Below are 72,089 nucleotides of genomic sequence, written 5' to 3' on the forward strand. Positions count from 1 at the left end.
AACTATGATTATTGAAATAATTACTCGTCTTTAACTTTAAATATATTTGTGACAATTCTTGGATACCAAATAAAGTCTGTAGATATTTATTGTTTTATTCATTTTTAATATTACTTTGCAAAAAAAAAAAAAAAAAAAACTTATCAGTACGCAGAGTTTTTTCACAAGTTTTTTTACCGCCCCGAGAGCTATTATAATTATTATTATTTATTTTTTAGAAAAGGATAAAAATTTCACAGGTCCGCAATGTTTTTCATTTGCTTTTACCGACCCGTGGGTCAAAAGAGGTTGAGAAACACTGATGTAGAGAACGATCAGATGAATTAAAGCAATGAGCACTCCTTAACTATGTTGAAAACTCTGAAATATGATCAAATGCTGTAATTACAAGTTTTAATCATTTCCAGTACTGAATTCATGCAATGTGAAAAGTGTGCAAAACGTAGACTATCATGAATCAAAACAAAACTATTAAAAAAAAAAAAACACACACACACACACAATTATATTCAAAAAAAGCACACAATACGGGGGAGGGGGGGAGGAGGATCTACAGTAAGGGTGCCATTTCTCTCTCCGTAGGTTCATTCTTTTCACCCCGGCTGCCTACTTTTTGAAAGGTGCCTGTTTTTCACCCTAGTTAGAGGTGCAATTTCGGCTCCGTATTGGGTGCCGCTGGTGAACAAGCGTTTCACCCCTGAAAGGTGCCGAATGCAACCTTTTATTTTAACCATGTATAGGCTTGTGTGTGTGCGTAGACCTGTGTGTATGCACGTAGGCGTGTGCATATGTGAGTGTGTATGTGTGAGTGTGTATGTGTGAGTGTGTATGTGTGTGAGCATGTGTGTGTGCAGGACATGGACGATTCCGACCAGGAAAAGCGTATTCCGACGCGCCTGCAGAGGCCCCTGGTCCAAGCTGAAAAAGGAACCACAACGCCAAGGACGGTTAAGTGAGAAAAATAAGCAATCGTGATTGATCAAAAAAAAAAAAAAAAAAAAAGAAAATAACGAATTATCAGTGGCCCCAATTATGATGCTTAACATTTCACCTTTCCATAGAGGTAAGCATGGAAATTTTAGTAATATTCTTGAGGTTATCAAATGTGGTTTAATCTGCATTGAGTTAAGGACTCTTTCAATTCGTTTTAGTTTCCGAGTACTATTTGACGTCTTTGTCTTTGAGTCTGCGGGAAGTAATCTTTGCCCAAGATTTTCTTTTTTCGGGCCCAAGTGCCTAATAAGGCCAAATCGCTTTTCTTTGCTAAAACTGTTAAAAAAACATAACTGATCCTTGGATTTTCATTTGGTTTCATTTTTTTCTTAGTTTTTATGAGTCATCCAATGAATGTCCTTTGATGCTCAAGAATTAAGAGGGGGATTCCTCTCATTCCTATAGTAAAGGGGGGGAATGTCGATTATCCCCCCCCCAATTGAAAAAGGTTTTTCTTATTCAAATTCAGTTTTCATCGGATCGAAAGTGATTTTAAAGCTATTTCTATTCACACACAAAAAGAAAAAGCCCCCCCCCCATACAGTGATTGGCGCCAAAATTGAACCAACGCCTTTTTACATATGGATTCACATTAATTCCAAATTTTATCCAGAACGTAGCATTACTTCTTAAGTCTTCACAATGGAAAAAATAAGAACGTTCGATTACGACCCCCCCCCCCTTTTCAGCTATTAAGACCAAAATAAAATCAGTTCTTATACCCTCTAAGGACTACTGGTCGATAATTTTTTGTTTGAATACGTTCATTATTTCTTAGATACATCAGCCACAATTGACGACAAAAACGTTCTATAGCTCAACCCCCGTTTGAGGTATTGACACCAAAATTGAATCAGCAACTGTACTTGTTACGGGCAACATATGGACCAAATTTTGCTTGATTCCACTTGTTGCTTCCTGGGGAATAGCAGGCACGCATAACTCAAGAAGAGCCCCATTGTTCCCCCCCCCCTGGATGAATTCGCGCCAAAAAACAATGGGCACAAGTTCACACAGGGGCACATATGTGTACAAAATTTCGTTCGATTTCATGCGGTAGTTTTTGCTGTAGAGCGGCTACAAAAACTGGTCACAGACATACGGACACACACACAGGTAGACATACATTTTCCAAAAATGGTTGTTTATGCAAATTATCATATAGTGCTGTAACCGCCGCAACGCGGTCTAAGTTTATAACTGAAAGCGTTCTGTTTATTGAGTGTGTATTATGTGTTTGTTTTGCAACGCCAGAGTGTCGCTAATAAAGGCGTTTTTTTTGCACAAGGTGTTTAAGTGCTTTTTGTGCCTTAGAGCTATCGAAGTTGGTGATTTTGGCCAACATAATATGGTCCGGTTCACAGGAGTTGTGGATATACGCTCCTAAGAATCAGTGAAATTTAAGTGTTAAACAGTCCACTTAGTTGAGAAAGCATTAAGCTTATATCGTTATAAGGTAAGTGAACGTATATACGATTGTACCATGTCTGTAACTCTCAAAGAACTATTATGGAGAAAGGGAGTTCTCAAAATATAACTTACAAAATTTAAACAAGAGGTCTCTGTAACAGAGTTTGAAATTAGTGACTTTGAACTATTAGAACCTAAGCATAAAGATTTAGAATTGGAATTAAAAGCTTGTTTTAAATATATATATATATATATATATATATATATATATATATATATATATATATATATATATATATGTTGTATGTAATGATGAGGCTACTGAATCTTTTGAAAAGGAACAAGAAGAAATTAACGATGTTTTAGATGAATTGGCTCATAAATTACATCGAAAGCATTCAAAAGCGAAAAGTGACATGACGTTAAATTCGAGGGGTGAATCGAACTCTAATGCCGAGACAAATGTTAAGTTGCCTAAAATGAACTTACCTTTGTTTTCAGGAAATTTTCACGAATGGCTTTAATTTAAAGATATATTTCTTGCAAGCATTCATCAGAACAAGAATTTCTCTGATGCGATGAAATTACAGTATTTAAAATCATCGTTAAAAGGCGATGCTTTTCGGACTGTTCAATCGATTTTAATTGTATCTAGTAACTATGCCGTAGCTTGGTGTCTGCTAGAGGAACGTTATTCAAATTCTCGGGAACAAATTTATGCTCATTTAAAAAGCTTTTTTAAGATTCCTGCAATTCAAAATGAATCTGCGGCAGCAATGTTAAATTTGGTAGATGTAAGCACCCAGTGTGAGGTCTTTAGAAATGTTAGATCAAAAGGTAAAGGATTTTCCGTCTGTAATTCTAACTTTTATTTTAAGTCAGAAGTTAGATGCAAACACTAAGCTATGTTGAGAAAGGAATCTGAAAAAAGATAATTTGCCGGAGGTATCGGAACTATTAGACTTTTTGAAAGATCATGTGCCTACGTTAAATGCTTCAAAAACAAATGTAAATGTTACGCAAAACCAGATAAAAAGGTCGCAATGGTTTCCGGTGTAGTAGATAAAGTTTTGCAAAAGTGCATAATTTGTGGTAAAGGAAATCATAAAATTTTCTCTTGCTATTAATTTCTTAAATTAAGCGTAAGAGATAGAGTAAAAGTTATTAAGAAGCACAATTTATGTTTTCTGTGTTTTGATAGAAATCATGCGTCAAGAAATTGCGTTTCAAAATCTATGTGTAATACTTGCCATAAAAAGCAAAATACTCTTTTATGTTTTGATTTCGGGAAAAAATCTAATTTGCTTATTGGTTCGCGAGGTCAGTTGAACGCAGAGGAAGTAAATACTAACGCGATTTCCCAGGGGGTCGTATTAGAATCAAACATAAATCATTTGAACGTAGATGCGAGTCCGTTTGAACCGATTAGTGACAAGCAGAGTCTTGTTGGGTATTCCAACGAATCTTTTCAATCGAAGAGAGTTTTATTAAATACAGCTATTGTTTATATCAAAAGTAGGGTTGGAAATTTCTTTCCTGCTAAGTGTTTGTTAGATTGTGGCTCACAGAGCAAATTTATGAATTGCGAATCAGCGGATAAATTATAACTGAGGAAAGTAAATGCAAATGTTACCGTATCTTGCTTGACTGGGATGTCAATGAATGTTAAATTTAAAACGTCAGCTTTGATTCTTAACAAGGGTGGAGGTTATTCTCGGGTATTGGATTTTTTAATTGTTCCGAAAATAACCAAATTACTCCTGTTAGTCATGTAACTATTTTGGAGATGGGAGTATTTGAGAATGTTAACTTAGCTAATTCTGAGTTTAATAAGCCAGGGAAAATTGAATTACTACTAGTAGCAGAAGTGTTCTTAGAATTATTACGATTTGGTCAATTGCATGTACCTAATTCTAATTTAGTATTACAAAATACCGTGTTCGGCTTTATAATGAGTGGTAGTACTAAAGATTATTCCCAGCCTAAGGGCTTGCATTGCGGGTTCATTAATGAGGCAAAATTAACTAGGGAAATTAAAAATTCTGGGAAATTGAAAATATTGACGAAACAGATTAATTTAAAAGTTCCGAAGAAATTGAGTGCAATGAGCATTTCTTAAACTCACAAACGGGGGGAGATCAATCTGGGAGATTTGTAGTTGAAATGCCTTTTAAAACCCCTTGAGGACTAACGCACGGAAAACGAAGCGCAGCTACGGGACCGAACGTTCCGATATGGAACACCGCGCCACCATCGGCCCGAGCATTTGCAGCAGTTAAGCCTAAGTGAACAAAAATATTCATACAAAATCAGCATCTCAAAAAAATGACTTGAAATTCTAAATTTGCTTAAACAATGTACTAATGATTACTAATTATTAATATAAATATTATTACATTATTAGAAGGGAGTGAAATAAGTAGAATACTAAAACTTTAACTATGTGCACAAAGTTAAATGATATGTGCAGAAAAACAAAGTTAGAGTAAGACATCGTGAGTGTGCCATCAAAGAAAAGGAAATGTAGCCAAAAAAATATGTTCCATAAGTAATTTTAACTAAAACAACTTAGGTCAACGTTTAAACTAGTTAAATTCCCACGCGACAAGTCTCAAAGCTGCTTCATAATTCAGTCGAAAATATCCCCTTTCACTCACTTCGCTAACCATTTTTATTGCAGTTTTCCAGTCTCCAAATGAAAAAAAATAAATAAAGAAGTTCAATATCAGAAAGGATTCAAAAATAATCATTAACTTCAGTGCCGCTTGAAATCCTTCCTGTACTCTCATTGAACGGGGAATCCCAAAAGTCTGGAACACATATGCAAAAATATTTTAACTTCATCCCCTCCCCCATAATTTATTCAGCTAGATGTATATCTCTTTCAATTACTCGTACCAAAAAAATTTAAGCAAAGATATAAACAAGAGCAATTGAGACCGCATAAATCATATGCGCAGAGCAGTGATTCACTATTGTTTACATAAAAAAATATATCCCATTGAGAGGCCCAAATAAGAAACTAAAGCCTGTACATGAAGGTCAAATACCATGTGACTCGAATATGATCAAAGTTATAGCCATTTAGCGCCATCTACTATCGTTTAAATATTCAATTCAATCGTTCCATTTCGAGAAAGCATATATGTGACGCTGAGACGTCAGCGTCGATCAGAGCGCGTAGCAGGGAAGTGCTGCTGAGCTGATAAGAGAGTAATCGTTGCGTAGTGTCCGCGTGACGCTGGGTGCGAACGGGTTAAACAGAACCCGCGGTTGTTAGGAGATTCGAAACAAATCGCCATAAAAAGGTTAAATTCTTTATGGAATCAATTAAACAAAAATCCAATGCTTGCAGAGTTGTATTGTAAATTTATGACTGAGTACGAACGTTTGGGTCACATGGAAAGAGTAACGAAAACTAAAGACCCTACTCCATAAGATAAATAAATACCTTTGTGCTGAATAGTAAAGTCAGACCAAACAACGTAAGTAGAAGCACAAATTTGTAAATTACAGCAGACACGTGTTTCGGCGTTACAGGGAACGCCTTTTTCAATGCAAAAATAATGAGCTTATGGATGAAAAGACATCCGACAAAAGCCAAGAGCAGATAAGCAAGCAGCTTAAAAGATAAAAACAGCGGATTAGCCAAACATCAATGACAAAGTTATAAACCGATCAGGAACCAATAGGAATGCAAGCAAAGGTCAGGAGCTTTCGCTTAGGTACGAACCCAGAAAGAAAGAACTCAATTGGACAAGGATTAAGCCGAAACTTAAACAAAAAGAAAAGAAATTGTCAGTAACCGTGAACCGCAAGAAAGGAAAAGCAGAATGGAAAACCATGAAATAAGATAAACAGAAACAAAAAATATTCGAAAAAAGGAAAAATAAAGATAAATAGAAGAAAATTGGGGGGGGGGGTGTCAATCAAGACAAAAAGGCAAAAATAAACAAAGGAAGATAGATAAAAATGAGTGGGGGAAAAAAAGAGGGGGGGAATGGGGAAAGGACAGTATTAAAGATATGGGAGCCAAATGTTAGAAAAATATGGAACTGCACTAAGATCGTTAACTAAGTTAGAACTGTTCCTCAAAATATGAAAGGATTCCCAAAAGTCAAGATCTGATGAATTGGGGCATTTTTGGATAATCTGAAAAGAGTTAAAATCAAAAGAGTGATTCGAATCCCAACAATGTTGAGCAATACTAGACTTATTTAATTGTTGTTTTTTCACATAATTTTGATGCTCTTTCAAGCGAATTTTTAAAGCACGCCGAGTCAGTCCAATATAGGCAAGTTTACAACTACAATTAATTCTATAAATTCCACAACAATTAAGAGGGTGAATAGGATCTTTAAGAGAAGAGAATGAAAGTTTATTAATAGGAGAGAACACCACCTGGAATTGAAAACGTTTTAGAATCTTAGCAACCTGATAGCTTACAGATGGAAAGAATGGCAAAACAACCAAATTCTTTCTGATGAAGGTTCGGTTAAGAACATTAGTTTGGGATTTATTTGAAAGTTTTTTTGCTTTAAAAATTCGCTTGAAACAGCATCAAAATTATGTGAAAAAACAACAATTAAATAAGTCTAGTATTGCTCAACATTGTTGGGATTCGAATCACTCTTTTGATTTTAACTCTTTTCAGATTATCCAAAAATGCCCCAATTCATCAGATCTTGACTTTTGGGAATCCTTTCATATTTTGAGGAACAGTTCTAACTTAGTTAACGATCTTAGTGCAGTTCCATATTTTTCTAACATTTGGCTCCCATATCTTTAATACTGTCCTTTCCCCATTCCCCCCCCCTCTTTTTTTCCCCCCACTCATTTTTATCTATCTTTCTTTGTTTATTTTTGCCTTTTTGTCTTGATTGACACCCCCCCCCCCCCCCCAATTTCCTTCTATTTATCTTTATTTTTCCTTTTTTCGAATATTTTTTGTTTCTGTTTATCTTATTTCATGGTTTTCCATTCTGCTTTTCCTTTCTTGCGGTTCACGGTTACTGACAATTTCTTTTCTTTTTGTTTAAGCTTCGGCTTAATCCTTGTCCAATTGAATTCTTTCTTTCTGGGTTCGTACCTAAGCGAAAGCTCCTGACCTTTGCTTGCATTCCTATTGGTTCCTGATCGGTTTATAACTTTGTCATTGGTGTTTGGCTTATCCGCTGTTTTTATCTTTTAAGCTGCTTGCTTATCTGCTCTTGGCTTTTGTCGGATGTCTTTTCATCCATAAGCTCATTATTTTTGCATTGAAAAAGGCGTTCCCTGTAACGCCGAAACACGTGTCTGCTGTAATTTACAAATTTGTGCTTCTACTTACGTTGTCTGGTCTGACTTTACCCTACTCCATGTTATTATTTACCTCATCACGGTGTCTATAGGTCAGTGAAAAACTCTACAAAGCTTAGAGTAATGTTTAATGGCTTCTACAGGGGAATCGTTAAATTCCTTACAAAAGAATGGCGGAGTTAAGCAAGAAGATTTGTTTTCTATAATTTTAAGGTTCCGTACTTATCGTTATGCACTTACTGCAGGTGCAGATGTTCGAATGATGTACGGAATGATTAATGGGGATGAAAATCAACGTGATTTGCAAAGAATTACATGGAAAAATTCTAAAAATAAGCATGTCAAGACTTATAGATTATGTACCATAATATATGGTTTAACTAGTGCACCATACCTTGCTATGAGATGCCTCAAGCAGTTAAGTGTAGGTGCGCAAAAGCAGTATCCAAAAGCTTCAACCATTGTGAAGTCAAACTTCTATACGGACGATGTTCTGACCGGAGCGGCGGATTTAGAGACTGCGATGGATCTTAAAGGGGAAATTATGGAACTGTTAGGAAGTTGTGGAACGCATCTTCACAAGTGGTGCGGCAATCATCCAGAGTTGACTGATACATCATCAGATACAGATTGCTACGATTTTGATAAGCTGAGTGACAAGAAAACTTTAGGACTGTTATGGAAATCACAGAATGATGTTTTTGCTTTTAATTTATTCTGTGGAGATCAACCTAAAGTTACAAAAAAAACTGTTTTATCTAAAATTGCGCGGATATTTGATCCATTGGGGTTGCTTGGCCCAATAGTAACAGAATCTAAAATTATTCTTCAGCGCTTATGGAAATTACAAGTAGACTGGGATGAATCTCTACCTAAAAAAGAAACTGACTTTCACTGTTTTGTCTAGTTATACTGTGACAAAAGAGTGGACCTGAGTCACAAAAAAATTAAATATGTTTTTACATTCTTAATATAATTCCCTAAAAGTTCATCGTAAACAAATACATGACAGCCAAACTAATCGAATAAATATTTAAAATATTAAATGAAAGGTATCACAATTACTTAAATTGCAAAACAAAAAAAAAAAAAAAAAAAAAAAAAACTTAGAACAAAGAAATAAATAGAGAATGAGCTGTTTGTAAATTTTTTGTTTTTTAGTACCATAATGTAGCGCAGAAAAACACACGAAGAACAACAATACATGTTCTCAGTGAAATGCGAGTTCTATGAGAAAGGTTATTAATGTTTAAAAGTCTAATGTTTAAACTCTAAAAATTTAGAGCGAAAACACAACTAAACAACATAGCCCCTGATGTGACGTTATTGTGCATTCCGGCGCGGTTTGGTTGCGCCAGAACACACATGTTTTCAGTGAAACACTAGTTCTATGAGAAAGGTTATTAATGTTTAAAGTCTAATGTTTAAACTCTAAAAAATTAACGAGAAAACACAACAAAACAATATGGCCACTGATGTAACGTCATTGAGCACTCCGGCGTGGTTTGCTTGCAGCATAAGACCGGTTCAGCTTCCGCTTTATCATTGTTCTTTCGTACTCTTTATTTTAACTAGAAAAAAAAAGTTAATTCGAATTTTGACCACTTGAATTCAAGTTATGTTTTTCGCAATCACGAGTGTGTGTGTGTGTGTGTATGTAGGCATGTGTGTTTATGTGTGTGTGGGGGGGGTATGTGTGTTTGTGTGTAGGAGGTATGTGTATGTGTGTGTAGGCATGTGTGTTTGTGTCTGTGTGCAGGTATGAGTGTGTGGGTAGTTGTGTGTATGAGTGTTTGTGTGTGGTGGGGAATGTGTATGTGTGTGTAGGCATATGTGTTTGTGTCCATGTGCAGGCATGACTGTGTGGGTAGTTGTGTGTAGGCATAAGTGCGATTAGTGTGTGGTTAGTTGTGTGTAGGTGTATGTGTAAGGTGTCTGTATGTGTTTGTGTGTGTGTATGTGTTTGTGTATGTGGCGTAGGTTTATGCATTTGTGTGTGCGTGTGTGCAGTTGTGTATGTATGCACGTGTGTGTAGCATATGGATGCATCCTGGAGACGGTTTTCGCTATAGGAGCAACATCGTGAGGCGGCCGGTCAACGGTGGTGCTGCAGAGAGTGCTGGCGGGAAAATAAAATGATAGCGCATCAAAACAGTCAAGTGAGAACAATAAGCAATCGTGATTGCTCAGAAAAAAAACTCGAAAATCCGTCATGGTATGACCATTGAGTGGAGGGGTGAAGACCTTAATTCTTGAGACCAAACCCTCTAGTTACGTAGTCTAGTTACGTGATAGATTTTAAAGCAAAGCATTGAAAGAAATCAGATTTATTTCGCTTATTTCCTGCAAAACGTGCCAAATATTCGTTGTTGTTGAGTCACGTGACTTGGGATCTTTGGGACAGCTTTTGCTTAGCCGATGATTGGACATGCTCCCTCCATTTACTAATTCCTGCTCTATACCGAGCGCAAATTCCCTTTTTATCAGATAATTTGACGTGTTCCAATGAAAATCTGTACCTCAAAGGCAGGCTGCGTAAGTCACATATTCACTTCTTTTTCGGAGAGCATAAAAGCGTATGTTTACTGTATACGAAGGTTGGGACTCGAACTCCTATAAAACTTGTAAATAAATATATAGTTTACTTATTTACTTTTTCTTTTACAAAATTATGTTGTTATGGCTCAACGTGGAATAGGAATCAAATCATACAGTCTGACCACCGATGAGATGGAAAAGCTAACATCCGTATTTCAGGTGGAAATGGACGCATCCATTAGTTGTCATGGATACTACCTTTTTAAAATGAAATTACCGAATTTTAGGTGCTTCATAAAATGAATAATGCCCTCACGTTAATCATTTATAATCTGATTGCCTACTAAGGTTGAGGGTTTGACGGACATCCATTTTATCGCGAGTTTCATTGTTGGTGACGTCAGAGTGTTACTCGATCAGAGTTTTTGGCTATTATACATATGAGGATGGCTATTATCAGTGGCGTACCTACACTGTAAAAAAAAATCCGGAAACGTTTCTGAGTATATCGTGCAGCTGCGGTTCATGAAAGTTTTAAAAACGTTTCTGAGTATTTCGGAATCCTCTTTCTGTAATGTCCAGAAACGTGTCTGAGTATTTCGGAATCCTCTTTCCGTAATTTCCAGAAATGTTTCTGAGTATTCTGTGCAGCTGTGATTCATGAAAGTTTCGAAAACATTTCCAAGTATTTCGGAATTCTCCAAACAATTTTCAAAAACGTTTCCGAAATTTCGGAATCCTTTTTCTGTGATTTTTTCTAAAATATAATTCTTTACTATAGTATTGCATACCATATCAGTTTCAATTCTTTCATATCTAAGATTAATAATACAAGTAATTTTAGAATCATTCGTGGATTTTTTTTTTTATTTAAATTTCTAATGACAAATAGCATGGTTAACAGCATAACATATGCACAGTTATAAATTTTTGAAAATTTATGAAATAATCTAGTAGTTTCATTCCTAATAACAAAATCGTCGGGGGATTGGAGGGAGGTACTTTCTGAAAAGTGGGGATTGTTTGTTAAACAATCTTAAACTTCAGTTTTTCTCTCAATATTTTCAAGACAAAACTATCAAAAAATTGTATTTTTAATGCAGAACTTAAAAACATATCTTGTATCAAACTTGATAGCTTTTATCTTCGGATAAAATTTGACAGGACTTACCTACTCTTCGCGTTCCGGAATTCGTTCACCTCAAGTCAATTTCTCTGACCAACAAAGTGTACCGAAAAGTACCAACAGAGAAATTGACGAATTTAAATATGACACCAAGTACCCCTGCTGGAACCATTCAGGTTGATTCTTCTGTTCTTGCCCTTTTCCAGTTCATCACAAATATAAACAAATATAAATACTTAATCAAAATAGGTTACTGATTTTTTTACAGTGTGCGCAAAATGCATTACATATTTTATTTATTAAAACATTGAACTCTATTGCATGATTATTCCATTTCATATATACGAGAATCCCCCCCCCCCACCATAAGAGTGATGGTGCACCCATAAAATGTTATAAAGCGCCCTCCCCCTTAAAAAAAGCAACCCCCTGAAAATGTCAATGGCACAGTGTGCGTGGTGAACGCCCCTCGTCTTCTCCCCATATGTACATTGCTTATTAATAACATAGTTTTTTTTTAAAAATGATCACTTTTAAAACAATGACATAAAATAGTATTACTTTTTATTTTGGCATGTGAATGCAGCTGTTCCATTTTTGCCACTGACTCATTCCTCCTGTCTGTCCTACATTAAACTAGTATATCCACGAAGGAAATGTTATTTACGGAACAACTAATGTCAAGGAATTTTTTATTGTTAACCACATTTAACAAAATGAATAAGCAGATGAATTAATTGCATAACTATGTTGCTTACTAATAGATAACTGGGTCATTTTCTAATGGCATAAATATTTTTAAATGAATGAATAAATTATAATAAAAAAAAGATAAATAATACTGGCATATTTTTTGTGAAGCATATTACAATGCTAGAAAACATTTGCATTATCACATTTTTAATGAATTAAACAATTGATTTTTTTGAACCAATGTAGTATATCCAAACCGTTTTCGAGTATTTCAGAATAACTTTTCTGTGATTGCTTATCAAATATAAATCTTCTTTCTTTTGCGTAATTAATCAGTTTCAATTGGTTACAACAAATAGTACACTGCGCGCATAGGTATGTAGGATAACTTTAAATTAATTAGATAAACCCAAAAACAATTACAATTGAGCCTCATTAAATGCAAATCAACAAAAATATAAATGTATATAACAACATGTTTTAAAATATTCATTATTACTTACAAGTAAACAAGCGGAATAAAATCTAAGTACCTCCATTACAACTGGATAAGTAATCCAAAGGATTTCGTTTCATAAAGTATAAACACGGGTGTTGAAACTATTCACGCTTGAACACACAATATATGTCTAATCATGGTCGCACTGGAAATTGTAAAGAAGCAAATCGTTATTAAATAATTTAATAGATGCGTACATCGTCTAAAAAATCAAGGGCAGTCCAAAATGCAAAGGCGTAAAATTAGTCTCGACACATTTCACCACTCTCTAGACATGAAATAACAAGCAATCCAATGCTAAAGAGTTGCTTACAGCAACCATAGATAAGGAAAAAACAAAAAGTTCTCGTTATTTCCGACTCACTGGCGCCCGTGTTGGAAGGATAAAATACGTTTCGAAGCATTGCGTCAGCACTTCCGCTTCTAGATTTTTTGAAATAACAAAAAGCTTTCTGAATAATTAGGAGTTAGCTATTGGATGAAGGATTCTTACTATTTTAGAAACGTTTCCGATATATCCAGAAACGTTTCCGAAATTTGTTACAGTGTAGCACGGGGGACACCGGGGGCAATAATTTGTGGTGTCCTCCCCCCCTGCAAACGCAAAAAAAGAAAGGTTTTAATATTCTGTGAAAACATGAAATTCATACAGTTTTCAACTATATTTGTGTATTAACGAAATTTTAGGTAGGAGATGAAACTAATGATCCTTAATTATTTCAAACGTATCTCAAGCACAGAGAAAGATAAAGGGGTTTAGTTTTTTGGTATAAGAGGATGTCACTACTACGTCTAAGTATAGACGATATGAACCTAATTCTAAGTATAGTAATTTTTCTAGATGTGGGGTAGGAAAGGGGAGATCCGGGGTTCCCCTCTCCCCCGACCTGAAAATTTTCAAACATTAATCTTAAAACACAAATTTTAGCTTCACATTTAAAAAAAGAAATTCAATTTCACTTTGGGTGTCACACAACAGACGGGTTAAACCAGAGCGGAGCCACCCCCCTCGTAACAACGCCACTGCTTGTATGCATATGATGATGCTACTTATTTAGTAAATTTGGAGTAATAATCTTGGCAGGGACTAAAAAGAGTAGTTATAAGTATTTTTTTCTTGGTCTTCTTTCAGAAAAAAATGGAAATATTGGTTTTTTACAAATTAAAAAGTATTTAATGAACATAGTTTTGCATTAAAAATGCTTAACATTTGAAGATGTATGCAGTCGGTGTGATATTATTTTAACAGAACTATACATAACACTTTTACTATTAAAAAACTCGTCAATAGCATTTTTGTTTGAAACCCCTAAGATTATATAAACTAGACAAATCATCAATCATCCATTAATTTTGAGTAAGACATAATTTTTAAAAACTAAATAAAATCAAAAGTTTTGTTTTTAAAAATTTATGTGCTTTTATACATATTTATATGTGAGTACACACATATTAAATGAAACTATACAAAAATGTTACTAAAATTCATACAATAATTCTGTTTTGGGAATACATTCACAATGTAAATGAGAGATGTATCACGTAATACTTGGGTGTACAGGGAATCTAACTTATCTTACAGCTTGCTTTAAAAAAGTTAGTGTTATTATGAGGCATACTGAACATAAGAAACAAAATCAGATTTTTATTGATCATGCTATAAATTTCTGAATTCATAGTTTTGTGGTAGAAATCTCAAAATTTTATAATTTTTCTCAAAGTTAAATAAGACCTTTCGGAAAAAAATTGGAAAAAAATGTTTTCTCTCAAAGTTATTTCGGTTTTTCTCGACCATTCTCATCTCTAACAATAAGTTAGAGTGTCCAACGTGCGTTACCTGATCTAACTTTTATTTATGAAATAGATCGTGCAAATCCAGGCGACGAAGCTAGTAGTTAGACAAAGGTCAAACAATTAAAAATTGGAAAATAGAGTTTTGAGATGGGGTAAACATGTGTGTCTGTTTGTCGGTCTATCTGTCGGTATGTCTGTCTGTTCGTATCTCGGTCTCTGGGCCGAGGGAGCCTACCTCCCCCCTGAAGGAGGAAGGGACCGAGGCACTGCCTTCTTGACGAACCGGGCCATCGCGTTCAAATATAACGTCACGGCAATAGGCGAAGTTTTCCCCTTTCGAGCTTGCGTTTCTGCTAGCTTACAATAAGTTTTCTGAGCAATAAAACGACACTTTATTTTTTGTAGTGAAACTTAGGAAAGGGTATGTTGAATGCCTGGATTTAATGTAAATATATGAAATAGAAATATACTTTATATTTTTGTACGTGTGTAAATTATTAGCGTTATTTGAAAAGCAAGATTTCACAGAGCTAATTAGGCTAAATATCGCGCATAATCAAACGCATGCTTTATAAAGCAAGTGATAAATTACACTATGCTTCGCCTTTTATCGAAACATTGATGTTTGCGGTGTTTTATTTACTTATAATCAAAAAATTCTTAAAACTTTTTTTTTTGCAAAAATACTGAAACGAAATAACCTACCTTTAAAGGCGATATTCATCTATACTATTCTTGAATAAAATATTTATAAATGACTTTTATTAAATAAATATAGACAAAAATAGAAAGAAAAAATTTAAGGTAGTTTATTGTAACAAGAAACATCTTGTTCAAATGCACAACCAAAGAACTATAAAACTTGCTTAGATCATGTTTACATAATGAAGTCAATATATAGGCTCTTTTTGCGTAATATTTAACGCATTTTTCTAAAAATGATTACGCTTACAACTTTTGTGGTTAGAGTAAAAGTAGATTATTATAAAAGTATGATTGGTTCGTGAAGTTTTTATAGAAAAATAGAAGCAGCTGGAAAAAAAATCATGAAATGGCTAAAGGAAACCTACCATATAAAGCTTTAAAAATGGTTAACTCTTAAAAACAACATTCAAAAATTAATTACATTTATAAATACTATTAAAGTGTTGTTCTTAAGTAAATTCTAAGAATTCGCTTTTTTCTTGACAGGCTTGAAAAAGTGAATCAAATTTTCAAAATATTACAGACACTTTTTTTTATTTGCAGTAAACCCTTTCTCAATGCAAAAAATACAAATTTATAACCCTGAAACGCATGTCCACTTTTTTGTTTTTTGCAAATTTGTAGATTTACAACATTGTTTAACTATTTTTCACCATAGGTTTCATCATTACCTTTTTTGCATCAAAAATCCCTCGGGTCCACGCTATGTCAGACAGTTGGAAATGTTAATGGCCTTAAAGGAAAATAAAAAAAAAAAAAAACAAAGAAGTTCACGGAAATTACATTTAATTAAGTCTTAAAAGAAATGCTTAATTCCATAAAATAAAAAAAATCTAGTTTTAAAACCATTCTATGGGTAGAGTATATTCAGTGAAAACAGGAATTGCAATTTAATTTTAAAAATATTAAATATAAGGTAAATTTAACAAAATTTTGTTATAACACTTAAAAAATAACAACTAGTTTCATGCTTTTCTGCTTTAGCCCTGGCTATTGGGCGGTAATTTACTGAATATAGTTGAACTATGTTTACAATTAGTATTAACTAGGAATACATTGAATATGCGGCTGGTATACGGACAATTCGGCAGACAAAACTAAATAGTAAACAAATTTAAATGTTCAGCAATTGGTAAGCAAACATACATTTTTAACACAATGAATGAAAGTTATAATATGCTACCATAGTGCTGAATTAATTCAAATTGTTACTAACTAATACTTTTACATTCAAAATATAATTTTAATATGATGATAAATTTCAACTTTGTTGCTTTTTAATTTGCCGCAAATTTTATGTCACACCACAATAACTTCAGACTAGTACTAGCTCATTTAAATATAAAACAATATCCAGGAAAAAAAACCTTCACAAGATTAAGTGTTCACAAATTTATGTTAAGTCAATTAATTGCTTTACTATTTTTGAAATAAAATATACAGGTATAAACAATAAAAATAAATAAGTAAAAAAGTAAATAAAAAGCATTTTTTTCACAAGTCTTTGAAAAGGTCATTAATATCATGAGATTAACATTTGGATATTAAATATTGTAGCAAGTTAATTTCGGAAGTTAATAGGTAAGGCGTAGCGTGTTACCATGGTCATAAATATCACGAAATAAATAAATTATTAATTTATTTTAAACCAAAAATCCCATTTACTAATTTGTTTTTGGAATGATTTTACTTTTTAAATATTTCAAATTGATAATGATAATATAAATTTATTATGTTACAGAAAATAGCGTTTCTACTTTGAATTGGCATAAAATAAAAAAAGATAATACCAGAGTTAAATTTCTAACTGAATATTCGCTATTCAGGGCATCTTAAGAAATAATGTTTACATCACAAAAAAATTTGCAAATTTTGCATCGTAATGTATACTACGAATAAATAATAATAGTTGCTCATAACTGCTTGCAATTTTACTGACAAAGATAATTTATATCTGCAAATTGTGGGCACAAAAACTCTGATTTGCAGTAAGAATTGAAACATATTAGTAGTTTGAATTTTAAACCTATGGCTATGCTACAGCATAGGAAACATTCGACATTACGATATAATATTGCAGACATAGAAAACAAATCTAATTCATTACAAGTAAAATACCCTTAAGAAACGCACATACAACTAAACACTTATCGATTATAATTGCAATTATTTCGAAGTAATCCTGTTTAACTTCAAAGCCACGTACACTCTGCAAAAGCCGTAATCCATTCTAGCTAGCTATCTCCACAACAGAATCGTTCGCCTCTTAGAGTGACGTCACGGCGAAACTAGTTTTCAGCCCTTTGGCCCGGGTCGTCAAGAAGGCAGTGGCCGAGGGGACATCGGTAAAGCTCTGGTTTTCAAGACAGTGTTTTCCCATCTCACTGGTTTTCCCCGCTGCGCTTCGCGTCGATGACGTCATCGTCCGTTTCGGCGGGGAGAAATACGTCTCGCAGCGCAAGGGAGGTTTCCAAGACTGCGTTAATCGCGCTCGAAACTAGCCCAAACAAGGCTCCAATCCCAGTACTAAAAGAATAATAATCGGCTCACAGGAGGGTGGAGTGCACGGGCGCACAGGGCCCGTGTCCTACCTTCAGAATGCCGAGTTGAATGTTTGTAAAAAATGGTCTTTATTATTGAAGAGAAGAAAAAAACGCAGAGAGGAAAAGAACGCGTCTTGAGAAAACAAAATAATTTTAATAAGACAAAAATAATAACTTTTGGGGAAAATCTTAATTTCGTGAATGCTGAGTTGAATGTATGTAAAAAACGTTCATTATTATTGAAGAGAAAAAAGAAAGCTTCATAAGAAAAGAAAGTAATTTTAATGGGACAAACGTAATAACTTTTTGAGAAAATCTAAATTTTCGTAAAAAAAGAAATCTTTGAATTGGAAATTTTGAATAATTTCACGTTTTGACCATCTAATTGCCCCCCCCCCCTCGCCGCGTCCTATTTCTTTCGTTTTCAACCGACGAAAAACGGAGAAGGTTCTCAAGCCGACCCGTATTTTTTTTTTTTTTTTTAATGTATGACCACGCATACCTTTTTACAGAATAGCCCGATTTTGTTTATTCCTTTTTTATTGGAAAGGGTCCCACCGAAGTTAGTCCCATACAAATTTGAGCAATAAACTCTTACCCTAAGAGTGGTTTCATGTTCACTCACAGATATTTTGATGCTGAAATGGATGTTACAAAAAAAAAAAAAAACCACCCCACGATGAATAAGCTTCAGATCTATCTGTCTCTCGCGCGTAGACCTCTCACTCTCTGGTATTTGTGATTGGGAATTGTTTTAGTGCCAGTCGTTAAAAATTTTTGATCTTCAGGATTTGTATGAAGAATAGGAGAAAGTTTCGTGATGGTGACATACTTTTTTTTTTTGAAATACATTTATAGGAACCAGCAGTGAATATTTGCAACGTTATTAGTCTTAGTGCTCGTTTTTTTAAATTTATTTTTTGTTTCAATTTGCTTGAACCGTAGGGCCCTTGAAGTTTGTGGGTCCCCCCGCGCTGCGTGGTATGTTGGTACGCAGATCCAAGCCTGCCCGTAATATCTTCAAAGATTGTCTACAACTGCCTTTTTTTGAACTTCAATTTATAACAAGAAGTTCCGTCTAGAACTATACGAGCCTACTTTCCCGTATACCCATACTACTTTCTAGTACCTGATCAATATTCTCAAAAATAGCTAAAATCGCAAATTGTTTCAAACATATTTTTGCTAATTTCTAGGAATAAAGTATTCCTCACACATCTAAATAAATTAAAAAAAAAAAAAAAGAAAAAAGCAGCACCTTTTTAACAAAGCAGTTAACACACTTTTTTCCCTTAAAAAAGAATTATTTAACAGCTTTTAAAACGAAAAAATAATAATTAAAATTAATAAGCTTATTAAAATAAATACATCATATTAAAAAAATCGTTTCTTTTTCCCCTGTTGCCAAAAATGCACTTACCGAAATAAATAAAACCAATAAAATGTCAACTTAAAGAAATACTTGTCATTGTCAAAAAAAAAAAAAAAAAAACGTCTGCGCATATCGTTATGTAGAAACATAAATGACTTTAAGTTTATTCGCCGAAAACTGAATACCTAAATTAAAACTTTAGCGTGAAAATAAAAACAAATCATATTAACAATAATTATTTCACAGTGAAAACCATAGCTTCGGAGTCGGAGTCAATCTCATTTTGGGATAAAGGAGTCGGAGACGAATATCCAAGAATCGGAGTCAGTCATTTGTCCTCCGTGTATAAATTTTTGCCAAAGCTACGAAGTCAGAGTCGAAGTCGGGGAGTCGGAGTCCGATTAATATTCGGGCACAGGAGTCGGAGTCGGAGTCAGGTGCCTCTAAATTCTCAGAGTCGGAGTCTGGAGTTTGGCGTCAATAGCTATTTCCAACAAAATTTGTTTGAAATAAATCCGCCTTCCAGTACGGAATCTACATTGACTTTCAGTTTCCCCGTAGGCGCTAATGTTAAGTTTTTTTGAAATGTTCAAAATTGAACAAATAATAGTTCAAATCAAAAAGTGAAATATGGGACTGAGGTGTCCTCGCCGAGATCTTTCGAACAAAAAAAAGTTTGTTCGAATCGGACTATTCATTCAAAAGTTATTAGGGGGGGACAGACAGACCGACAGACATTTTTCCCCATCTCAATACCCTACTTTTCAATTTTTAATTTTTTGATATTTATTTAATTACTTTATTTATTTTTGATTTTTTTTTTTGTTTTTCGCGACATTTTTAGGATGCATTAAGCCTTCTTTCATGCTTTTTTCTTCTTTTTCTGACTTTTACTGGGAAAGTAAGCTACAAATCGGACATAGCAGGAGGAATTAATTACGACCTAGTTTTCAAAAAAAATGGATCCCTGACAGCCGCTGAGCTCCATTCCTTACCCGTAAATAGCGTTTTTAAAGGTTCAATTACTACAAATCCACTCCCCCCGTCAATAGCAAGAAAAAACTTCTAACATTGCGTTTTCAAAGCTATAAAATTCTGGAATTCCGAGGGAGGAGCTTCAGACCCCTTTCATTCAAAAATGTTTTTTTTTTTTTTCAAGGTTCCCCTCCCCATGAAAAAATATATTTTTTCGGTTACTTTGTTTCTTAGGTTAACTTCTCAATTTTGTCCTTGATGAAATAGCATCTAAAATTGCTAGTATAGCAGAACAGACATAAAAAAAAAAAAAACATTTCCTCCACTGAAAAGCTTGCTCTGACCCAGATTAAAAAAAAAAATTCTTCATAATTTCAAGTAATATGCATTTGAATCAGTTCAATTAAGAAATAAGAAGCATAATTAAATTTAGGGATGCAACCTAATTCCATATTTTACAGAATAGCAAAATACAGTGCTCCCAACTGGTCCCTTTTTTAATTATGTCTGTTACTGACGTTAGTCTACGACTGTCGATTAATCAATTCATCGCAATTTTTAACCTTTAAAGCCCGATGAACTTTTTTTCATCAATAAATTCACTTATTATCGTCTCGGTTTGGCTCCTCAGCAACAGTACAGCGGACGGCAGACGAACTAAACAAGTGGACACGCAATCGGAGGATTCCGGATTCGATACCAGCCGGTCAATGATCCTCCGTATTCATTAATGGTGACTGGAGTGCGTAAAACATGTCGTATTCAAGAAATCCTTCAAGTTCTCATTTTACATCAATACCTCTGGGGATGCTGTACCATGGATTCCTCAATTTCGGGTCTGGATAGAAAAAAAGAACAGTCATCAGTTCACGATTCAACCGTTTAAACCACGCGTAATGGTAGGTGCAGGGGACAATGGAACCTGAAGTGCAAAGTGTCCGTCGGTTTGTCCCGCCCTAATAACTTTGGAGTGAATAGTCCGATTTGAACAAACTTTTTTTTTTGCTTCAGAGATCCCGACGAGGACATCTTACTCTCGTATTCTACTTTTTGATTCAGAAAATGTTTCGTTCATTTTTAAACAGTCAAAAACATTAGCGTCTGTGGTGAAATTTAAGGCAAACATAGTAACCTAAAAAAACGGATTTTCTTCAAACAACTATTTTGGAAAAAGCTCTTGATAAAGAAATTGTATAGAAAAGGTCCCTTTTAAATAATTATTTTAAAAAATCAACATTGGGGCCTATGGAAGAAGGTAGAAAAACATTGAAAAAATTGTGCAGATACTGAATATGAACCTAATTTTTAGGTTCAAGAAATAGGAAAAATGTTATAAATACGAATCAAGATACCATCTCTCGTATATGTTCAAAAAGAAAAAAGCCATATACGGACTATAATCACCTGTGAAAAACTAAAACTAGAATTAGTACAAAGATATATACCATAATTGACTCAAAGCTATTCTGGCAGCATTTGTAACGGTGCGTTTGGATCTGCGTAGCCTTTGCAATACTGCCGGGTTAGCTTAGTCCCTTCAAATCCTTATTCGCAGTTGCATTTTTTTACAACTACAATTCTAATTCTACAATACTAATTTTCTTAAAAACGATTAAATTTTGATCATTATTTCAGCTGTAGGATAACATCAATGTAACAGATGGTAAATAAAAAAAATAAATATTGTTTTCATTGTCTTATTTGTTAATAGATCTTTTAAAAATAATTTTTAGTTCTATCTGCACAAATAGAATCGTTCAGTTTTCATGTAATCACATTTGACACATACAACGAAATGTCTGATCGTCTGCGTCATATCGTGATTCACCTGTGCAATTATTAATGTTGTCTTGAATCTATCTTTGCCTTCATATGTAGCATTTAATTCCAAGGTCTAGACAACTTGATACTGCTTAAACATTCTGTGTTTGATCACTGTCATAGAATCTTCCACTTGATTCATAAATAATTTATCTTCACAGTGTTATCACCTGTTTTGTTAATTTCTTGCATTTTTGGCATCTATCTTTAGAATGTGATTCAAGCGCAGTCCTTCTGTGAATAAGAGTCAAGGGTACTTTTGCTCTTTTAATTCTATGCTTTGATGTCACATGGGAAAGACTCGGAACAAGGTTCGTTTTCTGTAAATTATTAGTATCTGGTCGATGTTTTACCCTGCTAGTGCAAGGTTGTGTAGATTAAGACATGTTGTTCATTACGTTATTCGAAAAACTTGTATTCCCTTTTGTCGTCTGTCCTGGTATGGGCTTTTCTCTATCATCGAATGAATTAAAAACATTCGGTCTGGGAGATCATTACTGCAAAAAGAGAATGACAGTTAGTTTTAAAACCGTTTATAAGATTTTCAATAGTTTTTAAGAGCGTTTGTGTAAACATCCCTTTTAGTGCTGGTCGTTGCGTGATTTTTTTTTTTGCGTTTATCACCATTCTTTGCATAAATTTACGTTTTTTGCCTGAATAAAATTAGCGAAAGCTTCTGCACCGTAAACTCAGCATAAAATGCTTTAGATTTTACCCTACACACAGAAATAAATGAATAAAAATAATAAGTACGAATGCATATGGAAGGGAATGAGAAGGAAAATTCCCTTGGCAATAAAGGCAGAACACTCGAGCTTGTAACTTCATATACTACGGTTTTTGATGACGATGCAGTCGCGAAACATAAGCTCTGCACAAAGTCAAAGAAAAAATTATTGCTGCCAGAACTGAATTACCGCAGAGAAAATACAACAACAATAACAAGACTGAGGACAAAGCATTTTAAGGGCATGTAGATCCTGCCCGACGGTTTCAGGACATATGAGAAACGCAGGCACTTTCCAGGCATTCCACTGGACTCCAAACACCTTTTTACGTAGTTGTCCTATCAATGTTTATGCCCTCTTCAATATAAGCAGTGACTGTAACATGGACACTTAACTCAGATAGAGCAATTGAATATACAAGGGCTGTGATTCATGCGTTCGGCAATATTTAATTTTTCTTGTTTTTTAACTGACCTTGGACTTTGCCATACACGACAACAACAAGTACGAAAACTTGAAATTTATCTGACGTATTTTCTGATTCGGTTATTAATAGAGGGAAAAGGGGCACATGTGAACGATTTTTTTTTTCTTCATTTTTTAATTTCCCAGAAAATATTTTTGAGTTCTCACAGAAAAATGTCCCCATGATTGAATGGTCTTTTCGAAGCAACAGTAGAATTGTTGTGTTTATTTTATTTCTTTATTTATGTGTCAAAATTATTCATTTTTACTTCCTTTTTTACAAAAAAGGAAGTATTGTATTCGCAAAAAAATTTTCACTCAAAAATCAGCCTTAATTTTAAATTTTTCTCATCTCCGAATGAATGTTGAGTTTTTTTTTTTTTTTTTTGACCCGATCACGCGTGGATATATACCTAGGAACCTAACGACACCCGAAATATCCATTTTGACGACCCCCGAGTTAATTACAACGAATTTTCTCGTGACGTCCGTATGTACGTATGTATGTGCGTATGTGTGTACGTGTGTAGGTGCGTATGTATCTCGCATAACTCAAAAACGGTATGTCCTAGAAAGTTGAAATTTGGTACGAAGACTCCTAGTGGGGCCGAGTTGTGCACCTTCCCTTTTGGTTGCATTCGGATGTTCCTAAGGGGGTCTTTCGCCCCTTTTTGGGTGAAAATCATTGTTAATTTCGATGTAAACTCAAGTGGTGTTATAGTTTGTCGGACATTTGGCGATATATCACCAGTCTTTTGGTCGCCAAATTTTGTCGCCGACGTGGTGAAAAATTTGTCGATTTTTTTTAAAAATCTGGTTTCAATTTGGCCACTGTTGGTGATATTTGAGAGTAAACAATTGAATCACATTAAAATTGCCAATAAAGGGGAAATGACATTAAATTGGAGTAAAAGGAAGTCATGTGAGCTCGTTTAATTTTATTGTCAGTCGGATAGGTAAGTGTCTTTTAATTCGATTCTATCTTAAGCAAAATATATTTTTTAATAGAATTGAATAATGTTTTGTGTATTGGCCTAAAATAATTAAATTCCACTAGAGAGAGAGAGAGAGAGAAGGCATCATCACCCTTACTAGTTTTAAGTACGGAAATAACTAAGCTAGGGGGAGCATGACTGGTCAAACCAACGTGTTCCAATTTATATATTATATCATAATTGAAAATTTAAGGAAATATCACATCTATAAAAGTCAAAAAAGTTTTATATTTCGATCGCCGTTAAAAACAGTAGTTTCCATTAAGTAGAAAAGCAACATTTGTATCCAAGATTTGAAAAAGCCCTTAAGCATGCTTATTAACTAGTCATTAACCCTACCTTACTATCTATTCGCAACTCCACAGCTTGAATACGCTACCTTGCGGTGATTTACAAAATTGCAAAAGGTAAAGCATTGCGTTCCACATGTTCCATTTTAGTCAAAACAAGCAGTTTGTTACGTGTATTTCTTTTATTTGCGTAATTCATCATTTGGAATCGTCATTCGCAACAGCGTAACATCAAAAATATCTGCTAAAAGTGTGGTTCACATAGTAACTGTGAGTTCACATTTTATTTATCTTGTTCTGAGTGAATTTGAATAAATATTAGTTTTCCATTTCGATGAAAAAAAGCGGACTTTAACATTGGCTGAACACTAGGGCCATGCTGAAAAATTACTATTTTTCCTTAACTTAATTCCACATAATTGATTTAAATAACTTTGTTACTACAGCATCTAACTGAAATGGACAGTATGCAAATTAATATTCTTGAAAATATTTATCGCGGAACGTATTGAAAAATCCAGAAAAAGCGTTAAGAATTTAAACTATAAAAAATTAAAGCTTGGAATTTTTATGGCTAAAATAGTGCGCCAAATTTATTACTTTGTTGCTCTGCAAAAGCTGTCATTATCGGTGGAAGTGTATTGCCTAAAAATCTGTTTGGGGGTTATGGTTCTAAAAAAAATATTTTCAAAAGAATGAAGAGCAAGAAAAAATATCATACATACGAACAAAAACTTCTGTCATTTACTACGCTTAGAAGCATTTTATACGTTACGGTGTGCATTTGTTTTACCTTTTTTATCCGCCATTAGATAGTGACTGCAGCGTATGCTATAGTTTGTTGGAGTTGCGAATTCATTTAGTGGAATAAAATTCATTCTGAAGTATTGTTTCTTAAATATTTTAGTTTTTCATTATGTTTTATTCTTCGGGAACCATAAGATATAACGACCATAGAGTATGTAAATTTGCTCTGAAGAAAATGGAGGAAAAATAGTATAATAAATGTTTGTAATCGATAATATGTGTGTATATGTTACGGCCAAAGCCCGAAGTTCGGCCAGTTCGCGAACTGGCCAAGAGGTTTGGCCAAAGCCCGAAATACTTGCAATTAATATTGCATTTTCTACTTTGGCTGGCCATTTCGCGAAGTGGCCAGGAATCCTTGGCCAAAGCCCGAAATGATTACGGTAGATTTTAGGTTGACAGGTAGATGACATATCTCTCACTTCCAAAGGTACGGCGGGGCGTGCAAGTGATAGAAACTAGGAAGGAGGTTGGTCCAGGGCCGCCGAGAGCCAAATCGAGCCCCTTATCATTATCGTCACCTGCCCCTCCCCCCTCTCCTCACAATACCAGGAAAATTTATACTACTTTGATTCCGAGTTGGGCCCCTAGTTTTGGATTAGGCTGACATGATGGCATCTCGTCGGGCTCGGAGGATGCTACCACGTCCCTGAGAAGATCCTGCCAATGGTTATTAAAAACTTCGATCGCGTTTTACTTGCCGTTAGTTCTTCGACGGAGCTATGAGTGTGTATTTCTCGCATTTGCATTTCTAAATGTGAATACTTTCAGTTGAAATCATATTCGATAGCTAATAAGGGGTCATTCAAGTATTGTCTAAGCAACTTTTGGTCATTTTGCACCCCTTCCCCCCTCCCACCTTGTGAGAAAAAATAAACATACGCTATACTCCCTTCCCTTTTTGCTTACATGAGATTTTATGACATTTTGTACGTCACAGGATGCTCTTTCCCCACGTTTTTTGTTGTTGCACTGTAACTGCTTCGTTATTTAATGCTTACCTTAAAATTTTTGTGGCCCCTCACCTCTTGTCAGAGAAAATAAGTAGCCCTCGGGATCCTCTCTTTCTGCTTACATAATACTTGACCGACCCAGCTAAAATTAAACATAAGGCCGTGTTTCTCAACCTTTCAGTGTTTGCGACACAAATTTTAAATAGTATAACTAGCTGCGTGCCCGGCGTTGCACGGGCTACTTAAAAAATGAAAGAGATATCCAATTCATGTTTTTGTATTACTCTGACATCAGTTTCCAAAGTACTAAGGAGTAAATAAATACGCGTAATGCAATGTTTGCAAAACACCTGTAGAGCATATTTTTGGCAAAAATCTCTTTAACGTTAATCATATTTATCAATGATAAAAATAATGAGTATTTTCAATTAGCACAAAAGATGAAAATATATGCATTATCAACTATAATCTGTTCTCACGTTAAAATGAATTACATCTGATAGACTATACCTGAAATATTTATGTACATTTACAATCAGCTTTTTACATAAAATGACACACACTTTTTGGTTGATTACGTGAAACTAAAGCACCGAGACGAAATAAATACCAATAAGCATTAATTTAATACCAAGTCATCTGATTCCAATCTAGCTTTAGTTAAAATCCTTAAACACAATCTTTTTTGTTCAACTCTGTTTCACTTAAAGAAATCCAAACATTCTTAATTTAACATGTTCTTTTCACGATACAAACTGTATTTCAAATATATAAACAAGAAGGAAAAAGAGAGTTTTTACAATTTGAAAACTTACCCATGTGACGGGAAAAAGATCTACTAAATAAACATAATTAGTCGTACATCCTAAATGTACCAAAATATGAGGCCGGTGAATGATAAACGTACACTACAATCAATAAACATAGCTAAAGAAACAACTTTCATATGCTGAAAAAAGTTAAGAACGTGGAATGTTAAAAATAAAAATATATAAAAAACAGACGATAAAATAAAGGCTATTTCCGAATAGAGCAACCAGTTTTAAACTAATTTAAAATGAAATTCTAGATGGAAACGTTGTTTTAAGATTTGGACAGCAGCCAAAAAATCTCTTTTAAAACAATTAAAAGAATTTTACTTGCTCAACCATATGCAAAATGGCAACAGGAAAGAAATAAAAATTCCTGAATATCGTTATGTTAATTAACGTTTTAATTAATATATCCGTTATAGACCAAGAGCTGACCCCCCAAAACACGATTTATCTCTTTTATGGCTTGTGGCCGGTTAAAATAATAAAAAATGCAATGAAAAAACTTTGGCTCTAATCCCCCCCACTAATTTTGGGTCACACGGCTGTGTGGGTGGATGAAAGGTCAAAAAAAAGAAAAATATTAAAGTGATGAGTTAAATGGCTAAAAATTATATAATAACATTAAATTAATTCGAAAAAACACGTAGCAAATTTCTCCCCCAGCTATGTTGGGGCGAACGTGGTGCCCCCCACTGGTAAAGTATCGATTATCAAACTAAAAAAAAATGATCACTTTCGTGGGGGGGAATTTTACAGGGTATTAGTTTCATTATTTTGATTGCCAAAAAAAAATTCCCCCCCCAGTAACTATGGGTCAATTTGTCAAAAAAAATTTTTTTGTTCCTCTTTATTTGGTCCAAGTCGAGTATTATTCGAACTTACGCATGACTGTTTAAGTTGCAAAAAAAAACCCCCAAAGTTTGAAGGTTTATTCGTTAAAAAAAACTCGTAGCAATTCCCCCCCCCCACCTATGGAGGGGGTTGCTACGCGATGCGCGGTTTTACAACGTGGTCCCCCCCCGGGGGTGAATCATCAATTGATTAAATAAAAAATGATCACTTTCGTGGAGGAAATTTTACAGAGTATACACTTAATTGTTTTAATTGCTAAAAAAAAATCTCCCCTCCCCAGCAGTTATGAGTCTACTAGCTGCATTGCCCGGCGTTGCACGGTCTACATCAAAAATGTACGTGTATTCGGCGTTCCAAACATTTTATACAATTATATAAATTTTCCCGTTTTCATTACATTTCTTATAGACCAAGAGCAGAGCCCCCAAAACAAGATTTATCTCTTTTATTGCGGGTGGCCGGTTAAAATAATAAAAAAATTTAATTAAAAAACTTTGGCTCTAATCCCCACCACTAATTTTGGGTCACACGGCTGCGTGGGTGGATGAAAGGTCAAAAAAAGAAAAATATTAAAGTGATGAGTTAAATGGCTAAAAATTATATAATAACATTAAATTAATTAGAAAAAACACGTAGCAAATTTCTCCCCCAGCTATGTTGGGGCGAACGTGGTGCCCCCCAGGGGTAAAGTATCGATTATTAAACTAAAAAAAATGATCACTTTCGTGGGGGGGAATCTTACAGGGTATTAGTTTCATTATTTTGATTGCCAACCCCCCCCCCCCAGTAACTATGGGTCAATTTGTCAAAAATAATTTTTTCGTTCCTCTTTATTTGGTCCAAGTCGAGTATTATTCAAACTTACGCATGACTGTTTAAGTTGCAAAAAAACCCAAAGTTTGAACGTCTATTCGTTAAAAAGAACTCGTAGCAATTTCCCCCCTACACACACGCCTATGGAGGGAGTTGCTACGCGGTGCGCAGTTTTACAACGTGGTGCTTCCCCCCCAGGGGTGAATTATCGATTGATTAAATTAAAAATAAATGATCAGTTTCGTGGAGGGAATTTTACAGAGCATACATTTAATTGTTTTAATTGCAAAAAAAAAAAAAAAAATCTCTCCCCCTCCCCCTCCAGAACTATGGATCAATTTGTCAAAAAAAAAAAATTTTTTTCTTTTTTTTTTTTTTTGTTTCTCTTTATTTGGTCCGAGTCGAGTACCATTTGAACTTTAGCCTGACCGCTTAAATTGCAAAAGACAAAGCTTGGATGTTTATTCGTTAAAAAAACTCGTAGCAAATTCCCCCCCCCCCCATCTATTTGTGGGGGAGGGTTGCTACGCGGTGCGCGGTTTTATAATGTGGTGCCCCCCAGAGGTGAACTATCGATTGATTAAATAAAAAACAAATAACTGTCGTGAGGGAATTTCAGAGTATACATTTAATTGTTTTAATTGCAAAAAAAATCTCCCCCTACCCCAGTAATTATGAGTTTATTTCACAAACAAAAGTGATTTTATGTTAAAATTGCAATAACGATTTTTTTTTACTTGTAAATTTTAATGCGTTAATCCGATCCGTTAAATGAATTTTTAAAATAATAATTTGATAATCCATATACATTTATTTACCTTCAACATATTGGTTGCGATAGTGTCTATCTAGTTTGATAAAAATGTTCCTACAATCTCGATGATCTGCTTCTGTTAAGAACTCGGAAAAATCTAAATCACGGAATCTCAGTTTTCAGTGTTTTCGAATCTTTGAAACTTTTATTCCTTCAAATAAAGTTTCTGTCAAAACATTCAATCTTTTATCTAATGACTGGCTACACTTAAAATTACCCTTTAAAACACTCATGATATAAAAACATCAAAATATATTTTTGAGAAAAGGATTTTTTTACGTTTTCAGTTTAAGGATGCGGTACAGCGTGCTCCGAAAAGAAAAACCAACAGCTATAACGACTTCACTGTGTTGGCTACATTTGATCACTGACGAAACTGCCCTCGAAATAGCAAGAAATCATCACAGGCGTATACTTTCCCCTTCCTTCTTTTCATGCTGAGCACACAATGGTAGAAGCAGATGTACGGACGCTGAATTGCTTCTTTTCATTTTGAAAAATATTTCAAAATTTCTAATTCAAATTAATTTTTTTTTTTTTTTTTGGGGGGGGGGGGTCCTGCTACAATCAAATGTAAACTCTGAGAAAATCCCCTCTCTCTACGAAAGTAATCTTTTTTTTTATTTAATCAATCGATAATTCACTCCTGAGGAGGGCGACAAGTTCGCCCCAACATAGCTGGGGGGGGGGGATTTTTTTTTTTTTTTTTTTTTACCGAATAAATAATTGCAATTTTTTTTACAATTTAAGAAGTCATGGGAAAGTTCGAATAGTTCTCGACTCGGACCAAATAAAGAGATTTTTTTTTTTTTGACAAATTGACCCATAGTTACTGGGGGGGGGGAGATTTTTTGGCAATCAAAATAATGAAACAAATACCCTGTAAAGTTCCCCATCCCCAACTCTACGAAAGTGATCAAATTTTTTAATTTTAACAATCGATATTCCCTTCTGGGGGGGGGCTCCCACATTCGCCCCAGCATAGCTGGAGGGGGGTTGCTACGTGGTTTTTTTATTAATTTAATGTTATTATATAATTTTTAGCCATTTCACTTATTATGTTAATATTTTTCTTTTATTTTGACCTTTCATCCACCCACGCAGCGTGTGACCCAAAAATAGTGGGTGGGGGGGGGGGGATTAGAGCCAAAATTTTTAATTACATTTTTTTAGTTATTTTAACCGCCACCCGCCATAAAACAGATAAACCGTGTTTTGGGGGGCTCAGCTCTTGGTCTACAGGGACGACGGGTTCGAACTGAAAAATTCATTTTGTGTTGAATTGAGGAAGGCTATAATAACATTGCGCTTTGACTAATAGGAGTGGAGCAGGAATAAGAAATGTAATGAAAACGGGAAAATTTATATAATTGTATAAAATGTTTGGAACGTCGAATACACGTACATTTTTTAGGTAGACCGTGCAACGCCGAGCACTGCAGCTTGTAGACTCATAATTGCTGGGGAGGGGAGATTTGTTTTTGCAATTAAAACAATTAAATGTATACTCTGTAAAATTCCCTCCACGAAAGTGATCATTTTTTATTTAAGCAATCGATAATTCACCCCCCGGGGGGGGGGCACCACGTTGTAAAACCGCGCACCGCGTAGCAACCCCTCCGTAGGTGTGGGGGGGGGGATTGCTACGAGTTTTTTTTAAGGAATAAACGTTCAAACTTTGGGGTTTTTTTTGCAACTTAAACAGTCATGCGTAAGTTCGAATAATACTCGACTTGGACCAAATAAAGAGGAACAAAAAAAAATTTTTTTGACAAATTGACCCATAGTTACTGGGGGGGAATTTTTTTTGGCAATCAAAATAATGAAACTAATGCCCTGTAAAATTCCCCCCCACGAAAGTGATCATTTTTTTTTTAGTTTGATAATCGATACTTTACCAGTGGGGGGCACCACGTTCGCCCCAACATAGCTGGGGGAGAAATTTGCTACGTGTTTTTTCTTATTAATTTAATGTTATTATATAATTTTTAGCCATTTAACTCATCACTTTAATATTTTTCTTTTTTTTTGACCTTTCATCCACCCACACAGCCGTGTGACCCAAAATTAGTGGGGGGGATTAGAGCCAAAGTTTTTTCATTGCATTTTTTATTATTTTAACCGGCCACAAGCCATAAAAGAGATAAATCGCGTTTTGGGGGGTCAGCTCTTGGTCTATTAATTAAAGTCGCACAATTACGAAATTGGTCCTATTGTTTTCTTTGGAAAATTTCGAATTGATCGGTATCTCGTTTGACTCCCGATTCGCAGCGGTTCTCGAGAAGATAGATCTTCAGACAGACAGACAGACAGACGCGAACAGATTTTAATATTATAGTGGAAGTGGATGGAAGTGGATTCGCAGCGGTTCTCGAGAAGATAGATCTTCAGACAGACAGACGCGAACAGATTTTAATATTATAGTGGAAGTGGATAGTGGATGGATTTTCATTCCGAAACCAAACCTAATGACAAGTAAGGAATTTGTTGTGTGCTCCCCTCCTTAGAATTCTATTTGAAATCAATTTTATTTTAGATCCCTCTACCACCCTTTCTCCCAATAAGGGTAGATGTCTGATCATTAGTTTTTTTTACTCTAGAAACTTCAAAAAATCTTTGCAAAACCATATCTCAGAGAAAATCTCCAAGTCAAAATCAATCATAACTAAAACAAAATAGCCATAAAATAGTGATAAGAATCCAAATATTCGGGTAATTGTCGGCAGCACAAGTTTTGTAAGTGACATATTGCATGAATAATATAGACTTGTTTCCATTTAGAAATTAAATAAATATCCATGTCTGATTTTTTTTTCTTGAAATATATACTTTGTTGGAAACAAAAAGTTTGAGATATGGAAAGTTACATTTTTTTTTCTGCTTTCAATTGTGTAGAATTGACAATTTAAAAACGAGATAGTGAAGAGGAGAAATTTAGCCTGTTTTGCGCCCAGTCCGTGCAATTAGTCTGTACCCACGGGCTATTCACACCGTTGCGTTGGTGCGATAAGCCATTTCGAAAATTATGAGAGTACTTTTAATTATTACAGACAATATCCGCATGACGACTCCCATGCTAAGAGTTTAAAGGAAGTTACTTGAATAAATGAAAATCTACCCCACCATATCTCTTTGATGCAAAATAATTATTTTCTTATATTAAAATGCATACACTTTTTAAGAGAACCTAAAAAAAATAATAATATATATCTGCAATTTAAAATATTTCACTAAATGAAAAGTAATTAAATTACATAAACAGTTGCTTTGAAATGTAAAATAATGAAAAAATTCCGTAGTTTTTTTCTCCAAACTCGCCAAATAACAACGCAACTGTAACCCTGTCGATTAGCGAGCGAACCAAACTCGCATGGATTAATGATACCTTTCGTACGAAAACGTTTAAACGATAATCCCGCTCTTCCACGTTCCTCGCAGGAAAAAAGAAGGTAACTAAAAACACGTTGTATCTAGAATAAAAGGAAAATCTTGCTTCTTCATCCCCCTTAGGAAAAAAGAATTTAGCTCAAATACGCAACACAATTTCTGTAAATGATCATTCCGCATTCTCTAGAAGAAAAAGTTTTAAATTAAAATTCGCATTGCAAGTACAGCAAGACGAAAAGAAATTCAGTTAAAATACGCACAATCAGATTAACATAAAATAAATGCAGTAAAACGTAAGTAAAAACGTTTGAAAAAAAAAAGGGGAAGAATTAAAATAAATACTATGACAGTAAGAACAACCTTTCCTTAATGTAAAAAGAAAAAAATAAGAAAAATATGCTAAGTTTTCCAGATTGCATTCCCTTCCGAAATATTGATTCATAAAAATACGAATTGTTTTACAAAGGGAAAAAAACAATACTAAGTGTAAATTAAAATGAACATAATGACATTTATGTATAAAATATTAATAAGGACATGTAGGGCAATTTCGACAAAACGTGGCATTAAAGTAATGTCTTTAAATAATATTAACAAGAAAGCTATTTTTTCTTTATGTTTGTCTTATTGAACCCTTAGTATTGAGGCTTTGCAAAATACTTTAAAATCTTTTGAAACAATATTTCTTGGTACAATATGATCTAGAATCTTTAAAATTAGGTCTATGGAGCATAAAAAGACTGTCGATCGTCCTTAATTCAATAGAGGCAGTGAGAAGCAAACGGACGTATGTGACAAAATTAAAAATTTGGAGATAACGCATACAAATGGTAGGTGAGCCCCTCCTTTGTCTTGGGGCAAGAGATAGTAATAGTAGCCCTGGTAGATACTGCTGTACAGCATGATTTAGAAAAAAAATAAATGAAAGCCTACCTAGGACGTTATCTTTATAGTCGTTTTGCTCAAAACTTGAAAATGTCCACTTACATCCCTTGCTTCTCACTGCCTCAATTTACCTTTGCATTCGCACACTTAACACAACTCATTTATTTAAGATGTAATTCGTTCATATGAAGGGCGCAAATCCAATCTTCTTTACGCAATCACGTTGTTACATCATTTACTGTCACTGAATAATATCTATTATGGCTTTAATATAGAAACAGAATGACACGAGATCATATTTTTATGTGTTATAAGTTCATTTTTAACACAGAGGTATCCCTTATATTTGAACTCGTTTGTGAAACAAATGAACTTCAAGAAAAAAAAAAAACTGTGCACAAAAGTACTTATTTAAAAATGCTACATTTTTAACAGTGAAGCACAATCTGGTCTTGGTTTATCTCTTCGTACTTTGGCCGATCGTCCATAGCCACTTCGCGAATTGGCCGGCCAAAGCCCGAAATGAAGAAAATTTCGGGCTTTGGCCGGTACGTTTTTGATAATGTTGGCCAGTTCGAGAATTAGCCAGCCAATTCGCGAACTGGCCGATTTCGGGCTTTGGCCGTAACATATACAATTAATTTTGAAGTTACGGAACTCCTACGTGTTATAGACCTTAAAGGGTTGGTTCTAAAAGCGTTATCTTTTTGTGCTAAAAGATTTTCTATCTAGGCCGTATTACTTATCACTTTTAATAAAAATATGGGATTAAGTTATATGTCGTAATGCTATGCAAGTACCGAAACCTCATACTTGTATGTGCCCTTATTTGGAATTAATTATATAGTTGCTTCGTCTGCTGTCTAATTCTGAATGCACTTGTATTAAAATTCTAATTGCCACTCGGGACTTCTGTCTAAAGGATCTATCGAGCTCTTTGGAGAAACGTTGATACTCTATCTTTAGCGAGGAGCAACCAATCATGCAAATGAGTGATTTAAGAGGAAGAGATTCGTTCTGAGGACAGATTTACTAAGCGGAGATCACTCCAAGTAATCACGATCGAATTGATTACTGCTTAACGATGTTCTCCCGCTTCATGAGAAACTTTGTTGAAATGTAATCCCGGTAAGGACTTTTGATCTTCCCCACACCTATTCGATCAATTGAAATGGCATAAATATGAGTGGTGTGAAAACCAGGGCTGCGATGTGGAAGTCGAACAATCGGAGTCTGACAGATTTTAGAGCAAACAACTCGGAGTCGGGAGTCGAAGGTTTAAAATTTCAAGAGTCGGAGTCGGAGATTTTTCCTCAAAGTTCGGAACTCTGCCAGTGCTTGATGAGTAGTAATTGGAGCCGCACTGCAAAAAATAATTGTTGTTTTTATAGTAATATACTGTTTTTTCTTACAGTTTAATACTGCTCTGCTAAAAAACAGAGAAAAACTGTAAAAATGTTTTAGATTGCGCAAAACGATGCGCAAAAGGTGTTTCCTTTCATACTTGAAGATAAACTAATGAATTCAAGGTATCGACAGCCATTTTTGTTGATATTTCGGCTGTGATGAGGCAGGACTGCTCATTTGTAATCCAAGTTACAGGTAAGTGCTAGTTATATTATTCATTCCATTTTCCTCAAAATGTAGTTTTCTTTATCATCGAGAATGTATGTAAAATAACTGTTTATTTTGAAATCGTAATTCGTATCCCAATATTCGTTGATGTTGACTTTGCAATTTCTTTTGGGTTGTTAAGTTGTAGCGATTGCTTTATAGCAAAAATCTGAGAAGTTGTTGTGATTCTGAATATTTCACTGCAAGTATGATAGTTTTTAAACATTTTCTGAAACTCAAATTTGATTTAAAAAGAAATCAATTCCTTCCTTGATCGTATTTAAAGTTATTAGAACATTAGACTTTGTTTACGATTATATTTTGTGTTATATAGGATCTAAGTACTTAAAATTCTTATGTTTTCTAGTAAATTTTTATCGTATCGTGATTGACTTCTTTCTTCTGTTTTTTTTTCTTTCTTACATTCTGTTTTAAATTCTTTAACAGTTTGCATTTAACCATTTTATTGATAAACTTTACGTTATAGCGTCAGTAACTTTTATAACCTGTACATAATTCGATGAATAAAATGTAAATAAATAAAATAACAACGTGGCCGAGAGACATGCAAACAGTATCAAGTTTACTGATTTTTTTTTTCTTTTTTGGAAGAATTTGCCACTCTGGAAATACAATGCTCTGATGTCTGAACGACTCAAAATTCTCTGAAATCTGGTGGCCAGCTTTCATACTTATCGATCAAAACTAAAATAATAATAATTAAAAAAATCATCAATGATGCACTCAAAAAAAAAAAAACTAATAAAAATTAAGCATCTTTAGATACAAACACGAAACCCTTGTGTTTTAAAAGTTTTACATTTGCGTCGGCAGGAAATTAAAAATTTTTACAGGAAAAATGCACTAGTACCATTGAAACTTGTGAACATAAAAATAATTTTAGAAACTATATCCAAAAACACTCGATGGGCGGTCTCTATGACCTCCCTAAAATTGCCATATTGGAAAACTTTTATCTCACGATTCGGCAAATTTGCGGACATAATTGTAATGCTGTAATTTTTGAATTCTCGAATGTCCAAATTTCATTACATATCAAGGGCGCCCATATGCAACATTTTAAGGGGGGGGGGGGCTCAAAAGTTTCCCCCATGGTTTAGCAAAATATTTTTCCCATGGAAACCGATTTCAGTACAGATTAGAGATATTAAAAGTTGACATTTTTGATAACTTATTCATTAATGGCTGGAAAAGAAATTTTTATACATTTTTGCAAAGAAAAAAGCACTAAAAGCAAAGAAATTCTCATTTCTAAATAGGGGGCTTGAGCGACCCCTTGCCCCCCTATATGGGCGCCCTTGTTACATATTGTACTTAATTGTGCATACTTAATGTGCGTACGCACCAGTATTTTATTAATCGGCAAATATGTAAGTTCCGTTCGACAAATTGAGATTATACGCCTTCCCAACATATTTAATTAAGTTCAGGCCGTGTCTGGCTAAATTCTTAAAATTTTCAGCTTTTCATTTCTGATCTGGCAGTGTTGCGTTCTCGTCTAAATTACTGCTTTTTAATTTAAAGTAGAATATTTACATTATTATGCATTGTTTGTGATATTTTATTCGCCTTGAAGGACATGCTCATTTAGAAAAGTAGATGAATCGAGAACTACAGTAGAATTTGAAACTCTTGTAACCTTGAACTCGTCAGTTTCCTTACATTTTAACTTTTGGAACCCTTTGAGTCTTAAAGTTTTTCATCAACGTGTTTATGATGATGGAAAAAACTATATCATAAATACTGAAAAGTGTGATTCTGTACTTCACTGTCTTTCACTGCATATAAAAAGTAAAAATATGTCAGATTGTTATTCGTGTAAAATGAAAAAAATCGGAGAATTTTGTTTAAACCTGTAACGGAGATTCAAGCCAAAGTCGGGTAAGATCTTTTGCATTTAAATGCGATGGGTTCCTTAGCAGTTGAGTTCTTTAGGGGGGGGGGGGGGGGGATTATTTTCACAATAATAGACGATGTTCAAGAAAGTTTTCGTGTTATTTCTTAAAGAAGAAAAGTGAGGTTTTCGAATACTTTGCCAGGTTTTAAAAGAGAACAGAGATATTTGCGGGAAAGATCCGATAACGGAAATGAATTTCTGAACCCCCGAGTTAGGAATTTACCTTAGCGGCCAAAGCATAAGAATCGAAAAAACTAACAAATCCTCCAGTTAACAAAGTAGCGTCATAGAACACCATAACTCAACATTAATGAATGGAATTAGGACACTTTTAAATGAAACGGCAGTGGTCCGTAAGTAGTGGAAGCAGCTATGTGCTTCCACTACTTACGGACTAGAGCGGTTTTAAAAAGAAAAATCAAAACCTTTTTTGAGCTATTTCGGGGAAGAAAGCCATCTATTAAAAACTCACTTGTTTTTTTGGCTGTCTTTCTTATATCGGACTTCTAAAACAGAAAATAAACAAATTGGATATGAGAGCTAAACAGGGAGTCATGGTAGGATATGCGTTTCATACGAAAGGTTATAGAATTTGGGATTCCGAAAATCGCGAAGTGACAGAAACGCTGAATGTTCTATTCGATGAAAATAAATTCTAGGCGGGGGGGGGGGGGGACAGGAGCGGGAAACAAAGAAATACAGTTTTATTTCACTACTGAGTAAATCTGAAGTAGAAGAAGGATATCCTGAAAATCATAAAATAGCATGTTGAGAATTAAATTGGTTAAAGAAACACCAAGGCAAAGTAGAGAATGCAGTGATATGTATTATTCTATTGACAAGACAGTTCTAAAGTCCGAATCGCGAAGCCGAGGTTTATTATTTTGAAAATAACATTGAATGTGACCCAAAATAGTTCGATTTCACTTGTGATGATAATTCACGAAAAGTATCAGATTGTGATGAAGATAGGGGAGATAGTTCAAGTAAGCTAGAAGCTAACATTTCAGAAGATGTAATTCCTTCGACTTTGAAACAAAGTTTGAGAACGCCAGAAAGTGAAGATTGGCAAAACACAGCAGAACAGATAAGCAGAACGAAATAATGCGTTTCAAGGCCAGACTGGTTATTTTAGGTAACCACCAGGTATGGGGGGGGGGATACTTTTCGCAAGTGTTCTCTCCAGCAATTTCCTTTTTTTTTTTTGATTGATGCTTTCTTATCAATTTTTGTGTATAAGCTACATTGGGTCCATTTCCAAACTAATGTTTTTTGCAATTCGTATCTATATGCGGATTTAAAAGAGGAGATTTGTGAGACAAGCTGAAGGGTTTGTCGATCCCTGAAATCTAAATTTTGTCTGTAAATTGAATAAATTATTGTCATTCTGATACAGATTACGCCTCGAATCACGACGACCGGATTTCAATGGCGGAGGGAGAGAGGGGGGGGGGGGTCTAGTGTTTTTGAATAGGTTCAAATAATATGGTGTAGGGTAGGTGGGGGTAAAGCCCCGCGTGGGGTAAAAATCCGCACCGACATTTTAACTTGATCACCTTGGAGTAAGAAATTTACCTCTAGGTGCTGGGTTTGTCCTATGGAAACCTATTGATCAATAAAGTTTTGTCCTGACTAGGCACTCCAGAGACGAAAAAGGGGGATAAGTCTGTTTTTTACTACTTCGATCAAACTTTTCTAATACATTATTTGAACATTGTAAAATGTAGAATTTGAAAAGAAAAATCAATGAATTACACGTTAATACTGGTACATTAAAGCTTCACTTTCGCGTGAAAACAGTTATTCTACTGGCTGCTTAAAAGCAACATGGCGCGTTTTTCAGAAAGTGACAAAATGGGGAAAATCCCGCATCTCAAAAAGGTCAAGGATTCTCTCCACTCGGCTGAAAATTGTCTCTTTTTTGAAATATTATTAATATTTTTGTTTAGCATGTGTTTTGTACAACTTATTCAACTTAAAAATTTAATTGTTTTGTGGACATTTACTCATGAAGTTTTAATTTGGATAAGATTTGTTAGGGAAAATCTTATATTCATTTCAATTAAAATGTGCTTTCATTATGTAATAATTTTCTCCCTCTTTTTTTTTTTTGAACATTCACGTTTTAATTTTTTGTTCTAGTACCTTCAGAAGAAAAACAATTCAGAACCATGATAAATGTCGAGTTTAATGAAGCACGTAACTTAATTGCAGGCATCTCTTCGTTCTGTATGGTAGACATTAAAGTTAGGTTCAAAAATATCGATTGAAGACATCTCTGAAAAATGGAACGAAAGCTTGGGACTTCAAAGAAGAAAGTTTTTCCTATCATTTCGAGTTAAACTGAAGAGAATAACTCGAAGCTTATCCCTGCACAATGTGGCCCAGAAAACTTTAATATGACAAGAAGTGGGAGGGTATGTAGAGGGTTTTTTTTTTACATAAAGCATCTAGAAGCCTGCAAACGTACTAAGACACAGGAAGAGTCATTGAAAATGAAGACGTTATTAATTAATTGTCTTAATCTCAGCAGGACATGGTAACATCAACGACGCAATAACATTTTCAGAAAACTCAACTTAGTGTACCATTTACTTAAGGCACTGGGTACTACATATTCGAATAAATTATAGCCTCATTCAATTAAACTAATTTTTATAATGCGGCTGTCATTTTTCCCGGGTAATTAATCCTCCTTTTGTGGAGAAGAAAATATTATTTTTGTGACAGAGTTTTAAAAAAAAAAAAAAATTAAACTTTTAAAGCGTGAGATATTTAAGTTCGGTACTACTGAATAACAGTCAACCGATGGTTCAAGGAGGTTTCTCAAGTGTTTTTACCAAGCAGTCACCCTTTTTAATCACATTCATCTTGAGTGTGGTAAAGATCCGCATTGCGGGGATTTACCCCATTTTGTGGGGCAAAACCTCGCAATTTTGATTTCCCGCTAAATTGTAATTTTCTCAATTATTACTAATCAGATGTAGCTATAATTTGGAAGGATTATAGGTAACAACCCACGCAATGACTCTAATTTGAAAAAATGGGAAAATATTCCCTTTATTGATCATGGTGGTATAAATACTGAAAATCGCGGGGCTTTACCCTCACCTACCCTACATTAAAAAAAAATGCGTAGCACTGTCAACAATGGAAGCGGAGTATATTTCAATTAGTGAACAATCTAAGGAAGTTATATGGATCAAAAGAATTTTAAATGAATTGGCCACGAAAAGAGTTCAGAATTTTAAATTGATTAATAATACTCTGTATTGTGACATTCTAGTTGCGATCGGTTTTTCTAGATTTGCAATAGAAAATTGCAGAACTAAGCAGATTGATGTGGGGTACCATTCCCTAAGGAATCCGATTGATGAAAATGAATTTGGAATAAAATCTGTTGAAACTAAAAATAATTTAGCTGATTGTTTCACAAAACCTTTTTTTAGGGAAAATTTACGAAGAGCTTGAATTGCAATGACTTTAGAATTGCAATGACGTATTTTTTTAGAGGTTTTTTTTTTTTAATGTTTCAATTATTCCATTATGCTTAAGTTATAATTTGCGCACACAAACGGATAGCCTGTAATATATTTTTTATTCATGTTTTAAAGTATTTCTTTTTTTCCGTGTGCTGGCGTGCCAAGAAGGGGGGAATTTGCTAGCGAATATTTTGTTCCTTTCCCTCCAGCGCACGGAGGAAATAAAATTGTAGTTGATTTCATTTTCAATTTGTGCCCGGTGATATGGTTGCGGTTAGGTATTTCGAAAAAATTTAAACTACAAATTTCATTCTACCCGCCTGAAGTTTTCATTTAAATTTATTCACTAATGCAATATTATTTTTTTGAGTTTAGTAGTATGCAAATGTAAAGAACTTCCTTAACTTGTGACCAGAACTGAATGGAATAATGGTTTGTTTTATTTTATAAAGATGGCAGTTCGCGGTTGTGTTACGCTTAGAATTTCAAAGACCCTAGTCTGAACGATGTTGCGATGATTCACTTAGTAGCATGAATGCCGGCAACGGAAGTTCATAAGTATCTCTTTTCATTTATATTTTTGTGCTTACGGATGTAATTTGTAATCACAAATGCTTTTGAGTTTTAGAGCGTTCTTTTCGTCTGAAGCCTATACTACGGTCTGCGTTCCATATTGGGCCCCTGAAGCTGATTTTTGCGGTCCTTTGTCAGGTTCTATGTTACAATCAAGAACTATGGATTGGAACAAGATAAACTAAATTTTATTTTGTTTTGATTGAAATGTGATCGGTCATACTATTCATTTAAGTCTGAGTTTTTTAAATTTGTAGTTCAATATTAGTTTTTACGGGTAGTTGAATATTATCACTTCAAGAATTACCGGAATATAGAAATTTATGTTGCTAGAGCGAAATTAGACGTGCATTTCTTTATTTATTTTTTTATTTTCTAATTTTTCAGTAAATTTTGGAACACTGATTCTTTGTTTTTACATGTTATTAAAATCGAAGTAACCAAAACAGAATGTTAAGTACTTTATTATTTATTGTACGTATTTTTGTAAAAATTACAGGAACAAAATTTAAAGCCAACTTCATAATGATAGCAACAATAAAGATTAAAGTTTAAAGTAAGATATATTACAGCGTATGAAACTTTCTTCGCATATTCAGACTTGTGTGACACTTATCAAATAAAATTATTGATTAATTTTACTGTAATGTGAATAAAAAGCAGTTATTTTGCAAATGTGAGTATGTTTAAATCTACAGTTAAAAAGTGGTGCGGTCTTCTGGCAAAGCATTTTCCAGAAGGGTAGCATTGTTAACAACAAGGACGGCGGGCCAAATGTGGACTTACAATTTCTTAATGATTGGAACTGGCACTACCAGATTTACTCTATTTTTTGATATGTTTGACAATTTATTCTTTTGTTAAAAACTTTCAACTTTTCTGACCGATTTTCATTTTTTACTAAATTGACTTGAACTAAGCCATCTTTATTTTGGGAATATAGAATTGTTTCTTCCAGATTTCAGGTAAATTCTGAGTAAATCCTCTCAAAGGAAGTGCCACTTAAAAAAAGTCGCTGCTGGTTTAAATGGGGACATCGATAGCTGTTCAAACTGGGGAGGGGGGGGGAGAGGGCGTCCCCATTTTTAAAGACACAGAATATAAATGAAACATCTTATATTTGCTTAAATATTAAGACATAAGATAGAATGTTCTTGCGGTATTTTTTTATTTCAACTCAAATGACTCTTTTATGTGATTCCTTAGTACTTAAGAAAAAAGCTCCAAAAAATTAAATTTTAACAATATAACACATTTGTGGAATAAAATATATGAAAAAAATATTTTGAAAAATTATAAGTAAAATATTTCATATTAAGTACAGACGTAGTTCTAAGTAATTACTTTACGTCACACTTTGTTTTATATTCAGATTTCTAACGATGGAGGGCTGTCAAAGAAAAAGAAGAAGCTGGTATCAGTTGAACATAGTTCGAGCTGTTAAACAAGTGTTGGAAAGGAATATGGGTTACCAAAGAAAAAAAGAAATAAAGAAAGATAAACCATCTATATTCGACCTTCAGTACTACTATAGCAACTCGGGGGAGGGGGGGGGGGTACTAAAACAGGCTAGATAGAGTATCCATTGTTTTAAATGAATACCCCAATATTTCCCAATTGGTTGTCCTAAACATCGACCTTGCTCCATTTTCTAAAAAATATTTCTCTACATCATTCTTATTATTGTTTTGAAGTAAACATATTGTAATCCGATAATCTGAAGCCTATTATAAGAAGAAACTAGATTCAAGGTTTATCATTTTTAAAACATTTTTATTTTTTTCTTTAGGCCAAGATGTTAGCTTTCCCAATTTGGACAACTTGGAATTCCTGACTTATAGAAGGAGTTATTCTCCCAATCACTTCAGTTATCAGATCGAAAAAAATAAGCATTATTCTTAATAAGCAGCCTCATATGTATTACGAAATCCTTCAAAAATACCGAAAATTACAAGGATTTTTTTAAATTGTACTTAAGAAACCAGTATAAGTGCATTTCTTTACATGAAAGATAAAATGTAAGATATTATTTTCTTTATTTTTTTCTTTTTTGAGTTCTTATGTAAAGTATCCAGATTAGCTCTACTTTAATTAGATATTAATAACCACCGTTACAAATGCGTAGTTTGCAAATTGCTGCCAAACAGTTTTTTTCTTCTTAAAACAACATATTTAGCGCTTAACTGGTTCCTGAAATAAACGGTTCAATTACAATTCAGGTATATGTTAAGCGGTTTCAAAATAAAAGCAACTCTCAAGGAAACCTTAATTTAAGATCATTCAGTCATAATTTTAATCATTTTAGGGCTTATTTTTATACCTACGTAATTTGATTTTTCCCTGTATGTTTCTTGGTGTAAACAAGTTTTATGAGATTCTAACAATTTTTATTTTGACAGATGCTTTCATAATATAAGGCCTAATGATGGCACCAAAGTCGGCAAAGATGTCACAAAAAAGAATCAAGTTCGTGATGTAAAAATGTTGATCTTGAAAACATTTGCATTCGATTTTAAATGAAGTTCTGTAATTTCACTGTAAAAATTACTAATCTATATTTATAGGTAATGTATACGAAATAAAATAATTTGGCAATTTTTAATGGTGTGAATGTTTCGTTTTTTCTCATGTGAAAACAGTATAACAGAATATAAAGTTAAACTTTATATAAACCTGACAGATTTTACTATACCGAGTGAAAATTTGTTTCTGTTTAGTAGCTCTAGAATTCTGAACTGTCACATGTTTATTGTTTTCATCTATGTAAACTTTAAAAGGTTAATAATATCAAGTATTATTTAATCTATAATAATATTCAGTTTGCAATAAAAACCATTCTGTGCAGTCTGAATGCTGAATACTGCACATATGGTGTGAAATAACGTTAGTTTGTTTGTAGTATTTCTCAAATAAAGTAGGTACAAGTGCAACTTGTAACATTAAAAAAAGAAGAAAATCATGAAAATAATCTGTTTTAACAGAAAAGGAAAATAAATGCACAGAAATGCATGCATAAAGTTAAACTTAAAGGTATAATGGATTGCATGATGAAAAACATTTCTCACGTTATGCTGCTCATTTTAGCATTACAATAATGCTGAAAGTGAAAAAAGTACTTTCAGTGAAGATACGATGTAGTGTTTTCAGTTATATATATAAAAAAAATTTCTCATTTTTACTTCCTTCATGGATCAAAAAGTTTTGTTTTATGAAAAGGCTATAATTGTTCGTAAAATAAAGCTTCAGACCATATCTTGCAATTTCCTTCTATTTGTAAATTTTTAAGTTGGCAACAGAGCTAAGAGTTTTTTTATAGAAATGAAAAAGCACCATTTTTCCACCTTTAACAGGTGTTTATAAAATATAAAGGCGGACATTGATTTATTTTGTGTACAATGAAATTAATATCAATAAAACATATATTTAGCAGCAGTTAATTATTTTTATGTAAAATGCTTTTATATTTCTTTACTTGTTGCTTTTCATAGCCTAAAACATTATTTTTGTTGTTGAAAAACTTTAGAAAAGGAACAGATTTTGTATGTAGGCTAATTTCTACAACGTACATACAGAATCAATTGCTTTACTTTTCTACATTGTTCTTTAGCTGTAAAAGCAGTGATTTCGGCATGAAAAGAGCCAACGATAGGGGAGGAAACTCTTTTGCATAAAAAATTATAACTATTTAATTTATGGTTTACTGCTGTTAATTTTACTGTACAAATCATTTATAAAACCGTATACTACTGCTTTTACGGAGCAGTGCAGCTGATTTCGCAGCATATTACTGCTTACTTTACAGTTTGTTACTGTTAGTTTTGCAGGGCAATTTCATTAAAACGCAGTATATTACTGTTAAATTTACATATTATCTCTGTTCAATTTACAGGCCAATTCATTCCTAAAACAGTATATTACTGCTAATTTTACAGTTTGATACTGTAAATTTTACAGGGCAGTTTCATTAAAAAACAGTATATTACTGCTAATTTTACAGTAAGTCATTGTAAATTTCACAGGGCATTTCTATTAAAAGACAGTATGTTACTGCTAATTTTACAGTTTATCGCTGTAAATTTCACAGTAAAAGTCTGTTATAAAACGGTATATTACTGCAAATTTTACACTTTAGAACTGTAAATTTTACAGATTTTCTTTGGAATGTGAGCTGCCAGTATTATACTGTAAAAACAACAGTTTATTTTTTGCAGTGTACAATAGATGAAAAAAATGCAAAATTTGCAGTTACTGCCTTTGCCTGCCCATGGTAGTATTAAGTTAAGTATACTTTTCTAATAATAGAAAAGAAATAGGTGTATGAAATCATGTACGTAAGCTTCTTAAACACTGCACAAAAATATTGTGCTAATCAAAGTTTTTGTGTAAAATTTACAGAATCTTCTTTTCTTAAAAAATAACAATTATATTAGAAGTGGTTTAATCCAGCAGAAACGTTTTTGCTGATTCTTAATGATTCCAAGAAAACTAGTTTATTAGTTTACTCCAAAAACTTCCAAACGGGTTACACCCTATGTCTAACGAATTCAGCCACAAGTCTGAACCTCTTTGTTGCACACTGTTAAAAATTTTCCGGAAAATTTACGGTAATTGTTACTGGCATCCATGTTGCCAGTAACTATTACCGTAAAAATCAAATGTTACTGTAAAATTTTACGGTTTCCTCGGTAGGCCACAGCAACCAGTTGGAGCTGGGATCGCTTATTTATCCGGTATAAATTACCGTAAAAATCAGCGATGCGTCGGTGATGCAATTTTACAGTAACAATTACCAGAAAATCTTCCTAAATTTTTAACAGTGCAGCATCCTATCCAAGGAATGATTTAGATACGGGTTGTAAGTCAGTGTACTTTCTTATAGATCTCAAGACCTCGCAAATAAAAGAGAATGCTCAGTCTCAGTGCTGTAACAAATGTTAAATGAACAGACAGCATTTTTGTTCAAAAACATAATATGCAATTCCTTAAAGTCTTCACTCATGGCCTACATTGTCGATGCACTAGTCGTTTGCTAAGAACAAGGCAAAAAATTGTTTAAGAAATCTGTCCGCTCTTTTCAAAGTAAATTTCTGCAGATTCACTGACTAGTTTCACAATATTTTCAACTGCCCGAGTGTGTGAATTTTAAGAATACATACTTAAGCAAATGTATCATTTTTCAAAATGATAAATATCCGTGTTTTTCTCATGATCACTAAAGTGGAGGAAAGTAAACACGTTGATAAATCAAACGTTATAGTTCGAAACTTCAAAACTTAATTTTGGTGAAAGATATTCTCTTATAGCTATAGAAGTGTTTCTTGATGGGCAATCTTTTGCGTTGTATACCCTGCTGTAGTACAAGTCTGCATTTCTTTGAATTAACGGATATCATTTGTAACTTTTTTTATAAAATAAGTTTACAGATCCATGTTTCACAGAGGCTTGTTCTTTTCTTAAAATTTTAGTTTTATCGAACCATAGAAGCATAGTTTTTAAAGATATACAGGGTGTTTCTGAACTCTTGAGGAAAACTTTAAGGGAGGATAGTTAACATCAGGACAAACAATATAGTGGCACAAATAAGGGTGCCAAACGTCTTCCGAAAGAGATAGGCGTCATTAAGGTTTTGGTTCCAAAATTTCAAATGATCATGAAAAAACGGGAAAATTGTTCGATTCATTTGCAGTTTTCACTAAAATTATTCTTTTTATAATTATTTTCTTAAAAATAAATTTTGAAGATGTGGTTTAAAAAGTGCCGATAGAGGGAGCTTTAGACTTTCAAGTAACGAACAACTATTTTTTACCAATATTTTTTAATCTCATTAGATTTTTTCTAATGCTTGGAATTAAACTTACATTTTGAGCTCAAAATAGGAATTGTTGGGAGTAGGGGTGCGACATCGTGTCGATCGAATTCGATGTTGATGTTTTTGTATTATAATTAAAAATTATAGTAAAATTTGCTCCAGTTTTTTCGCTAGGTAATTAAGTTTACGCATGGAATTGCTCCAAAAATTTCATTTATTTGCGCACATTTAAAAATATCAAATTTTCTGTGTAAAGGATGATCTTTGGAAAGATCACTACAAGATGGTGAAAGATAACTGGAGGGTGAGGAAGAGGTCAAAGCTATTGGAAGAACTCGACGCTGGTAGTCTGTTGCCAGAACTTGCAGTCGATTCTAAAACTCCAATTACTAACTAAAGGAGAATCCTATATATTACTACGGTGAATATTATAACTGTACGAATTCAGAAAAGTTAAAAAGTTAAAAGTTGTGTCGAAGTATTTGATAGTGATGGCGAATTTTGTTTTTTCTCTGCCTGGTGGAATAGTCAGCGAAAAGAGAAATGCGCTTAAACACCAAATATTGGGGGTTACTTATCGTCTACCCAGGAGAGGATACAGACTAACATTTTAGGGGGCTCATGCTAAAGAGTGACCCTCACCCCTCCTCCATGAATAAACTTATGGTTTTTGGTAAGAAAAAATTCTGAAACTGCTTAGGTGTTTAAAAAATACCACATCGGTCAGGGATATGGCACCTAATAGGACATAAACCTCACGAATAAATTTTATAAACAATTAAAAGAAGTAGTATTTCAAGTATTTACTTTTAAAAGTAATTCAAAAACTGAAACAAAAACTGAAATCATTTACATTTTATCCATACAGTGTTTGAATACAATGCGAACGGATAATATTGTCGAAGTTTTAGGGGGGGGGTCATGATCCCTATAACCCTCTTTTTGTATCCGCCATTGCCTAGGTGGGCATCCCTGCGAGAACCTATGTATGATGAGGTTTTGCGCTGACACGACACTCAAAGTTTACATTTCTTGCACGATAATAAATCCTAAACACTGATTTGAAGTAATAAACTATTTACAGCACATTTAAAACTAAACTCAGCTCGACTAAAAACTGAACTATCTAAAAATTACAACAGAAAGAAATTCTAATCTATAGAGACTTTACAGGAAAAAAAATATTTACGGACTCAAATGTTTTATCGATTGAAGCGATGCCTGAAGCTTTGGATATGGTTTTACAAAAACTATCGTTGATTAAATTTGTTACTTATAAAAAGCAAACGGGCGTCAGACACTTCTTTATTACTTTTCATTATACTGGCTCCTGAACTCAGCGCAGCAGACTGTCTGAAGAAAAGCTATCTTTACTGTCTACATATTTTAAATATATATGCTACAAATAGAAAAGTGACAGTTAATACCTCCCCCCCCAAAAAAAATCGAGAACTATTTACTTACTGTTTCTTATTATGGTTTCGGTCCGGCTTTTTTTTCAAGCAGTCATTTGCACTACCCAAATGCAATGAACCTTGAAACAGATTACAAAATATTGTCGCAGATTTTGATGAGAGGAGGGGGTCACGACCCCCATGATCCCCCCTCCTCCTTGTATACACTTCTTACGGTTTCGAACAAGTTTTTCATTTTTTCGAGCAAACATCCAAATACTGTTGCGGGTTGGGGGGGGGGGGTGTTATGACCCCCTCACTTGTATCCGCCACTACGTCTACCCTCAACAAGCCGTCCCTCAGTTACTCACAATTTGTGTTCAATTATATTGCACTAACAGTTCAAAACATATTTCTTGCTCTTAATAATAATTGTCAGAATTAATTTTGTACTTTTAATATAATTTGCACAACTCTTTCTCATCATACAACTGACTGTAAGTGCAATGATATATTTTTTCACAGATTTAACTAGTTTTTATTAATGGTTGCATGTCTTATTATCATTTTTTGTCTTATTATAGTACCAAGATGTTGCGAAATTATTCCTATTAAATTGTATTTATGATTTGCAGTTCAGTAGTTTCAATATATTCATGGGATTCGTATTCTTTTGTATTGCTTAAATTAGAGGCAATGCCAAAAGAATTCCCTGATCCATTAAGAAACATTTGTTAGAGATTATCATCAATGTAAGTTTGTAGTGTAGTATACTAAAGAATGTATGTTAAATATTGACAAAAAGATCGATGTTTTAAAACATCGATGTTCAGAAACATCGATGTTTTTTGGTCGATGTATCAATACCATCGATGTTTTAATATCCAACATCGATGTTCTGAAACATCGATGTTTTGCCATCGATGTCAAACCACTAGTTGAGAGTGATTAAGTAGCGAAAACTGAACTGTTTTTAAAAGTTGAAATAAAATTTGTCACAAAACAATATATGCATCAAGAATAAATTGAGCTGCTACCAACAAACTGAACTGAACTGAAGTTTAAATACATTCTGTCACACACACACACACACACAAAAAAAAAAAAAAAAAAAAACATTAACCCAGAAGGAAACGAGCGATCTTCACGAAACTTAAAATGAATGTGGCCTATAACAAAATAAATATATGATTACAAATTTAGAGCAAAAGATTGTTTTATTAAGAAGTTATGACACAATAAAGGTTAAAAAACCGTACGTTGTATAGCTTTCTCTAGCAGCTATACAAGACGATACACGGCATTGTATGGAGTGAAATAACCTATGACCACTGGGACTATACCAGCGTCTTTCAGTCCACTCTGGACTTTTGGAAGGTGTTTAACGGTATAGAAGTAATGTTGGCGACCTTGTTGATACGGTAGTGGCCGCTCTTATGATGTATGTTCTTTGGGCTCATATCTGTTTCTAGAATGCCTTAATCGAACACAATGCAGTGATTCACTTATTTTTACCTACATTAAGCTACTACCATATCGCTCCGATCGAGGTGGCGGCAGATATCCGCGTACAACCAACCTGCTTCTCTCAGACCTACTGTACATCCCTTTAAAAAATCCAACAATTGCTCGTATACCTCGAAAAGGTCGTCCTAATCACAATAGCGTCCTTGCAACACGACAGTTTCGCTTGAAGTGTCCTTTGACACAAGCTTTGCCACTTTCAATCGTACCTATCTGCGCATCTTGAATGCGCATAGCGCGCTTACACTTTCGTCACTGGCGATGAAATTTAAATAATCTCATCGCCAGTGACGAAACTGCATTCCTACTGATTCTGTTGGTTGCAACTCAATTTATTCTTGATGCATACATGTTTTTGTAACAAAGTTTAATTTAAATTTTAAAAACAGTTCAGTTTTCGCTACTTAATAACACACAAAAATTCAAATTTTGAGCTCAAAATTTCAGTTTAAGTCCAAGCATTAGAAACATTTAATGAGATTCAAAAATAACAGGAACAATTAGTTGTTCGTTACTCCAAAGTCTAAAGCGCCCTCTATCGGCATTTTTTCTACATTTTCAAAATTTATCTTCTAGAAAATACTGATAAAAAGAATTTTAACGAAAACCACTAACGAATCGACCATTTTTCCGTTTTTTATGATCATTTGAAATTTTGGACCCTAAACTTTAATGGCGCCTATATCCTTCGGAAGACGTTTAGGACCCTTATTTTTGGTTTTATATGTGTACTATCCCCCTTTAAAGTTTTACCCAAGAGTTCATAAACACCCTGTAGTTTACGAGTGTCTTCATTCCATAACTAGTCTAGCTTAAAAAATACACAGTCCCAGTACTACGTTAGCGCGCGTAACGAATGCGAATGATTCAGAGGTTTTGGTTTTTAACTGACTTCAAAAAAGGAGGTTGTGATTTCGTCTTGTAGTTTTTTATGTATGTTTTCGTATAATTCGAAGACTACTGGACCGATTTGAATTTTTTTTTTTTTTAAATATATAAGGGTATACTTCCCAGATGGTCCCGTGGTAATTTGATCAGGATCGGTTAAGGGGTCTCGGAGAAATTTAAAAAACTTTGAATTTCACACGTTGTGGATACGTAATCCAGCGAACGTCAACGGGCGGAATACGTCACAGGACACGTGGTTTTTTCGTGACCGGTGCATTTTCACAGAAAAGGTTTTGCCTTCGTCTTGAACGATAATTCGCTGCATATGAATGATTATTTTCACCGCCTGTTAATTTTTACTTATAAGTGTTACTAATGTTTTACTACGTAGCAAACAGTAAATTAAATATATTTTGCTTCTTTAATAGCTGAATTAATTACCTTAATACTATTTTAGACTAAAATAATTTTATTTAGTCACTAAATTTTTTTTTTTTTTTTTTTTTTAATATTTCAGTTTTTAAACATATTTAGTGTTCAATCCAAGGGGAATTGAATACAAAACACCCCTCACCCCCTCACCCGATGATTTAATTTATATTCTTTAATAATGAGTCGTACTGGTGTCTGATTTCCCAAGTCTGACTGGTATTCTAGATTTACTATTTCACAATGCCGCCAGTTTAATTTGAAATTAGAGTTAAACTAATTAGCAGGCTTCAAAAAAAGGAGGAGGTTCTGTGCTCGTCGGATTTGTTTTTTTTTTTTTCTTTTTTGTACAATGTTCCACAAATACTCGAAGACACCTGTACCCAGGGGCTAGCACGGGGGGGGGGAGAACACCTGTTGACCTGGACCTGAGAATGAAGGGGGCCCAAGGTTTTCAAAACTAGGGGCAAACTATAGGGGTAAACAATATGGAGAGGGGCCCGGAAAAGTCATTTGTGACGGTTCCCAAAATTTCTGTGCACGCCCCTGCCTGTACCGATAAGGAAAATTCTTTTCTTTCTTTTTTTTTTAAACGGTATACTTCCCCGGTGGTCTAATTGTAATCACGTTTGGGTTTCATGAAATTGGGGGAACTCCTTCAAATATCATACTCAGATTTAGAGCGATTTGTACTTTATTAACTTTGTGTTCTCACTTAGTGAACAAGTTTTTATGATTTTTTTTGTTTATTGGATAGTGGGTGGTCTAACTTTATTCTAAGGTTCCAAATCTTTGATTTACCCAACTTGTTCTTCAAAGAAAAGTTACGGGTGAAAAACAATAAATTTTATGTAATTTCCCTCACCAACGATTAAATATAAAACGCATTGTTTAAAAAAATGCCAAAACAGAGGTTTGTATTTTTTTTATCCATAGTGAAAGAATGTACTAAAAAACATTATTATTAAGAGTAATCTGTTTCAAGAATTCTCTGAAGCAAACATAAAATTTATTCTGGTTGAATTTTTTATCTTCATCTATAATGGGGGCATTTGAAGAACCATGCGACTTTTATCACGAGTTGAGAAACCGTAAACATTTAAATGGTTTTAACTAAATACTGGATCCAGTCTACTTTCATCAGAAATAAGATGTAGCAATTGTTGCATTTCTGCTAATGCTCGTTCATCGTGAAGTTTAGTTACAAGGGTTCTAAATCAGATCGAGCTATTACTTTATGTCTTGACTCTGCTGAGAGCTAAGTATATACTCGTCCTTTCGCAAAGTTCTTTTTTTTCCCCTAAATCTATAACAACTTTACGAGGGTTGTGTGATACGCATTGTTGTGAAATATAATTAACAATTTACAATGTTACAATTTCAAAATTTACAATTTCAAAATTTACAATTTCAAAATTTACAATTTCAAAATTTACAATTTACAATTTTACAATTTTAAAATTAAAGCGATTTCTGTTTTTTTTCTTTTTTCTTTTTTTTGAGACTCGTGCATTTGCTTTCGGAAAGCAACTTTTCATAAAGTCGAACTAATGATGAAGACAAAGTTTTTTTGTACAAAGTTGCGCATTTCAAAAAGCCTTTCTTCACAGTCGTTGGAAGTCTCCAATACGCTGTTGTCTATTTCCTTCTCTATTGTGTTCATCTTAGCTGTTTTCAGACTCATGTGCTGGACGCTTTCTTACCCGAGATGCGCGTAAGAAAGGGCTCAACGTGATGTACCACATTCTCTATAATACGAACTTAATTTATAAATACACCACTAAAAAGCAAAAAATAAATTTCTTTTAAATAAATATTGAAAAAAAAAAAAAAAAACCGCCTTCAAAATACACCTAGAAACTAAAAAGCAAAATATAACCGATTACACTTACATACTAATTGTTAGGAGACTCCTCGCTTTCATTCTGACCATATTTTTAGACCTGATATGGAACACATAGGTATAAGAACTAACTCAAAATATCTACATACGAACTTTATTGATGTTTGTCATCCACATTGCCAGGCGCGGAGTAGCTTCCACTGAAACAAAAAAAAAAAAAAAAAGCAGCCGACGACCTGTCGACACAAGGTATTTTATCTGGCGCCACCTGCCAGATGAATCCCTTTTACATCAAAATCTGCACAGATCACAATAAATAAAGAATTGAATAATTAAAAACAGTTCAAAATTCTTTTCTGATCCGTTTCACAACACTCCCACCTTTTTGATTTGCTTGAATCAAAAATTAAATAATGCTATTTTTAAAACAGGAGCACACTTCTAAAGGGTACAATTTTCGTACAGGACGAGTCAATGTACCATTTTGGGTTTTTACTTTAACAACTCTTACCCGACCATCTCTTCCAGTATACAGTTCTTGAATACGCGCGATTGGCCAGTTAATTCGTTTGAGATTTTCGCTCCCAACCAATACAATGTCCCCTAATTTCAGCTCACAGTGAGTTTGTCCATGTCTCTGCACTAGTTGTCCGAGATACTCCTTGCGGAAACGACTTCGAAGTTGTTCCCGCAACTCTTGGCAAAAGCGTTGGCGTACTAAAAGTTTATCTCGGTCTAACAGGTACAAATCTGGGGTACCTGAAAATTTAATGTCCTGTATAAACATAGAAGGTGTTAAATACTCCGTGTCGTTCTAGACATATGTTAGAGGACGACAGTTCATTACCGACTCCACGTCACATAGGAGAGTAAGTAATTCCTCATAGGTTACAGATGCTTGTCCCAAAACTCGCGCTAATAATTCCTTAGTGGTACGAACTAGACGCTCCCACCATCCGCCCCACCACGCAGCTGTGGGCGGAATAAAATTCCAAGTGATGGGGCTTAACGTTTCCAGCGATATCACCTTTTTCTAATCTATTTTTCTCAGCAATCTTGACGTTCCAACAAAATTATTCCCATTGTCGGTGTACACAACAGACGGACGACCTCTTCGGGCTATGAAACGCCGAAGTGTTTGTATGAAGGTCTCTGTGCTTATGGATGACACCAACTCTAAATGTACGCATCGGTATACCGCACACGTAAACAATACTATCCAAGTCTTAGTTTTATTCCGGAGAATAAGCGGACCGCATAAATCTATTCCGGTGACTTCAAAGGCGAAAGCATCACGAACTCTGTCCAATGGTAACTGAATGGAGCCAGTAGTTGGAGGTTTTGCAGCAAATCTTTTACATCGAACATAGTTCTTAACAATTGATCGGATTGTGCGCCTAGCACCTATTATCCAAAATTCTTCTCTCATTATAACAGTCAATGCTTGAGTTCCAGCATGTGAATATTTCAAGTGATAGTCTCTCACTAAACAGTTCACTATGTAGTGCTTCGATGGCAACAAAATAGGATACTGGAATTCATAGGAATCTTTTCTTTCGACGATTCGTGTTCTTACTCTTCTTAAACCACTTTGATCTCTTATGGTCAAAATGCCGCCAATAGAGTCTCCCATTTCCGGAAAACTTTCCATCTGAACAAGAGCAAGAAGCGCGATTTTAGATTCTTTTATTTCGGAATCTAGCAAGAAAGGTTCTCGAATTACCGTTATTTTTTGACAATTTTTAATGAATCTTTTTACCCAACTTAAAACTCGTATCATTTTTGAAAATTTAGAAAACTTCTCGTACCATTTAACTCTATCACTTTCTACTACAGCACTAAGATTTAAACATATGCCTTTCTTGCGTTCTGCAAAAACTAAAGTTTCACTTGCTTTAACCTCAGATTTTGGCCAATTATCTTTAGAACTTTTAAGCCAAACAGGCCCACTCCACCAATCTGATTTAGAAAACTGAAGAGGCAAACAACCGCGTGAAGGTAAATCTGCGAAGTTTAAATGACTTGAAATATGTGACCACTGATTTGTATTTGAAACTGAGCAAATTTCCCTAACACAATTACCCACAAAAGTTCCCCACGCGTCATTTCTTTGTATCCAAAATAATGCTGTGCTGGAATCTGTCCAAAAATATTTAGCTACATGTAATGCGAGTGCTTCCGACACGTATTTAGAAAGGCGCACACCTAAAACACACGACATAAGCTCTAGACGTGGAATAGTAATTCCTTTTAATGGAGCAACTCTTGACTTGGCTGCTACAAACCTGACAAATATTTCCCCTTCACTCTCGGACCTCAAAAAAATTACCGTTGCATATGCATGCTGGCTAGCATCACAAAATATATGAAGTGACCAGGTACTTCGATCTCCGAACCCTATACGCCGCGGTATTCGCAAATCATTCAGAATTTTCAGTTGATTATACCATTTTAAAAATTTGTTTCTAGTAATACCGGGTAAAGGGGCATCCCAGTCCACTTTCATCTCCCAAATTTCCTGTAGTAACAACTTCGCTTGCAATAAAACAGGTGTCGAAAATCCCAAGGGATCAAAAATTGATTGCGTTAAAGACAAAACATCCCTTTTAGTCACTTTCTCTGAAACCGCTATGTTCTCAATTTTTACGTGAAGATTATCTAACTTTCTGTTTCACATAACTCCTAAAATTAGAACGGGATTCTCTGCCGGGGAATCTGCGCTCGAATATTCTGGCGCCAATTCAATATCTTTCTCTACTGGACCATATGTCCACATTCGCAAGTCCATTCGAGCTTCAGCTAAAATTTCAGTAGAGGATTTTACAAAATCCACGAGATCTTTTTCATTATCTACTGAAGTCACGCAATTATCAATGTAAAATGATCTGTCTAATTTTCGTGCAATATCATTTTGATCAGGCGGTACTTTTGACAAATGGAAGGAAATAACAGCCCCCAGTAAAAATGGGCTCGGCCGTACCCCGAACACGACTCTTGTGTGACGAAGAACCTTCAACTTGCCTTTCTCCCACCATAAAAATCTCAAAAAGTCCCTATCTTCTTTCCTCAACTCAACCTGAAAAAATGCACGCCGAATATCGGACGTAACACCAATACTTTTCTCTCTAAAACCCAACGAAATAGATGGAATTTCTTCGATTAAATTTGGGCCTTTCACCAAACAATCATATAACATAGGTATAAGAACTAACTCAAAATATCTACATACGAACTTTATTGATGTTTGCCATCCACACTGCCAGGCGCGGAGTAGCTTCCACTGAAACAAAAAAAAAGCAGCCGAAGACCTGTCGACACAAGGTATTTTATCTGGCGCCACCTGCCAGATAAATCGCTTTTACATCAAAATTTGCACAGATCACAATAAATAAAGAATTGAATAATTAAAAACAGTTCAAAGTTCTTTTCTGATCCGTTTCACAACACTATTTCCTACCCAAACCTAGAAATGAAATTTATTTTACAATTCCAGTACAAAAATCAACGAAGTCCCAATTATAAAATAAACACTGATTTTAATTACTATACGATGAATTATTTTAAATATCTAACTAATTATATACGATCCCTTTATTTTTAATAACCTTTTGAAGTCGACTATTTTTTTCTTTTTTCAACTGTTTAAATTTACGTTATATCATGTATTTTTCTCAGGTTTTCAGATTTCATTTAAACTTAAAATTTTGATCATACCTAGTATAGAATTTAACATAGAAAGTTTTAAATACTGTGTATTTATTTGTCGTGTCGCGTCAACAGTGCGAGTCCGGCGATCCCTTAAATATTTCGTATTTTCCCTCATATTCACACTGAAAACAAAGCAATTTTATGTATTACTAAATTAATTTTCGATCTTTAGTTAATTAGTACTCAAAGTAAAATTAGCTAATAAATGTGTTAATCATCAGGATTATTTTCCAATAATTAGATAAGAGATTTTAAATTTATCTCCCGATCGGAAACCACATAAAGCACAGGCAACTTTAAAAGTCCACCAGAAAGACTGCTTTCATGCAAAATGCACTGCACCAAAAAATAAACTTTTGATGTGAACTTCTTCTGGTGCCTTACATGTTTTTAGGCCCAAGCCCTCATTAAAGACACATTAAACTAACGAACATTACTTTATTTGAGTCGAAAGAACATCAGACAATGCTTATGCGTGTTTTGTTGCCGAATGGTGTCTTCCGTCCTGTTGCATAATTTTATCCAAGTCTGTCTTGTTTAAAGCTTGACATTTTAGCCTGCAAGAGATAAAGTATATTTATATACAATTATACAGTCATTCAAGCATCTTAAAACAAATATACCTGCAGATGTTGAATATTTTACTGTTAGAAAACTAGGAAGATGAAAAGTGAATTTCTTACAATTTAAGAGACCAATATTTCTTAGTAAAAAAAGTATGTTATGAAACCACACGACGTTCTTGCACGACTATTAAATTCGAAATAGTATCTGGACATCGCTAGACAACCGAAGTCCTGGAAGTCCAAAAGTCTGAGAGAGGCTGTCGCGACAGATTAAAAACAGCCAAAATTACGATGCATGCTGACAGGATTGAAATCCAAAATTAAGCGCATTTTGCCACAAATCTGCCGAATTTGCTAAACGTTTTTACGACAATTACTTTTCAGAAGCATCAAACAATACTATACAATTTTCAAAACGTTCGGTAGATTTATTAAAATATATTTATTCCATAAGAAATATCCGAGAATTATACATAAATATTTTTTTTTTTTTTTTTTAAGTTGCACTTTTACACATAAACCTTCCACAAATAATTTTTTGAGTTATACATATACGCTAATTCCGACATACATCCGGACAAATCGAATGAAAATTGGCTCGGGGTTGGCCGAACTGGATTTTTCGGTTGCTTGTATATATGCGTCTTTAAAAAAATAAATAAATAAATAAAAACTCTAAAGGGTCTTTTGCCCCTTTTTGGGGGGAAATCATTGCTAATTTCGATGCAAACTCAAGTAGTGTTATAATTTGGCGAACACTTGGCGATATATCACAGTCTTTTGGTCGCCAAGTTTTGTCTCCAACTTGGCGAAAAAATTTGGCGATTTTTTTTTGTTTTTTTTTTTTTTTTGTTTTTTGTATCTGGTTTCAATTTGGCTATTGTTGGTGATATTTAGAGAGTAAACTATTGAATCACATTAAAATTGCCAATAATGGGGAAATAACATTAAGTTGGTGTAAAAGGAAGTCATGTGATGCAACATCAGCTCGTTAATTTATTTTTTTAAGTTTTAAGAGTTCAAAATTGATAACGTTCGACAATTACACACACAGTACTGTCAGTTCAGCTTTTTTTTAAACGTTTTTTCGATACCGCGTATAGGCGTTCGTGCATAGTTGTTTGGTTGTAGTTGCGCAGCAATCTTTTAACATCCACTTTCATTTAACCATGATTTTTTTTTTTTTTTTTTTTGTTCTCAAAGGTCGTAAAACAAAGCCCGCTAAAGAAGAGTAAAAAAATAATTTTAGTGAAAATAATTCATTTATTCCATTGATCGACATATTAACAATAAAAAGCAACATTCACGGATTGTACGTAGGTGTAAATTATCTCCGACCTTTGTGTTAGCATAATGAAGTATACTTACATACAGATTGAACAAAAAATAAAATAAATTTAGCACGGACATTTGCGAAAACAGGAAAAACGTATCAAATATTACATAATGAGAGAGTTTTCATTATTGTTTTTAGTCAGTATCAAAAATATGGATAGATTACTGTCCTGAGCATTCCAGGTTTGGAGTCCTATGCTGTACTTTCTTAATTGATCTCAAGGCCTATCAAATAAAACCGTGCCTGAGGATACTCACTGCTCAGATCTCAGTGCCATTACAAATGTTCAATGGACAAACAGCAAATTTTTGTACTAACAATACAGTGTGCAAAATCTTTAAGTCCCCAGACACGGCCTTTGGATGCGCTCGCCGTTGATTAAAGACAGCATGAAAATTTGCTAAGTAGGGTAGACCGGGGCACGTTTACGCGGATTTTTTCAAAGATTTTTCTAGTTTTTACGTTCTCCCTAAAGAAATTTTAGACATTGTGGTTTTTGTGGTTTTTGCCCCGAACACGGGGCAAGTTTACGCGTCGAGTGGGGCACGTTTACGCATATTAAAAATGATACCAAAAGTAGGTAAAATAGATAATTAACCAAATTTAAATGCTTTTTTTTCTTGAAACACAGTTTAGAAATAAGAAAATTACAAATAGTTATTTAAAGAACATTTTATGAGCTAAAAAAGCCACAAGGCTTATCGCTAATTAAAAACATAAACTATTTAGTCATCTTCATCATCACTGTTAGATTATACTAGAAAAAAAAAAGTATTTTCGTAAAAGTAAAGTCGAAAGTATAATATGTATATCTATATCTATCTATCTATCAATCTATATATATATATATATATATATATATATATATATATATATATATATATATATATATATATATATATATATATATATATATATATATATATATATATATATATATTTATTTATTTATTTATTTATTTATTTACTTATTTATTTATTAACTGCATACAATTAGGTAATAGAAAGGGTAAAGACATGTGTGTGTCAAAAGTTCTTCCTGTTCATCCGATAAAACATCATGTTATTAAAGATGAAATAGGAAAGAAACGTAACTTACCGACTTACAGAGTTAAGGAGAGGACTCGAATGTGTCAGGCACATCTGCAGAGAGGAAGAGAAAATAAATTAATTATAAAAACTTGAATTCATTTCTAACAAGTTAAGTTTCTGCAATCAAGAACTTTGGCTTGGTAGTTACTTTATGTGAGTAAAAACTATAAAATGGTACGCATTTCAGTTCATCTTTTCAGACACGTTGTTCCCACCTAATATTATTTTAAAAGAAAAATAATGATTTTTTAAAGTGAGTTATTGCAAGGTCGTCTTGGCGAGTTAAAAAAAAATCTTAGTGTATCTTCCACTCTAAAAGTTCCAAAAAAGCTATAAAATTCCGCTAAAAATTATTAAGGATACAAAAAACCGGTAAGAGTGTCATTAAATTTCAACATAACGCGTCACAAAATAAATAAATAAACAAGCCATTTAATCACAGTACAACTTTGAATTTCAAAGTAACTAAAGTTTTCCCGAAGTTGACTTAAACTGAAACTATTTCAAAAATAGTGTTTTCACAATTAGAGCAACTGGATGAAAGCACCAGTAGTCAGCCATTTATATGATCGATTGTTGATTTTTGTTAAGTTATAAATTTAAGCAATCAATACAACAAAAAACATTGTAAAACTTTAGGCTATACTTTATTGATAATGATTCACTACTTTGTTTCAGAAATAAAAACTTTTTCACTTTAAAAACTAACCTATTGTTAATACAAGAAAATGCACCAATAATCGGCTATAGAAATGCTGTGCTCGACCGTGTATGAGCAGATTAATCGGCCGTTTCATTTTTATTACTCTTATGGGGTTGGAGTGAGTAAATGTAGACAAAATTTAATGCGAAACTTACAGCACAGCATTGCACTTGTGATGATTGACAATATGATTGACGCTTGACTAGTTGGTCCATATTCAGTAGAACGAAACTTCAAGATACGGGACATAAAATTAAAATTATAGTTTTGAAATTAAATTCTCCTGAAAGCAATAGAAATAAAATTCTTTCAAAAAGCTCTAAAAAGATTCGCAAGCAAAATCCCATCTGAAGCAATTGATCATTAGAAACAAAGGTACTTTAGCGAGAACGATCTGGAGCAGGATAAATTTTCTAGGTAGATCCGTATTTGTAAAGTTTTCCAGAAGAAGAGAGGGGAGGGGGCAAAGAATATGAACTCAGCACATTTTATAGGAAAAAAGAAGCAGAATGCAAGCAAAAAAGCATAATTACATTGTGTTAATGTGTAAGTTTTACAAAAGGTGAAGAGAGAGACCAAACAGGTGGAAGAAAAAAAAAACATGACGCGCATAAATGTACGAAAATGCAATCAATCAAGCCATCGTTGATCAAAGTATCAGTTTTTTTTTCTTTTCACTGCTTTTATATAATGAAATTCTACTAATTCGTGTTCTTAAAGCCAAATTTTTACATCAATAGATTGATTTTGGTGCTATCTCCTTTTAAAAAGAAAATACTCATTTTTCATAACAATCTAGGGGAACATGGGGCAAAGTGAAATAGCGGGGTAAAGTGAAATGGTGAAATATTAACTCTGATTTTAGCGCCACCTATCTAGTGATATTTTAACTATGAAGTAGCACATGTAGTCTATTCCTGTCAAGAAAAAATTACCTGTGAAAAATCAAAGCATATAATAGAAAAAGCTCTGAAATTAGCTCTGAAAAGCAAAGCTAAATACAAACTATTTTCAAAAATCAGTACTCAAATTGTAATATTTGATTGAAAATTAAAAATTAGTTTGTTATTATCAAAAGATAAACTTCTTGTTATTAACATTTTAAACATTAATTGGGACCTTTTGTATTCGGTGCAGTATTTATTTAGTTAATATTTTGTTTATTTATAGTTTTAATATTTTTCACAATTAGTCAAGTGCATGCGGGGCAAAGTGAAATAGTTTATTTCGTTTTCTCATTCAATCATTTATGAAATCACTTACGCATTCATTTATTAACGAATTTATTTACATTCCTCCATTTACGATATAATTATTTCACTCATTTTTTAATTTTTTCACTATATTATTGACTCATTAATTTTTCCTCGGGCATGAATTAATAAATAAATTTATTTATTACTTTATTATTGATTTATCTTTTTCTTTATTAAATTATCCTTTTATTTGCTCATTATTGTATTGAAAAATATTTTAGGCACAATTTTTCTGCCAAAAATAAAATAAATAATATCTCAATGCAAGTTTTATTAAAAAGTACAAAGTTCTTTCGTTTTATACTATAATTTTCAAAAATTACAGTAAAAAAAAATTTCATTTTGAAAAATCTCAGTAATCTTAACTATTTCACTTCACCCCACATTCCTCTACTATACCTGATAATGTTATTATATAATTTTTAGCCATTTCACTTATTATGTTAATATTTTTCTTTTATTTTGACCTTTCATCCACCCACGCAGCGTGTGACCCAAAAATAGTGGGTGGGGGGGGGGATTAGAGCCAAAATTTTTAATTACATTTTTTTAGTTATTTTAACCGCCACCCGCCATAAAACAGATAAACCGTGTTTTGGGGGGCTCAGCTCTTGGTCTACAGGGACGACGGGTTCGAACTGAAAAATTCATTTTGTGTTGAATTGAGGAAGGCTATAATAACATTGCGCTTTGACTAATAGGAGTGGAGCAGGAATAAGAAATGTAATGAAAACGGGAAAATTTATATAATTGTATAAAATGTTTGGAACGTCGAATACACGTACATTTTTTAGGTAGACCGTGCAACGCCGAGCACTGCAGCTTGTAGACTCATAATTGCTGGGGAGGGGAGATTTGTTTTTGCAATTAAAACAATTAAATGTATACTCTGTAAAATTCCCTCCACGAAAGTGATCATTTTTTATTTAAGCAATCGATAATTCACCCCCCGGGGGGGGGGCACCACGTTGTAAAACCGCGCACCGCGTAGCAACCCCTCCGTAGGTGTGGGGGGGGGGATTGCTACGAGTTTTTTTTAAGGAATAAACGTTCAAACTTTGGGGTTTTTTTTGCAACTTAAACAGTCATGCGTAAGTTCGAATAATACTCGACTTGGACCAAATAAAGAGGAACAAAAAAAAATTTTTTTGACAAATTGACCCATAGTTACTGGGGGGGAATTTTTTTTGGCAATCAAAATAATGAAACTAATGCCCTGTAAAATTCCCCCCCACGAAAGTGATCATTTTTTTTTTAGTTTGATAATCGATACTTTACCAGTGGGGGGCACCACGTTCGCCCCAACATAGCTGGGGGAGAAATTTGCTACGTGTTTTTTCTTATTAATTTAATGTTATTATATAATTTTTAGCCATTTAACTCATCACTTTAATATTTTTCTTTTTTTTTGACCTTTCATCCACCCACACAGCCGTGTGACCCAAAATTAGTGGGGGGGATTAGAGCCAAAGTTTTTTCATTGCATTTTTTATTATTTTAACCGGCCACAAGCCATAAAAGAGATAAATCGCGTTTTGGGGGGTCAGCTCTTGGTCTATTAATTAAAGTCGCACAATTACGAAATTGGTCCTATTGTTTTCTTTGGAAAATTTCGAATTGATCGGTATCTCGTTTGACTCCCGATTCGCAGCGGTTCTCGAGAAGATAGATCTTCAGACAGACAGACAGACAGACGCGAACAGATTTTAATATTATAGTGGAAGTGGATGGAAGTGGATTCGCAGCGGTTCTCGAGAAGATAGATCTTCAGACAGACAGACGCGAACAGATTTTAATATTATAGTGGAAGTGGATAGTGGATGGATTTTCATTCCGAAACCAAACCTAATGACAAGTAAGGAATTTGTTGTGTGCTCCCCTCCTTAGAATTCTATTTGAAATCAATTTTATTTTAGATCCCTCTACCACCCTTTCTCCCAATAAGGGTAGATGTCTGATCATTAGTTTTTTTTACTCTAGAAACTTCAAAAAATCTTTGCAAAACCATATCTCAGAGAAAATCTCCAAGTCAAAATCAATCATAACTAAAACAAAATAGCCATAAAATAGTGATAAGAATCCAAATATTCGGGTAATTGTCGGCAGCACAAGTTTTGTAAGTGACATATTGCATGAATAATATAGACTTGTTTCCATTTAGAAATTAAATAAATATCCATGTCTGATTTTTTTTTCTTGAAATATATACTTTGTTGGAAACAAAAAGTTTGAGATATGGAAAGTTACATTTTTTTTTCTGCTTTCAATTGTGTAGAATTGACAATTTAAAAACGAGATAGTGAAGAGGAGAAATTTAGCCTGTTTTGCGCCCAGTCCGTGCAATTAGTCTGTACCCACGGGCTATTCACACCGTTGCGTTGGTGCGATAAGCCATTTCGAAAATTATGAGAGTACTTTTAATTATTACAGACAATATCCGCATGACGACTCCCATGCTAAGAGTTTAAAGGAAGTTACTTGAATAAATGAAAATCTACCCCACCATATCTCTTTGATGCAAAATAATTATTTTCTTATATTAAAATGCATACACTTTTTAAGAGAACCTAAAAAAAATAATAATATATATCTGCAATTTAAAATATTTCACTAAATGAAAAGTAATTAAATTACATAAACAGTTGCTTTGAAATGTAAAATAATGAAAAAATTCCGTAGTTTTTTTCTCCAAACTCGCCAAATAACAACGCAACTGTAACCCTGTCGATTAGCGAGCGAACCAAACTCGCATGGATTAATGATACCTTTCGTACGAAAACGTTTAAACGATAATCCCGCTCTTCCACGTTCCTCGCAGGAAAAAAGAAGGTAACTAAAAACACGTTGTATCTAGAATAAAAGGAAAATCTTGCTTCTTCATCCCCCTTAGGAAAAAAGAATTTAGCTCAAATACGCAACACAATTTCTGTAAATGATCATTCCGCATTCTCTAGAAGAAAAAGTTTTAAATTAAAATTCGCATTGCAAGTACAGCAAGACGAAAAGAAATTCAGTTAAAATACGCACAATCAGATTAACATAAAATAAATGCAGTAAAACGTAAGTAAAAACGTTTGAAAAAAAAAAGGGGAAGAATTAAAATAAATACTATGACAGTAAGAACAACCTTTCCTTAATGTAAAAAGAAAAAAATAAGAAAAATATGCTAAGTTTTCCAGATTGCATTCCCTTCCGAAATATTGATTCATAAAAATACGAATTGTTTTACAAAGGGAAAAAAACAATACTAAGTGTAAATTAAAATGAACATAATGACATTTATGTATAAAATATTAATAAGGACATGTAGGGCAATTTCGACAAAACGTGGCATTAAAGTAATGTCTTTAAATAATATTAACAAGAAAGCTATTTTTTCTTTATGTTTGTCTTATTGAACCCTTAGTATTGAGGCTTTGCAAAATACTTTAAAATCTTTTGAAACAATATTTCTTGGTACAATATGATCTAGAATCTTTAAAATTAGGTCTATGGAGCATAAAAAGACTGTCGATCGTCCTTAATTCAATAGAGGCAGTGAGAAGCAAACGGACGTATGTGACAAAATTAAAAATTTGGAGATAACGCATACAAATGGTAGGTGAGCCCCTCCTTTGTCTTGGGGCAAGAGATAGTAATAGTAGCCCTGGTAGATACTGCTGTACAGCATGATTTAGAAAAAAAATAAATGAAAGCCTACCTAGGACGTTATCTTTATAGTCGTTTTGCTCAAAACTTGAAAATGTCCACTTACATCCCTTGCTTCTCACTGCCTCAATTTACCTTTGCATTCGCACACTTAACACAACTCATTTATTTAAGATGTAATTCGTTCATATGAAGGGCGCAAATCCAATCTTCTTTACGCAATCACGTTGTTACATCATTTACTGTCACTGAATAATATCTATTATGGCTTTAATATAGAAACAGAATGACACGAGATCATATTTTTATGTGTTATAAGTTCATTTTTAACACAGAGGTATCCCTTATATTTGAACTCGTTTGTGAAACAAATGAACTTCAAGAAAAAAAAAAAACTGTGCACAAAAGTACTTATTTAAAAATGCTACATTTTTAACAGTGAAGCACAATCTGGTCTTGGTTTATCTCTTCGTACTTTGGCCGATCGTCCATAGCCACTTCGCGAATTGGCCGGCCAAAGCCCGAAATGAAGAAAATTTCGGGCTTTGGCCGGTACGTTTTTGATAATGTTGGCCAGTTCGAGAATTAGCCAGCCAATTCGCGAACTGGCCGATTTCGGGCTTTGGCCGTAACATATACAATTAATTTTGAAGTTACGGAACTCCTACGTGTTATAGACCTTAAAGGGTTGGTTCTAAAAGCGTTATCTTTTTGTGCTAAAAGATTTTCTATCTAGGCCGTATTACTTATCACTTTTAATAAAAATATGGGATTAAGTTATATGTCGTAATGCTATGCAAGTACCGAAACCTCATACTTGTATGTGCCCTTATTTGGAATTAATTATATAGTTGCTTCGTCTGCTGTCTAATTCTGAATGCACTTGTATTAAAATTCTAATTGCCACTCGGGACTTCTGTCTAAAGGATCTATCGAGCTCTTTGGAGAAACGTTGATACTCTATCTTTAGCGAGGAGCAACCAATCATGCAAATGAGTGATTTAAGAGGAAGAGATTCGTTCTGAGGACAGATTTACTAAGCGGAGATCACTCCAAGTAATCACGATCGAATTGATTACTGCTTAACGATGTTCTCCCGCTTCATGAGAAACTTTGTTGAAATGTAATCCCGGTAAGGACTTTTGATCTTCCCCACACCTATTCGATCAATTGAAATGGCATAAATATGAGTGGTGTGAAAACCAGGGCTGCGATGTGGAAGTCGAACAATCGGAGTCTGACAGATTTTAGAGCAAACAACTCGGAGTCGGGAGTCGAAGGTTTAAAATTTCAAGAGTCGGAGTCGGAGATTTTTCCTCAAAGTTCGGAACTCTGCCAGTGCTTGATGAGTAGTAATTGGAGCCGCACTGCAAAAAATAATTGTTGTTTTTATAGTAATATACTGTTTTTTCTTACAGTTTAATACTGCTCTGCTAAAAAACAGAGAAAAACTGTAAAAATGTTTTAGATTGCGCAAAACGATGCGCAAAAGGTGTTTCCTTTCATACTTGAAGATAAACTAATGAATTCAAGGTATCGACAGCCATTTTTGTTGATATTTCGGCTGTGATGAGGCAGGACTGCTCATTTGTAATCCAAGTTACAGGTAAGTGCTAGTTATATTATTCATTCCATTTTCCTCAAAATGTAGTTTTCTTTATCATCGAGAATGTATGTAAAATAACTGTTTATTTTGAAATCGTAATTCGTATCCCAATATTCGTTGATGTTGACTTTGCAATTTCTTTTGGGTTGTTAAGTTGTAGCGATTGCTTTATAGCAAAAATCTGAGAAGTTGTTGTGATTCTGAATATTTCACTGCAAGTATGATAGTTTTTAAACATTTTCTGAAACTCAAATTTGATTTAAAAAGAAATCAATTCCTTCCTTGATCGTATTTAAAGTTATTAGAACATTAGACTTTGTTTACGATTATATTTTGTGTTATATAGGATCTAAGTACTTAAAATTCTTATGTTTTCTAGTAAATTTTTATCGTATCGTGATTGACTTCTTTCTTCTGTTTTTTTTTCTTTCTTACATTCTGTTTTAAATTCTTTAACAGTTTGCATTTAACCATTTTATTGATAAACTTTACGTTATAGCGTCAGTAACTTTTATAACCTGTACATAATTCGATGAATAAAATGTAAATAAATAAAATAACAACGTGGCCGAGAGACATGCAAACAGTATCAAGTTTACTGATTTTTTTTTTCTTTTTTGGAAGAATTTGCCACTCTGGAAATACAATGCTCTGATGTCTGAACGACTCAAAATTCTCTGAAATCTGGTGGCCAGCTTTCATACTTATCGATCAAAACTAAAATAATAATAATTAAAAAAATCATCAATGATGCACTCAAAAAAAAAAAAAAACTAATAAAAATTAAGCATCTTTAGATACAAACACGAAACCCTTGTGTTTTAAAAGTTTTACATTTGCGTCGGCAGGAAATTAAAAATTTTTACAGGAAAAATGCACTAGTACCATTGAAACTTGTGAACATAAAAATAATTTTAGAAACTATATCCAAAAACACTCGATGGGCGGTCTCTATGACCTCCCTAAAATTGCCATATTGGAAAACTTTTATCTCACGATTCGGCAAATTTGCGGACATAATTGTAATGCTGTAATTTTTGAATTCTCGAATGTCCAAATTTCATTACATATCAAGGGCGCCCATATGCAACATTTTAAGGGGGGGGGGGGGCTCAAAAGTTTCCCCCATGGTTTAGCAAAATATTTTTCCCATGGAAACCGATTTCAGTACAGATTAGAGATATTAAAAGTTGACATTTTTGATAACTTATTCATTAATGGCTGGAAAAGAAATTTTTATACATTTTTGCAAAGAAAAAAGCACTAAAAGCAAAGAAATTCTCATTTCTAAATAGGGGGCTTGAGCGACCCCTTGCCCCCCTATATGGGCGCCCTTGTTACATATTGTACTTAATTGTGCATACTTAATGTGCGTACGCACCAGTATTTTATTAATCGGCAAATATGTAAGTTCCGTTCGACAAATTGAGATTATACGCCTTCCCAACATATTTAATTAAGTTCAGGCCGTGTCTGGCTAAATTCTTAAAATTTTCAGCTTTTCATTTCTGATCTGGCAGTGTTGCGTTCTCGTCTAAATTACTGCTTTTTAATTTAAAGTAGAATATTTACATTATTATGCATTGTGTGTGATATTTTATTCGCCTTGAAGGACATGCTCATTTAGAAAAGTAGATGAATCGAGAACTACAGTAGAATTTGAAACTCTTGTAACCTTGAACTCGTCAGTTTCCTTACATTTTAACTTTTGGAACCCTTTGAGTCTTAAAGTTTTTCATCAACGTGTTTATGATGATGGAAAAAACTATATCATAAATACTGAAAAGTGTGATTCTGTACTTCACTGTCTTTCACTGCATATAAAAAGTAAAAATATGTCAGATTGTTATTCGTGTAAAATGAAAAAAATCGGAGAATTTTGTTTAAACCTGTAACGGAGATTCAAGCCAAAGTCGGGTAAGATCTTTTGCATTTAAATGCGATGGGTTCCTTAGCAGTTGAGTTCTTTAGGGGGGGGGGGGGGGGGATTATTTTCACAATAATAGACGATGTTCAAGAAAGTTTTCGTGTTATTTCTTAAAGAAGAAAAGTGAGGTTTTCGAATACTTTGCCAGGTTTTAAAAGAGAACAGAGATATTTGCGGGAAAGATCCGATAACGGAAATGAATTTCTGAACCCCCGAGTTAGGAATTTACCTTAGCGGCCAAAGCATAAGAATCGAAAAAACTAACAAATCCTCCAGTTAACAAAGTAGCGTCATAGAACACCATAACTCAACATTAATGAATGGAATTAGGACACTTTTAAATGAAACGGCAGTGGTCCGTAAGTAGTGGAAGCAGCTATGTGCTTCCACTACTTACGGACTAGAGCGGTTTTAAAAAGAAAAATCAAAACCTTTTTTGAGCTATTTCGGGGAAGAAAGCCATCTATTAAAAACTCACTTGTTTTTTTGGCTGTCTTTCTTATATCGGACTTCTAAAACAGAAAATAAACAAATTGGATATGAGAGCTAAACAGGGAGTCATGGTAGGATATGCGTTTCATACGAAAGGTTATAGAATTTGGGATTCCGAAAATCGCGAAGTGACAGAAACGCTGAATGTTCTATTCGATGAAAATAAATTCTAGGCGGGGGGGGGGGGGGACAGGAGCGGGAAACAAAGAAATACAGTTTTATTTCACTACTGAGTAAATCTGAAGTAGAAGAAGGATATCCTGAAAATCATAAAATAGCATGTTGAGAATTAAATTGGTTAAAGAAACACCAAGGCAAAGTAGAGAATGCAGTGATATGTATTATTCTATTGACAAGACAGTTCTAAAGTCCGAATCGCGAAGCCGAGGTTTATTATTTTGAAAATAACATTGAATGTGACCCAAAATAGTTCGATTTCACTTGTGATGATAATTCACGAAAAGTATCAGATTGTGATGAAGATAGGGGAGATAGTTCAAGTAAGCTAGAAGCTAACATTTCAGAAGATGTAATTCCTTCGACTTTGAAACAAAGTTTGAGAACGCCAGAAAGTGAAGATTGGCAAAACACAGCAGAACAGATAAGCAGAACGAAATAATGCGTTTCAAGGCCAGACTGGTTATTTTAGGTAACCACCAGGTATGGGGGGGGGGATACTTTTCGCAAGTGTTCTCTCCAGCAATTTCCTTTTTTTTTTTTGATTGATGCTTTCTTATCAATTTTTGTGTATAAGCTACATTGGGTCCATTTCCAAACTAATGTTTTTTGCAATTCGTATCTATATGCGGATTTAAAAGAGGAGATTTGTGAGACAAGCTGAAGGGTTTGTCGATCCCTGAAATCTAAATTTTGTCTGTAAATTGAATAAATTATTGTCATTCTGATACAGATTACGCCTCGAATCACGACGACCGGATTTCAATGGCGGAGGGAGAGAGGGGGGGGGTCTAGTGTTTTTGAATAGGTTCAAATAATATGGTGTAGGGTAGGTGGGGGTAAAGCCCCGCGTGGGGTAAAAATCCGCACCGACATTTTAACTTGATCACCTTGGAGTAAGAAATTTACCTCTAGGTGCTGGGTTTGTCCTATGGAAACCTATTGATCAATAAAGTTTTGTCCTGACTAGGCACTCCAGAGACGAAAAAGGGGGATAAGTCTGTTTTTTACTACTTCGATCAAACTTTTCTAATACATTATTTGAACATTGTAAAATGTAGAATTTGAAAAGAAAAATCAATGAATTACACGTTAATACTGGTACATTAAAGCTTCACTTTCGCGTGAAAACAGTTATTCTACTGGCTGCTTAAAAGCAACATGGCGCGTTTTTCAGAAAGTGACAAAATGGGGAAAATCCCGCATCTCAAAAAGGTCAAGGATTCTCTCCACTCGGCTGAAAATTGTCTCTTTTTTGAAATATTATTAATATTTTTGTTTAGCATGTGTTTTGTACAACTTATTCAACTTAAAAATTTAATTGTTTTGTGGACATTTACTCATGAAGTTTTAATTTGGATAAGATTTGTTAGGGAAAATCTTATATTCATTTCAATTAAAATGTGCTTTCATTATGTAATAATTTTCTCCCTCTTTTTTTTTTTTGAACATTCACGTTTTAATTTTTTGTTCTAGTACCTTCAGAAGAAAAACAATTCAGAACCATGATAAATGTCGAGTTTAATGAAGCACGTAACTTAATTGCAGGCATCTCTTCGTTCTGTATGGTAGACATTAAAGTTAGGTTCAAAAATATCGATTGAAGACATCTCTGAAAAATGGAACGAAAGCTTGGGACTTCAAAGAAGAAAGTTTTTCCTATCATTTCGAGTTAAACTGAAGAGAATAACTCGAAGCTTATCCCTGCACAATGTGGCCCAGAAAACTTTAATATGACAAGAAGTGGGAGGGTATGTAGAGGGTTTTTTTTTTACATAAAGCATCTAGAAGCCTGCAAACGTACTAAGACACAGGAAGAGTCATTGAAAATGAAGACGTTATTAATTAATTGTCTTAATCTCAGCAGGACATGGTAACATCAACGACGCAATAACATTTTCAGAAAACTCAACTTAGTGTACCATTTACTTAAGGCACTGGGTACTACATATTCGAATAAATTATAGCCTCATTCAATTAAACTAATTTTTATAATGCGGCTGTCATTTTTCCCGGGTAATTAATCCTCCTTTTGTGGAGAAGAAAATATTATTTTTGTGACAGAGTTTAAAAAAAAAAAAAAATTAAACTTTTAAAGCGTGAGATATTTAAGTTCGGTACTACTGAATAACAGTCAACCGATGGTTCAAGGAGGTTTCTCAAGTGTTTTTACCAAGCAGTCACCCTTTTTAATCACATTCATCTTGAGTGTGGTAAAGATCCGCATTGCGGGGATTTACCCCATTTTGTGGGGCAAAACCTCGCAATTTTGATTTCCCGCTAAATTGTAATTTTCTCAATTATTACTAATCAGATGTAGCTATAATTTGGAAGGATTATAGGTAACAACCCACGCAATGACTCTAATTTGAAAAAATGGGAAAATATTCCCTTTATTGATCATGGTGGTATAAATACTGAAAATCGCGGGGCTTTACCCTCACCTACCCTACATTAAAAAAAAATGCGTAGCACTGTCAACAATGGAAGCGGAGTATATTTCAATTAGTGAACAATCTAAGGAAGTTATATG

At 34.0% G+C, this 72,089-nt stretch overlaps 1 long non-coding RNA gene across 1 annotated transcript; it reads left to right on the forward strand.

The window, feature by feature from the left end:
- Nucleotides 1–21,969: 21,969 nt before the first annotated feature.
- Nucleotides 21,970–43,606, forward strand: LOC129234484 (uncharacterized). The gene is made up of 3 exons (XR_008581544.1): nt 21,970–22,078; nt 34,986–35,173; nt 43,558–43,606. It is a non-coding gene; the product is annotated as an uncharacterized LOC129234484 (long non-coding RNA).
- The last annotated feature ends 28,483 nt before the right edge of the window (nt 43,607–72,089 follow it).

Source organism: Uloborus diversus, chromosome 1 (assembly GCF_026930045.1).
Source record: "Uloborus diversus isolate 005 chromosome 1, Udiv.v.3.1, whole genome shotgun sequence".
In the NCBI taxonomy this organism is placed as follows: domain Eukaryota; kingdom Metazoa; phylum Arthropoda; class Arachnida; order Araneae; family Uloboridae; genus Uloborus; species Uloborus diversus.